This window comes from Pseudocercospora fijiensis, assembly GCF_000340215.1.
Source record: "Pseudocercospora fijiensis CIRAD86 unplaced genomic scaffold MYCFIscaffold_19, whole genome shotgun sequence".
NCBI lineage: Eukaryota > Fungi > Ascomycota > Dothideomycetes > Mycosphaerellales > Mycosphaerellaceae > Pseudocercospora > Pseudocercospora fijiensis.
The window spans coordinates 285863-357951 of NW_006921550.1; the positions used below are offsets into that span (position 1 = coordinate 285863).

A 72089-nucleotide genomic window follows, 5' to 3' on the forward strand; every position below is an offset into this window, starting at 1 on the left:
TATAAGGATAGCAAAAACCCGGACCTATTTGTAGGTAATAAGTTTAATAGTCTGCTAGGCATTCGATTCTTCGAGAGGGACGGCCTCTTATATTTCCGTAACTAATCTTTAGGGCGCGAGCGGCTCTATATCCCTCGAGCCTTAATAGGCGAGATCTTCGAGCAGGCTTACGATAACCGTTGCTACTAAGGCTTTTAGCGCGTCTTCGACCGCATTTAAGCTTCCTTCTTTATATATCGACTCGCTCGCTACCTTCGCCTCTATTTAGATTATTATTACTAGTATCTCCTTTTGCGTACCCCCCGATACGCTCCTTACGGCGAACTTCACCCGATCTAGAATACAGAGGGCCTATACTATACTATAACGATAGATCTCGTAACCGCCCTACCGGTTACGACCGATAGATTTAATATACTATATACGATTACTTATAAGACGTCTAAGCGGGTAGCAGTCGTCCTAGGCAAAGAGGACTAGAAGGCCTACGACTAGGGCATCGCTCTAATCGATAGGCTTTGCTTAATAGATATAAGTATACCGGCAGTGCTTATCGCTAATCGTAATCCTCGCTAGCTAAGCGACTTCTTTAAGGGCGTTTTCTCGCGCCTACGTACGAAACTAGCTACGTCTACGGCCTACTACCCTTAAACCGATAGTTAGTCCGAGCGAACTAACTAAACGGTCGAGACGGCAATTCGGTACTAGTTAGCGGATTATCCTAGCGAGGATTAGACGACGTTTATCCTATAGCTATAAGCTACGCTTAACAACTCCCGCAATGCGACTACCGGTTAGTCGCCGAACGAGGTTACTACGGGCGTAAAGACGAATCTCGACTCGCTCGATACACTATACGACTATCCGTATAATAGGGCAGTAGAGCGTAGTCGTATCTAGAAGGAAGTCTAGGACGCGATTACTTAGGCGAACGTAAAAATAAAAGAACGGTATAATAGCAAGTATAAGCCCCTATTCCTTAAGCTAGGCGACCGTATTATACTTCGCCTATACCGTAGTTACGAAGTGCTAGGTTAGTCGTATAAGTTTGGCTACTGTTTTAAAGGGCCTTTTACGGTTCTCGAGAAGGTCGGACGGCTAGCCTACTGTCTCGAGTTGCCGCTATTAATGCGTATCTATCCGGTAATATCGGTTTCGTAGTTAGAAAAAGCTCCTAAAGACCTAGATCCTTTTAAGAGAACTATTAATTACGAGCCCCCGCCCGTCGTAGCTAAGGACGGTTTAGGTTCTAGCGATAAGGGCGACTCTTACGAAATCGAGCGCTTTCTCGGGCGACGGACCGTCGTCCGAAGAGGCTAGCCCGTTCTCTAATACCTAGTAAAGTAGAAGGGCTATAGGAGCGCCTATAATATATAGTATAATATCGACGACTTAATAGGCGCGGACGACCTACGTAAAATCTACGATAATACGTATCCTCTAGAGGAGGAACCGCTATCCCGTACCCTCCGTAGGATAGTAAAGCGGACGAGAGCTCGCTAGCCTTTTTTAGAGGTTGCTAGCTCCGCCGATAAAGGCGAGGCTAGGCAATCCCTCGCGGTTCGTCGCAAATCGATACGACTCTATAGCGCGACTCCTCCTTCGGAGTCGTAATCCGCCTAGGCGTACCCTTATATCGTTATCGTAACTACGTTACTTAGGTAACCGTTATACGTAGACGCGGGCTATCCCTTATTTAGTATCGATCTTTCCGGTATCCTACGATAAGAGAGCTTTCTATTAATTACCGACGACGAATAGAAACGGCCCTCTAGCGCGACAACCGCGTCTATCGCGGAGAACGTAAAGTAGTAGCTTTTTAGCAAAAATTTCTATAGCACCGATTACGACACAAGCGCCTAAACGTTACATTATTCGAGACGGATCTATAACGCGCGTCTCGCCTATACCGTAAGGCCGATACGTTCGACCTCCTCTAAGGAACGATAGCTAAGGAACATCGTAGAAGCGAGGATCGAGACCCTTAGGACACCGCGATAGGGATTAGTAAGATTAACGCTCCTTGCGGGGAATCGCTACTATTAGACGGTCTAGGATCGGCCGGACAGTCCTTGTTCGTTACCGGCTTAACGCCTACGCCTAAGCTAGAGGACCTAATAGATAAGGCGGATATAGTATTAGATACTACGGTCGAGAGTCGCATAGCCGCGCCGGAGCTAGGGAATATAACGGATAAGGAAGATACAGTATTAGACGAAACGGTCGAGAGTCGTATAGCCGCGCTAGAGCCTAAGGATATAACGAGTAGGGAGGATATAGCCTCGGATATACCGATCGAGATTCCTACGATCGCGGCTAGGGCTAAGGATATAATAAGTAGAGAGGAGGTAGACGTAGACCCTTCGATCGAGGTTCCTATGCTCGCGGCTAAGCTTAAGAATATAGTAAACGGAAAGGATATAGCGCCTAGCGCTACGGTCGAGACACGTACGGCTACGCTTAAGCTAGAGGATATAGAAAACTCGATAAAGGATTCGGTAGGCAAAGAAGATATAATAGCGGATTAGATCGGCGAGCATTAGAGAGAGATAGATAACGCTACGCTCGACCCGTAATAACCGCAGCTAGAGGAAAACGGTGCTAACCTAACGTAGACGCTAGAAGGATTTGTAATTCTCGCTATAGTAGAAGGCAACATCCGATAGATCTTTCGTAGGGCGCTATAGCTTATTTCTACCGACGGTAGCTTAAGTACTAGCGAGGTTTAGACGGTGTTAAGCTATGCCGCCGAGGATAGGCATATACGGCCTTTCCTAATGTTTACCGAGGACGGATCCGATATAGAGCTATACTACGCATTAACGGACGCCGGCCGGCAACTGTTATAACGATACGTACCGTTATTCCTAGGTCGTAGTCGCATTAACGAAACGCTAATAGCAAGCTTAGTACCGTTGCCCCCGGCTAATAAGGCAGACGCGTCTAATTAGGAATCGCTCGATATAATAGCCCGGCCGCAATCGTAGGGAACGCCGGGCAATAAGTTTAGCACGGCGTAGCGTTAGACTATCGCTAACCTATCGATAGTGCTTCCGAATCTAGACTATCCGCTCTCCGATATTAGACGGTTTTTATTTCTAAAATATTGCGTACCGGCGGTTATCGCGGCGGTTAATCTAGACTACGTTTTCGATAGTAAGTCGTTCGTATAGGCGGTTATAGCGCTTACTACGAAGAAGAAATAGTTAACGGAATTAGCGAAGGTATTATTAGGCAAGGGCCGATAGATAGGTCGAGCACTCTATAAGGCTATAGCCGGCTATTTTATTAATAACAGCGACCCGCCGCTATACTATTTAGGTAAATAGGAGTTTATTTAGAAGGGCAAAGCGTTAGAGGTTAGGATTCCGGAGGCCGAGAAGCTATAGGACGCTATGCCTAGCTTCTTTGCTCTCTACCGTAACGCTACGGCCTACGCGTCTAGTAGCCCGGTTAACGGTATAGAAAGCGGCCCGACTAATCCCGTCGACGCGCAGCCTCTTTATGCGCCTTCGGCTTTAGAATCGGCACTACCCTTAATAATACCCGTAAACCGACTAGCTTCGCTAAAATTGCTATCTTTACTAGCGCATACCCTTCCTAATTTACCGCTATTATAGGCACTAGCCTCCCTAACGTAGGCGCCGAGTAACGGCTCGCTATAAGCGCCCGTACTAGCTCCCCCTAAGCTACTTGCTACTCCGATCGAGTCGGTATACGAAGAATACCTAGACCCTTCCCCTAAAGAACTTAAGTTCGAGCGACGGCGGCTCCGAGGGTAGCGCTCGCGCTAGACTTTAATTAACAAGCGTCTTCTTCGTACTAACGAGATACCCGAACAAGCGGCAATCCGGTAGTACGTAGAATATAAGGACTGTAATAAGAAAGTCGATATACTAATCGCCGCCAATCCTATAGAGCGTAATAAGGCTAAAGATATACGCTTTATCTAGGCCGCGAAACTCGTACGCAACGTATACGCCGAGGACGTAGACAGTCGACTGCCTAACCTCTTTCGCCTACGCCTATATAAGCGACTCGTCGAATACTATCTAGTAAGGCTTTAGTATTACCTATACTATCTATACCTTACCGCGGGCGATCGGCGCTTCTAGATTCTACGCGAATTGTATTAGTATATAGGTAAGCTAGTTACCGATTTTGAAAGCCTACTCTTTACGCAATTATACTTCTTCCGAATTGTAAACGACGATTACGCCTGTAAATACTCTATCTTTAGGACCGACCTCTACTCGGACGGTTACGATACGTAGTAGGAGATTTACGCGATACGCTTTAGCGAGTACGTAGCGCTTATAACTGCGGGCGAATTAAAGGAGCTCCCTAACCTAGCTAACCTCGATACGAATTTTCTACTAACTATTACTTTCTACTACGCGAAGTTGCAGCACCGACTCCTAGTAAATATTACCCGCTTACGCGAGAACTTCCTTTGCTTAAGCACCTATACCGGCGACCTACGATTCTAGCTAGCACTGTCTCTAATCCGTAATAGAGCCGTCGGTCTTATAGCACGCGCTATCTTACACTTCCTATAGACGGTCGACCTTATATAAGAGTAGTTCTACCGCTTCGTCTCGAAGGAACATCGGGATAGTATTATAGTAGGCAGTTACCCGGTCCTATATAAGCGTAGCGAGAACGGTAAGGATATATCCTACCGCGACTATAGTAAGGAATACTAGAAGACAGGCAAGCGACCTATTAGCGAATACGTCGGAGCGACGAAGTATTACGAGATCGACCTAACTACCTATAGCGAAGTCTAGTTCTTATAGATAGTAGCTACCGGACGACTCTCTATAGTGCGCCTGCCTCTACTAGACTCCTAGCTCGAGGATTATACCGTTTAGCTACTACTAATCGGTATAGAGCTTAGTGCCTAGTCGGCTATATAGCTCTATAAGTAGTACGAGTCCTCCCTTAACTCTAGTAGCCTGCCCTACCTATACCGTCGCAACCTAGGTCGCCTAGCTATTACCTAGGACGTCGTCGCTTATACCTAGCGGTATATTATAGTCCGCAACGTATATACGCTTCGCGGCGAGGGCTATACCTCCGCCCTCTATACTAATAAGGCGCTTACGGACACTAAGGCTACTAATGCGTCGCGTACGGAATAGTACGCTTAGCTTACTAGTAGCGGTCGCTACTAGAACGGTACCTATGTAGCTAATAAGGGCAAAGGCATGCCTCTGCTGCTCCTTAACCGTTAGTACCTAGTAGACTTCGGCCTAGTCTACTAGCTAACGTAGATCGATCCGGTATACGCCTTATCTACCTTTATCGCCTATATCTAGACGCTTAAGGACGGCGCTATCCCTAATAGATTGCAGCCTATACTAACGCTACAGTTCTACAATTTGCCGCGTACGGCCGCTACCGATCTAGTCTTCGATCCTTTAGGTATCTAGGAGCGTATTATATAGGGCAATACCATTTTCAAGTACGATAAGATAGTAACAAATAAGAATTACTAGTAGTATAATATCGACTATACTTAGGATCCTATAGGCGCATTCTTAGTACCGTTACCTAACTACTCGCTAGACGAGACCGACCTTACTAACGCGTACCTATTCGGCAAAATTATCCCTCTAGAGCTCGCGACTCGGGCTAAGTCGGTTGCCCCGCTAACTAAGGCGATCTAGCTAAATTCCTTGCGCGCATTACTATCGACTAAGTTAAACACTCGCTAGAAGCTAACCGCTAGCCCTTTCTTAGCGCCTCGCCTACCGTCGAAGATGCCGCCGCCGTCTAACCTATTCTCTACGCCTACGAAGGCTCTAGTTGCGGCTTAGCTACTACCGCCTAATAATACGGTTGCGTAGCTATAGTATAAGCTCCTATCGCTTCTAATACGCTTGCTACCTCTGCCCGCCCTATAAGAAAACACTATAGGCGCGTACGGACAGTATTAATATAATGCGACGGCAATTAGTATACGTACGCTTAACTTACAAGCGCTCTACTATATGCGCTAGTCCGAGTTAGTAGCAACCGAGGTATACTAGCTTTAGCAGATGCTAGCTAAGGTACAGATCCGCGAAGCTACTAAGCGCTAAATAGCCTAGTAGTATCGTCTTTCTGCTACGGTCTTAAAGGAGTCCCTTACGTTATCGCTAACCTATCTCTACTACGATTTCTTGCGCGTCGCGCCGCAATAGGCAATCCCTATACTATACCTAATTAACGAGGACGCTTTTAAGCTACTCGGCGGCGTATAAGGCAATGCTACTAAAGATAAGATCGCGAAGCTTAACGCATAGATAGCCGACTACTTTAAGCTATACGGTGCTATACGCGATGCCGATACGCTACTGTTGCTAGGTGCCGACTTCCCTAACATCCCTATCGATTAGTTAGATCGCGCTACTACTATAGCGGACGCAGTTAATACCTCGCTGTCCGATAATAAGACTATAAAGACCGTCGCGCCTTAGCCGCAGCTAAAGGCGGTTTAGACTATACTAACTAGCTTACGCGACGCCCTTCGTAACCGTCGCAACAAGCAAGCATAAAACCGACGTAGTTATTACTAGAGAGATACGATTCTGCACCTAGTATTACCGTTCTAGTATACTGTTTAGGCTTAGCCTTTATACGACGCTATTACGCTCTTTTGCCTTAAACCTTCCTACGGTGCGGCCTGCTAAGGACCTTTGTTTTAGGACACTATAGACAGTACCGACCTTTTTTATAGAGGGGGAGGCTGTTACGATATAATACTATTATATATACGATAGCAGGCAGCGGTTACTATCGACCGCTATAGTCGCTATTGCTACTAATAGTAGGACTATTATATAGATAGCTTGCCTCGCGGCACCTTAGAGAATGTATTAACTTTTGCACCGTACAACCGTTACAATACCTTCGTACTATAACCGTATGCCTAGCAATAGGTTATCCCCTTCGATTATAGGTTCTTTAGTAGGCCCTCTAGTAGGCTCTTTAGCAGGCACCTTAGTAGGAGGCACTTTAGTAGGCACTGTACCGCTAGCGTTGTCGTTGCTAGCGCTGCTAGCGGTAGCACGGTTATTGTTTTGTAATAAACTAGCTATTATAAGGGGCGACACTAATAATGTATTATTAGCCCCTAAGATGCGGATGTAGCGGAATTAGCGAGTATCGGTCTAATATACTTAACTTAGTATAATAGGCCGTATAGAAGGCCTTGCTTAATAATTAGTACGGTTGTTTTAATAGAATAGTACGTATAGGTCCCGTTCTTCGGGCGTAATATAGTTAAATCGATAGTTTTCGTAGCTATACCGCTAAAAGCTTAAAATAAGGACTATCTAGCTACTGCCCTTAAAGGGTAGATCGAATACTATGTAAGAAGGGTTATATTAGCAGGTAGATAGGGTAGTAGTAAATTAGTATAGTATTCGATAGAGATCTAAGAGGAGAGGGAGGAAGGTAGGCTAGTTAGCCTAACGCTAAGCGCTAAGCCCTACCTAAGGCACTAAGACCCTAGCTTTACTCGGCCTAATTACATGCTAATCACGTATAGCCTCTTTGGCTCTAACATCTATAGATAGAAGGCTGTTAATAGCCGATGCTTTAGTCTTAGCTATAGGCACAATTCGCTCTAATAGTGCGATATAAATATCGAGCCCCTATCGGAGACTATCCCCTTAGAGGTCCCCTAATAGCTATAGAAGATATTGTTCTATAGTGCTTTAGCTATATTAATAGTCGTCTAATCCTTGCGCGCCGGGATGTATCGAGCGCCTTTAGTAAATCGGTCTACTATAACAAGGATAGCATTATATACGTCCTTGCTGCCTCTGCGTTTAGTAGGCGGAAGGCCTATAATAAAGTCTATTATAAGCTTAGCAAATAGCTTCTTTAGAACCAGAAGCGAAGACAGCTCGCCGAATAGTAAGTACTTCGGTGCTTTAACTCGTTAATATACGGCATACGTATTTACGTAGTCCTTTATATCCCGCTTACTATTTAGCTAGTAGTATGTGCGCGATAGTAGCTCGTACGACCTCTCTATACTATAGTAACCGGCAAGCTTACTATTATAGTGTCGCTTAAGAAGTTCTTATCGGATCGAATGCTCGGTAGGGACATAGAGCCTACCCTTATAGCGTAAATAGCTATCGGCATTAATCGACTAATTCTTGCTAGATCTAGTCTTGCGGCTACTTCTAAGCTAATCTATACGAGCCGTAGCAAAGGCGTCCCTTTGCTAAGTACGTAATAGCTTATCTATAAATGCTCGGCTATCCCTATCTATAAGTTCGCTTAATAGCACCCTCGCTATCTTACGTAGTACGCACTATATATATCTAGTAGTACTAGCAGCCGGATTAACTATATTAGTGCTTTAATCGCTATTACTATATATAGCGATATCGACTAGGGAGTTATTATAACTTCTCCTATCTATATCCTTAGCCCTTGCCTTAATATGCACTATTAATATAGCAAGAGCATTAATATACTTTAAGCCGTCGCGGAGTCCGGTAAGCCGCTTATCCTACGCTTGCTTATTAATAATACGGGCTATAGCAATCTTATACTATAGGGTTAGAAACAACGAATTAATAGATTGCTAAGTCCCGCTATCGTAATTAGGTCGCCTCGATAGGCTATTAGTAGGGTTGCTTACGCCTAGCCGATATAATATATTAAAATTAAACCTAGCGAGGTAGACGGCCTATCTAGCCTATCGACCTATAACCCTAGTAACCTTAGTAATACTACGGAGGTTGTTATAGTCTATATAGACCTATATCGTATATTAGGCCCTATCGAGGTAGTGCCTCTAATGCTTAAAGGCCTCGATAATAGCTAAGAGCTCTTACTTGTAGGTCTTATAGCGACGCTTAGTATTAATTATCTTTCTCGAGAAGAAGGCAATCGGATGCTAATAATAGTCTTTGTTAGACTGCTAAGACATAATAGCCGAAACAGCAAACTGCGAAGCGTTAGTCTTAATGCGAATTAGTTTACTTAGTACGAAATAGTGCAGTAAGGGGACTTTAGTAAAGCGTTGCTTTAGACCGTTAAAAGCGGCTTGTGCTCTATTAGTCTATTTAAACTCTCTATTTAGGTTAGCCTTAGTTTTAGTAAGTTCAGTTAGAGGCATTACATGCCGTAAATAGCTCTTAATAAAGCGACGATAGAAATTAGCGAAGCCGAGGAATAACTAAAGCTCCTTAATACTAGTAGGTATTAGCTACTTAGTAATAGTCTTAATCCGATTAGGATTAGCCTTAATACCCTCGGTTAATACGAAGAAGCTAAGGAAGGCTACCTCCTTAGTAGCAAAGGTATATTTAGAAGGCTTGCAATATAGGCTATAGGCTCGTAGGCGGTCGAGTACCTTACGTACTACGGCCTAGTGCTCTACGATGTTAGGTAAATAGGTGTAAACTAGGATATCGTCTAGGTAAACTATATAGAGGTAGTCTAATAGGCCTAATAGAGCCCGATTAATATAGGACTAGAATGTTATAGGGGCGTTTGCTAGCCTAAATAGTATAACTAGGTACTTAAAATAGCTATAACGAGTGCGAAAGGCTATCTTCTATTTATCGCCTTTACGAATACGGATGCGATAATAGGCGTCCTTAATGTCTAATATAGTATAGTAATAAGCACTAGAAAGGCGATCGAGGGTCTCGTTAATAAGCGGAAGTAGATAGCGGTCCTTAATAGTAACAGTATTAAGCCTACGATAATCGATATATAGGCGTAGGCTACTATCCTTCTTTAGTACGAACAGGATAGGTATACTAGTAGGGCTGTTGCTATATCGTATCCGGCTATTAGCTAGATTTTTATCTAGGTACTTACGCAATATAGCAAGCTCTCGTTTACTAAGGTTGTAGAGGGGACTAAAAGGAACCTCCTTGCCCTCTATTATATTAATCTTATAGTCCGTCTCTTTAAATATAGGCAATATCGATGCTAGGTAGTATTTAAATACATTAATATAGGTCTCTCGAATAGGTAGTAGTATACGAGTAAGCTAATTAGGATCTATGCTATTAGGGGGTACAGGTTTATCGTTATCTCTACCGAGAAGGTTAGCCGTCGGATTAGCTAAGGCAGGCGTTAGGTTGCCGATAAATAGGACCCGGATATCGTCGGGATACTCGCTAATATTAATGTGTTTAATGTCCTCTCTCCTAGCGATTCTAAATCGCTACTATTAACTGCCTAAGTCTATAACTATAGTATAGTGTTTAAGAATAGGGTTGCTAATAACAATATCGGATAGAAGGTTGTCTATATCTACTACGTAGGCAGTGAAATCTAGTAAGCGTTTATTGCCGAGGTCGTCTTTTAGAACTATAGGAATATAATAGGCCCTATAGGTTAAGTGCCGAGCGTTATTAAACTAAGCAAGGGTTAGTATATTAGTTCTAGGCAATTGTCGGAGGTCTAATTGCTTAGCTAGGCGATAGCTAATAAAGGTACTAACTAAATTTCCTAGGTCTAGCATAACCTTAGTTCTATAATTATTGCTATACGTATCCTATATAAGATAGGTGCGTATAATAGCTAGCATAATATTAATGGTTTTGCGCCGTATAAGGCTAATAGTTGGTGCGGCGCTTATTCTTTTTTCGACTAATTAGAAGGACCGATAGGGGTAGCGTTAGCGGCTAAAAGGTGCTTTCGGTATTTAGTAGTAGCACGGTCGATTCGGGCCTAGTCCTTAGGTTTGTCGCATTAGCCTAGCAAATAGCTAGCACTATTACAATTGAAGTACTTCAATCCGGTTAGTAGATTGCCGTAGCTATTGTTATTATTAGTAGAGCGGTTAGCATTATAGGGATACGAGCCCCTTCTACGGCCCCTATCGCGGCCTCCTCTATATAGCCGTCGGCTACGACCCCTTCTACAGTCGTTGTTACTATTCCTATTGTTAGCATTATTGTTCTAGTAGGAACCTTAGTTTCCTCCGCGGCTACGATAGGTAGCTAGGCGTATCTTAGATTCTAACTGTTATTAGAGCTAAAAAGCTCGTTTAGCTGTTTCTACTTCGACTATAAACTAAATACGTATTAGATTAGCCTGTTTAAACACACGGCGGCGGTCTAATTTAAGGACTAATTCCTATCTTAGTTTAGGTCGTATCTTAGATATCTAGATAGAGTCGGTCTTAGGTAGTAAATCGTCCTTAAGGGTCTTTAGATAGGCCTCGAAGGATCGGGAGGTCTAGTCGGCCTTTTGTTTAGCACGTAGGCATTAGCCTTAGGCGTACTACTAGCGTAATACAGGGTTCCTAAGGGTGTTTAGTATAATAGTCTTATAGTCTTGCTACTGAATAGCGGTCTAATTATTAAGGGAGTTAAAATAGTTATTCTAGGTGCGCTTTAGGTTACTATTAATGTATTGCATAGTATAAATAACTAGGGAGTAGTCGTCTAGTAGCGCTCTTAGTACGTTGCGCTAGTTAAGTTTATAGTTACGAATATAGTCGTTATACTGCTTTCGACTAGAGCTGTTAAATATAGTGCAATCCTTAAGCTTCGTATCCTTCTTCTATACGAAAGGTCCTACTGCTAGTTCCGGTTTAGTAGTAGTTATTAGGGCTTCCTATAGGCGGCGAATCTCGAGGAGATTATCCTTTAGCTATTGTTCCTAACGCAAGGTAGCGAGTCTGTTTTAGGTAGCTTCTTAAAGTCTCGCTACTAGCTAGGGCCTAAAGGCTAGTTAGCTATATCGACGGTTAACAATATTGCTAAGAATGTCGTTAACGGGCAACGATAGGTTATCTCCTTCGATTATAGGTTCTTTAGTAGGCCCTCTAGTAGGCTCTTTAGCAGGTACCTTAGTAGGAGGCACTTTAGTAGGCACTTTAGTAGGCACTATACTACTAGCGTTATCGTTGCTAGCGCTACTAGCGGCGCCGCGGTTGTTATTGCTTTGTAATAAGCCGGCTATTATAATAAGGGGTAGTACCGATAATATATTATAGGCCCCTAAGATACGGATATAGCGGAATTAGTAGATATCGGCTTAGTACGATTAATTTAGTATAATAGGCCGTATAGAAGGCCTTGCTTAATAACTAGTACGGTTATTTTTAATAGAATAGTACGTATAGGTCTCGTTCTTCGGGCGCAATATAGTTAAATCGGTTTTCGTAGCTATACTGCTAAAAGCTTAAAATAAGGACTATCTAGCTGCTACCCTTAAAGGGTAGATCGAATGCTATATAATATAGGTTATATTAGTAGGCAGATAGGGTAGTAGCAGATACAAGCAGTATTCGATAGAGAACTAGGAGGAGAAGAAGGAAGGTAGGCTAGTTAGCCTAACGCTAAGCGCTAAGCCCTGCCTAAGGCACTAAGACCCTAGCTTTACTCGGCCTAATTATATACTAGTTACGTATAGCCTCTTTAGCCCTAATAGTATTAATTAGCACTACGCGTCGATCGTAAATATTAGCTTAGTAAGTAATTTAATTATTACTTAGCGCTAGCGTAGGAGGTCGTTAGGCGCGTCGAGTATAGCGTAGATACCTTAAATAACTTTAACGCGCCTTCTACGCGTAGATCTACGCCTACGAGGCGCCTCGCCGCTATTCTCCTTATCCGCGGGCTACTCTTTATCTAATAACTCGTCTGCTTTAATATATACTATCGCCTATAGTAGAAGACGCGTAAATTCCGCTAGTAGTAGTAGTAGTAGTAGTAGTAGTAGTAGTAGTAGTAGTAGTAGTAGTAGTAGTAGTAGTAGTAGTAGTAGTAGTAGTAGTAGTAGTAGTAGTAGTAGTAGTAGTAGTAGTCGTAGTCGTAGTAGTAGTAGTAGTAGTAGTCGTAGTCGTAGTAGTAGTAGTAGTAGCAGTAGTCGTAGTCGCAGCAGTAGTAGTAGTAGTAGCGGCGGCGGTATAGTATTCGTAGTATTAAACTCCTAAAGGGCGGCAAGGGCATTAATACTTATAAGGTTAGCTATTTTAATAGAAAGTAAGAGTAGCGGATTCTAAATTAATAGTAGTAATAGTAAGGTTAATAAATAAGAGGCGATAGCGAGGTAGATAAACATGGAAAACAACCAAGAACGCGTTTATAACTAAGGCGGACGGAGCGCCAGCAAATCTACACCGAGTCCGGTCCTTAGCTGCATTTCCGGATTTGGACTGAGCCGCAGTGGCTACTATAGACACGAGCGTGACTTGGCACTGCGCAGAGGCGACTCAGCCCTCAGCTCGTAGCGCCCTCATCACGCCATCTGCAATCTGCAGCCTCAATAATGCAGGCGGCTCGAGTACATTTATCATTTGGGGGCTGTACTACCTTAATGTCTGGAGCTGCGCCTGGCGGAAGGCTGGCCTCAAATGTCTCTTGCCCACTCCTTTCAGGCCTCTACTGTGTGCGGGTGACGTCCTTGAAGGATGTTCGATCGCTCCCTACGGAACACTGCTGACCGGAGGAACGATATCGAACTTGCACAAGCCTCAGGAACTGCCCGTGTCGACGACGAACCCCCACCCCCAGAAACATTATCAAAAAGAGAGCAGGAGCAAAGAAGAAAGCTCATCCCGGGCCGCGAGAAAAGATGGCCGAGCGCGTACACATCCAGCGTATTGACAGAAGAGGAACAAGGTACCGTCACGATTCAGCCTCATTCCGACCAAGCAGGGAATGCTATAGAGATCACTGGCGATGTCTATAGTCCTGCGAACGCGAGCAGTGTTGCAGCGTGGTCGGTCGAAAAGGACGGGTACGTGGCAGATGAGCACAAGTATTTGAATTATGTCAAAAAGCTGTCGAAAAGCTATCCTCATCTGGAGTATTTCGCACACTGGATGGAAGTGACCTGCGCTCCGCCCAAATGGAAATACATCCAACACAACAAGGCAGACAGGATAAGGCGCGCGAGAAAGACCAAAGTCTGCATCATTGACTATGTCGAGGAAGGGAGCAAGGACAAAAGCACTACCCACGAGGATGAGGAAGAGGACGATAAGGAGACCAGGCTTTTCGTACCAAAGATTCTCAGGCCGAAAAGTGGACAAGCAGATCATCTGAGCTACGAGGAGAGCCTGCGGGTCGTTGGCTCCACAGTTCAACCTGGAAATAATGAATGGTATTTCCACAATGCTCGAGATCTTGCTGCTGTAGTTCAGAGCGAACCCGAGAAAAGCGTCCAAGCTCGACTGATTGTGGTAGAGGATCTCTCTCGGGATGTTGTAGAGGTCCTGGGATGTCAGTATGACATAGATCCGTCTGCATTCCTATCGCATACCGGCGACTACCTCTACAACCAAATCACCGATCGGTGGGCCGATCTTCCAGAACTTGCTGTTGATGCCAGAGAAGAGGACTACGTTTCGATACAATACCTGCGTCCACTCTACTTCTCAAGCGATGCATTGTTTGAAAAGGCAGAGCGTCAGACAGGCTTGTGGAACGTGCTTCGTCGACTTGATAGCGATAGGAGTCGTGAGCGTCTTCGACCGGGAAACTCGCCAGCCAGTGTAACACTTCTACGCTCTAGAACTACGCTTTGGGTTAAGCCACGGGCAGAGTCGGAAGCAATCACGGGTGAGCCTACCTCAATCACAAGTCGCATAATCTAGCTAACTGGTGTAGCGATATTGCTAATCGACCCAACTGTAACTGCTGGCTTCCCACTTTGGCGAGACCATCGTCCGTTCGAAAAGCCCCCAAGCTATTCGGCTTCCATTAAAAGTGAGAGGCTTCCCTCTCCCCCAACAGCTACACTTGAGCACGGAGCCTGTTTGTTTGATGATATAGTGTATTGGAGCCTGAGACGATCGTCGAAAGATATGTCGCTCATCATTGGCAAAGGATGCCACGAGGCATGCATCGCCTTTCCGATGTACAAGTTGGTTATCACCGAGTGGCTCAAGGTGCTCAAGTACATGACTGCCACTCTGACAGGGATTGATTGGCAATTCGACAATCCAGCATGGGTAGCGGAACCTCAAAAGGCGGAAGAGCTTCAGCTAAAACTCCGCCCATGGCACAGGAACATTCATCACTATCAGAGCATGATCAACGAGGCGATCATACGCCTGCATGACTTCCGCGCCAGCGAGGAAAACGCAGTCGGCATTCGGCGATCCTACACCACGACTCAAAATACGGATGGCAGGCTCGCGGGCAATCAAGGGCTTCTCAAAGGATCGATGGCTTCATTGAGTCACGATTGGAGGAATGTTCAACAGCAGATGACAGAAGTCCGCATGCGCATGGAACGTGTCCAGAATCTATTGGCAGAGTCGCTTAGCATTCAGGACGGGAAGCGCTCTATCGAAGAAGGAAAACGTGCTAGACTTGCAGACGAACGCGCCAACCTTGCAGCCAAAGAGGACAAACATCTTGCCCGCATAACCACTCTTGCGACGATATTCATTCCCCTGCAATTCACATCCGGCTTCCTGAGTATCAACAATGACTTCGGCCAAAAGACACGAGTCATCTGGCTCTTCTTCATAATCGGCGTCGCCTTGACAGTCCTTGCTCTTTTCGCAGTCGCCGCGGCCAATGTGGACGACCGGCCTGAAGATGCTGATAAGTCGATGTTCAAACGAGCAGGACTCAGGATCTTGGTGGTTCTGCGATTTCGCGAAAAGCCAGTCAAAGCCAAGCAGGAACCTCCAACAGCTTCCCAAGAGTCCATTCAACCGATGAATGATTTACGTCCCGGTAATACGCATGTTGTCATCGATACTTCGTCCACTCCGAATGGTTTTCTTGGAAGTCGTCCCCGACGGGAACAAGGCAATTTCGCAAGCTCAACGTTGGCAGCGTCGTCCGCTGCAGCACCCCAAGCGCGGCCACTGAATATATCAGCTTCGACGCCGGTATTGTCATCTCAGACTAATCTGCGAACTTCGCAAACTGCTCAATCTGGAGAGCCTCAAAGCAGTACCGTGATGCAGCGTAACGCAGATTTACGAGCGATACCGTCCCGCGGTTCAGGTGGACAGGCTTCGGCGGGTGCTCAGGATACAAGATGTGAGAGCAATGTTGGAGTCAGAGTGCAGTCACCCTCTTGACATGCCATCGGGACCATACATTTTGACTGTTGAATGAAGGCTCCCGTCCGATCTTGTCCAATTGGACGTCCTGATTGTCTGCCATTGCGTCGCACTTGTCATGGCGAACTTTGGAATACCATTGAACATGAAAGCCAAGAAAGCGCGAATATTGTCGTTACACTAGATATCGTGAAACGCTGTGGTAGGTTACAAAGACGAAGAAGTCCCATCCAGGTAGATGATCCTGCCGTCCACTCCGTCCCTCGTTGCAGTCAAGTCGATTCACATATGGAAACACCAAATTAATGACACAAATATCGAAATCCCACATGTGCAGAACTCGGCGTGCTCGATTGGATGGTCGTCCCTAAGGCAACAACTTTTTTCGGCGCCGATTAATGCACTAAATATAAACAAACTATGACCTTTAATAGTGTATAGATAGCTTTAATAAGAGTAATAAGGCTCTTCGACTATTTGCTAAAAGAAGCAATTATCGACTACTAGCCTTAGGTACTATAATTAAAGAGAAAGTAGTACGCCGCTAGGAGTTAGTACTACGTCTAAAATATAATAACTTAATAAAAAATAGGGCCCCTTTAGGCTTAGTGCGGCTTAAAACGAGCTAAAAGCCGACTCTAATTAGTTATAGCCGAGGGACTTTAAAATTTCTTAGTTTATAAGTAGTTTAAAAAGCGTAAGAGTCGTAGTATATATCGTAATACTTTACCGCCATAACTTGAATAGTAGTATTTCTAATACTATCTCCGTCGTTTACGTCTAATCTAGTAGTATTTTCTTAAAGCGGTATACTTAAAACCCTATAGATATTCTATAGAGTAATCGCTATATATGCTTTATAGGGTACTTATAGTAGGCGCTATAATAAGGTACTCGCTATAAGTAGTTCGAATACTATTTAACTCTAGGCGTTTTAGATAGTATTTGCTATAAGCGTTCCGGATAGTACTAGTAGTACTCGCTATAGGCCTTCCGGATCTAGGATAAGACTTTCTATAAGCGTTTCGGATATAACTTGCTATAGGTATTCTAAATAGTGTTTTAGATAGCACTACTATAAGAAGGGTTATATTAGTAGGTAGATAGGGTAGTAGTGAATCAGTTTAGTATTCGATAAGGATCTAGGAGGAGAGGGAGGAAGGCAGGAGAGTTAGCCTAACGCTAAGCGCCAAGCCCTGCCTAAGGCATCGAGACCCTAGCTTCACTCGGCCTAGTTATATGCCAATCACGTGTAGCCTCTTTGGCCCTAATATACGCTTCCCTTCTAAAGGCCGCGCCCTCGTAGCCTACCTATATTCCAATCCCGACCTCTATTGCCGCTAACTTAGCGAGTCTAATAAGCTGCTTAGCCGCGCTAAATTGAACACTTAACTACCTAATTATATAACTATATCAAACCTCACCTCTAAACAATATAATGCACAACTCTAACTGCGCTATCCTTATATATAATAAAGTAAAGGGATATAAAGCTATAAGAATTAAGGGCTATCGACTAATTACAATACGAGCGCGTCTTCCCTACTATAATAGGTAGACGTACGAGGTATTGTAGCCCTGCCTCCGCTCTAAGTAATGTCGTACCGAGTTCTTTGCGTCTACTCTTAAAAGACTTAGCAATGTCCGCTTCCGAGGGTTTATTCGCTTCCGAGGGTTATTGTTCTTATTGTTCGTAGTTTCGCTAGCCCTAATTAGCTAGGTTTGGCAGCCTTTAAGTGTTAATCTTATCTTATCTTTTCAAAAAAACACAGCTCGTCTAGTTTCTATAGATAAAGGCTATTATAAGTGCAGTAGTAGAGGTTCGCCTCGCTTAAAGGGTTAGATAGATCGAGGAGTAACCTATTGTCCGCAAGATCGACCCCGGCTAGCTTAGCTCTATAGTTTTGCCCTTAGTTAGTCTATTAGTCGCTTAATCTTTTAACTTAGTCAAAGTTTTGACTTAGCCTCAAAGTTTGATCAAACCTTTAATAGGCTCAAAGCTTTAATCAAAGTTTTAATTAAAGGTGCCTTAGGCTCGTAGTATAGGTAAGGTTGTGTCTATAGGCGCAGCGACAATAGCAAGTAATGTTAACAATAGTAGCGCTAGTCGTCTTAGCGCTAACTTTACCTTCTCTAACTAACAACAACTCGGCAATACCGTTACTAATATAGCGGTATCCTTCCTTTCTTAAATAGCAACATACCCCGCAACACTGTTACTAATATAGCCGCGCCGGCTACGCCGATTGCCTAGGCCTCGAGGCCTCGACGGAATAAGGGAACAAGAGGGGGACCTATAGGGCGCGTTAGTAAAGAGGTAGAATCCTTAAAAGAGTAGGCAATTGGTTGACGCGTCGTAGCGCGCTTATTAACACTCGGTGCGCGTTCACTATAGTAGTGTAGTCTTATTGTCCTTTATTGCTAATAATTGCTTGCTTCTAATTAGTTAGCTAATAGCACCCTAGGGGTAGCATTAATCCTAGGCCTTAGTAGTAACATTATAAGCTTTTAGCCTTCTTCTTGTTCTTTACGCTAGTCTAATACTTATCTAACAACTCGGTTATATCCTTAAAGGAGTCTTTAGCTTCCTATGAGTCCTATTCTAGTAAATAGCCTTGCTATCTTAGTAGGTACTCCTTCTTGCCCTTCCTAGTCCGGTGCTATAGGATACGTTCTACAGACTACAGTTCTTTACTATTAGCTAAGACTTCTTCTAACTTAGCAGGCGCTTTATTACCTTCGCGTTAATAGTATAGCTTAAGGAGGGATATATAGAAGGTGTTATAGATAGTGTAATAGGGTAGAAGCTACAACTAGTAGGCCTGTATACCCTTCGGTTCTCGGATACGGAATAGGCTAATGTATCTTAGTGCGAGCTTAGGCCTTGTTTTGCTATTAGGTAATAGGTATTTGCGGATGCGGAGGTTCTTCGTACTAAGCATAACTATGTCGCCTTGCTTAAAGGTCATCGGTATATAACGCTTGTCGTAGTAGGTCTTTTAGTACTCTTAAGCCTTTATTAACTTCTCGGCTATCTTAGTATAGATTTCTCGCATCTTCTAAACCCTCTTAATAGCCGCTAGTATTTCGGGTACTTAACGCGCTTCCCTTTCCTTACGCTCGGCCTCGAGCGATAGTAGGTCTTGTAGCATAGCAGCATTCTAGCCTATTATAGCTATATAGGGCGAGATCTTAGTTAATGAATGTATACTATTGTTATATACGAATTCTATAGGCTGTAGGAGGTTAACCTAATCCTCGGGGTTCTTATTAATATAGCTGCGTAGGTACTGCTATAGGGTAGCATTCTGCCTCTCTATTTGACCGTTAGTCTATAGATAGAAGGCTGTTAACAGCCGATGCTTCAGTCTTAGCTATAGGCATATTTCGCTCTAATAGTGCGATATAAATGTCGAGCCCCTATCGGAGACTATCCCCTTAGGGGTTCCCTAATAGGTATAGAAGATGTTAGTCTATAGCGCCTCTACTATATTAATAGCAGTCTAATCCTTGCGCGCCGGGATATATCGAGCGCCTTTAGTAAATCGATCTACTATAATAAGGATAGCATTATACACGTCCTTACTGCCCCTACGTTTAGTAGGCGGAAGGCCTATAATAAAGTCTATTATAAGCTCTGCAAATGGCTTATAAGGGATTGGTAAGGAGGACAACTCGCTAAAAGGCTGATGCTTTAGTGCCTTAACACGTTAGTATACGGTATACGTGTTAACGTATTCCTTTATATCCCGCTTACTATTTAGCTAGTAGTATATGCGCGATAGTAGCTCGTGCGACCTCTCTATGCTATAGTAACCGGCAAGCTTACTATTATAGTGTCGCTTAAGAAGTTCTTATCGGATCGAATGTTTAGCGGGGATATAGTATCTGCCCTTAAACTTTAAATAACCTTTGTCATCGATCGACTAGTTACTCTTACTAGATCGAGTCTTTCGCCTACTTACAAGCTTGTCGATACGTTTAGTAGCAAAGGCGTCCCTCTACTAAGCCCGTAATAGCTTATCTATAAACGATTGACTATCCCTATTTATAAGGTTATTTAATAGCACCCTCGCTATTAAACGAGGTACGTATTATATGCATCTAATAGCACTAGCAGCCGGATTAACTGCATTAGTGCTTTAATCGCTGTCACTATATATAGCGATATCGACTAGGGAGTTATTATAACTTCTCCTGTCTATATACTTAGCTCTTGCCTTAATACGTACTATTAATATAGTAAGAGCATTAACATACTTCGAGCCGTCGCGGAGTCCGGTAAGCCGCTTATCCTACGCTTACTTATTGACAATACGGGCTATAGCAATCTTATACTGCAGGGTTAGAAACAAAGAATTAATGTATTAGGTTTCGCCGTCGTAATTAGGTCGCCTCGATAGGCTATCGGTAGGGTTGCTTACGCCTAGCCGATATAATACATTAAAATCAAACCTAGCGAGGTAGACGGCCTATCTAGCCTGTCGACCTATAACCCTAGTAACCTTCGTAATCCTACGGAGGTTGTTATAGTCTGTATAGACCTATATTGTATATTAAGCCCTATCGAGGTAGTGCCTCTAGTACTTAAAGGCCTCGACAATAGCTAGGAGCTCTTACTCGTAGGTCTCGTAGCGACGTTCTATATCGATCATCTTCCGTAAGAAGAAGGCGATTAGGTGCTAGTAATTGTTATTAGCCTGTTGTAACATAATAGCGGATATAGCGAACTAGGAAGCGTTAGTCTTAATACGGATCTGTTTACTTAGTACGAAATAGTACAACAAGGGGACTTTAGTAAAGCGCTTCTTCAAACCGTTAAAAGCGGCTTGTGCTCTATTAGTCTATTTAAACTCTCTAGTTAGGTTGGCCTTAGTTTTAGTAAGCTCAGTTAGGGGCATTACGTATCGTAAATAGCCCTTAATAAAGCGACGATAGAAGTTAGCAAAACCTAGGAATAATTGAAGCTCCTTAATACTAGTAGGCGTTAGCTACTTAGTAATAGTCTTAATCCGGTTAGGATTAGCCTTAATACCCTCAGTTAATACGAGGAAGCTAAGGAAGGACACCTCCTTAGCAGTAAAGGTACATTTAGAAGGCTTATAATACAGTCTATAGGCTCGCAGGCGATCGAGTACCTTGCGGACTATAGCCTAGTGCTCCGTAATGTTAGGTAAGTGTATATAAACTAGGATGTTATCTAGGTAAACCATACAGAGATAGTCTAATAGGCCCGAAAGGGCTCGATTAATATAAGACTAGAATGTTGCAGGGGCGTTAGCTAAGCCGAATAGCATAACTAAGTACTCGAAATAGCTATAGCGGGTACGGAAGGCTGTTTTCTATTTATTACCCTTACGGATGCGGATGCGATAGTATGTATCCTTAATGTCTAATATAGTGTAGTAGTAAGCACTAGAAAGGCGATCGAGGGTCTTATTAATAAGAGGAAGTAGATAGCGGTCTTTAATAGTAACAGCGTTAAGCCTACGATAATTAACATATAGGCGTAGGCTACTATCCTTCTTTAGTACGAATAGGATAGGGGCGCTAGCAGGGCTGTTACTATACCGAATGCGACTATTAGCTAGGTTTTCCTTTAGGTACTTACGCAATATAGCAAGCTCTCGTTTACTAAGGTTATAGAGGGGGCTAAAAGGGACCTCCTTGCCCTCTATAATATCAATCTTATAATCCGTCTCTTTAAATATAGGCAATATCGATACTAAGTAGTGTTTAAATATATTAATGTAGGTTTCTCGAATAGGCTCCGGTATACGAGCAAGCTAATTAGGGTCTATGCTATTAGGGGCTATAGGCTTATCGTTATCGCCTAATAAGTCGACTATTAGGTTAGCTAGGGTTAGGTTGCTAATAAATAGGACCCTAATATCGTCAGGGCACTCGCTAACATTAATGTGTTTAATGTCCTCTTTCCTAGCGATTCTAAATCGCTACTGTTAGCTGCCTAGGTCCATAACTATAGCATAGTACTTAAGAATAGGGTTACTAATAACAATATCGGATAGGAGGCTGTCTATATCTACCGCGTAGGCAGTGAAGTTTAGTAGGCGTTTATTTCCGAGGTCGTCTTTTAGAACTATAGGAACATAGTAGGCTCTATAGGTCAAGTGCCGAGCGTTATTAAACTAAGCAAGGGTTAGTAGGTTAGTCTTCGGCAGTTGTCGAAGGTCTAATTGCTTAGCTAGGTAATAGCTAATAAGGGCGCTAACTGAATTTCTAGGGTCTAGCATAACCTTTACCTTATAGTTAGTATCGGGCCTAGAGATAAGACAGGTACGTATAATAGCTAGCACAATGTCGATAGTCTTACGCCGTACGAGGCTAACAGTTAGTGCGGCGCTTACTCTTTTTTCGAAGGTTAGCCTATAGAGGTAGCGTTAGCTACTAAAAGGTGCTTTCGGTACTTAGCGGTAGCACAGTCGATTCGGGCCTAGTCCTTAGGTTTGTCGCATTAGCCTAGTAGATAGCTAGTACTGTTACAATTAAAGCACTTTAGTCCGGTTAGAGGATTGCTATAGCTATTGCCGCTGTTGTTAGCCGAGCGATTAGTACTATAGGGATACGAGCCCCTTCTACGGCCCCTATTACGGCCTCCTCTATATAGCCGTCGGCTACGGCTTCTTCTACGATCGTTACTGTTCCTATTGTTAGCATTGTTGTCCTAGTAGGAACCTTAGTTTCCTCCGCGGCTACGGTTGCTACGGTTGCTAGTAGGTCGGATCCTTAATTCTAGTCGTTGCTAGAGCTAAATAGCTCGTTCGGCTGTTTCTACTTCGACTATAAATTAAATGCGTATTAGGTTGGCCTATTCGAATACACGGCGGCGGTCTAATTCGAGGACTAGTTCCTATCGCAATTTAGGGCGTATTTCGGAAATCTAGATAGAGTCGGTCTTAGCTAGCAAATCGTCCTTAAGGGTCTTTAAATAGGCCTCAAACGAGCGAGCCGATTAATTAGTCTTTTGTTTAGCTCGAAGGTATTGGTCCTAAGCGTGTTGTTGCCTTAGTATAGGGTTCCTAAGGGTGTCTAGTATAATAGTCTTATAGTCTTGCTACTAAACAGCGGTCTAGTTAGTAAGGGAGTCGAAATAGTTATCCTAGGTACGCTTTAGGTCTCTATTAATATATTGCATAGCATAGACGACTAACGAGTAGTCGTCTAGAAGGGCCCTTAGCGCGTTTCGCTAATTAAGCTCGTAGTTACGGATGTAGTCGTTATATTGTTTCCGACTAGAGCTATTAAATACGGTATAGTCCTTAAGTTTAGCATCCTTCTTTTAGACTAAAACAGATAGAGAGGAAGGCCCTACTATTGGTTTAGTATTAGTTGCTAGGGCTTCTTATAGGCGACGAATTTCGAGGAGATTATCCTTTAGCTATTGTTCTTAGCGTAAGGCAGTAAGCCTGTTTTAAGTAGCTCCTTAAAGTCTCGCTACTAGTTAGGGACTAAAGGCTAGTTAGCTATATCGACGGTTAACAATATTGTTAAGAATGTCGTCGACAGACAATTCTAGGTCGTTACCTAGAATTATAGGTTCTTTAGTAGGCTCTCCGGTAGGCTCTTTAGTAGGAGGCACTTTAGTAGGTGCTTTAGTAGGCACTTTAGTAGGTGCTGTGCTACTAGTGTTGTTATTGCTAGCGCTGCTAGCGGCACCGCGATTGTTGTTTCGTAATAAACCGGCCATTATAAGGGGCGGCACTAATAATGTATTGTTAGCCCCTAAGATACGGATATAGCGGAATTAGTGGATATCGGCCTAGTATAATTAACTTAGTGTAATAGGCCGTATAGAAGGCCTTACTTAATAATTAGTACGGTTGTTTCGATAGAATAGTACGTGTAGGTCCCGTTCTTCGGGCGTAATATAGTTAAATCGATAGTTTTCGTAGCTATACCGCTAAAAGCTTGAAATAAGGACTATCTAGCTGCTGCCCTTAAAGGGTAGATCGAATACTATATAAGAAGGGTTATATTAGCAGGTAGATAGGGTAGTAGTGAATTAGTTTAGTATTCGATAAGGATCTAGGAGGAGAGGGAGGAAGGCAGGAGAGTTAGCCTAACGCTAAGCGCCAAGCCCTGCCTAAGGCATCGAGACCCTAGCTTCACTCGGCCTAGTTACATGCTAATCACGTATAGCCTCTTTGGCCCTAACAACTACTTACTATAAGCGTTTTTAATAGTACTTACTATTAGCGTTCCGAATAAGACTTACTATACGCGTTCCGGATAGTACTTGCTCTTAGCTAGTAGCTACGCGTTATAGATAGGACTTAGTATAAGCGTTTCGGATTAGAATTGCTATATAGCGCGTTTAACGTAGAACTTAGTATAGGCGTTATAGTAGATAGTAGGACTAACTATTAGCGCTCCGGATTAGACTTACTATACGCGTTCCGAATAGTACTTAGTATTATAAGCGTTCTAAATAAGAATCCCTATAAGTGTTTTAGATTAAAATTACTATAGGCGTTTTAGATTAGACTTAGTATCCGCCTTATAGGTAGTACTTACTATAAGCGTTCTAACTTAGAAAGAACTACTTACTATAGATATTTCGAATAGTACTCGCTATAGGTATTCCGGATAGTAATTACTATAGGCATATTCCGGAAGTAGTTACTATAGATATTTAAGACTATCTTGCTATAAGCGTTCCTAATAGTGCTCGCTATAAGCGTTTCTAAATAGTGCTTTCTAATATCTATAATGCGTTCCGGATTAATATTACTTTTTAGTATTAGCGTTTTAGATATAACTTACTATACGCGTTTTAGATTAGGCCTACTATAGGCGTCTAGATAAGACTTTAGCTACTCGTCGCCTTAGGCTTCTCGTGTGGCTCTTCGAGCCACATAAGCCCTAGTTGGGCAATGACGACAGACCACAAGTATTACAAGATCCCGCAAAGCAAGCCTTACCATTCCTCTCCTCCCATTTGAATCGCAACCCCCAAAACAACTCACTCAAGATATCTCACAACAACAACAACAACAGAAATCCTCAAAGAAGAAGAAGGAAAGGAAAAAAAAACACACCATGTCCAAACTCCGCCTCTGGCTCTCCCCCGGCGCCTGCTCTCTAGCCCCTCACGTCCTCCTCCAAGCCTCCGGCCTCGCCTTCGAAATCCTAGTAATCGACATCACAAAGGGCGGATTCCCAGAGAAATACCGTGCCATAAACCCCAAGAAGCGAATTCCGATTCTGGAATTCGATGGCCAAGTTCTTACGGAAACCACGGCGATCATGACTTTGACCTCACGCTTGGCTCCTGAGAAGCACTTATTCGGGAAGACGGACTGGGACGTTGCGCGTACGTATGAGTGGCTGAATTGGCTGAGTGGGACGGTGCATGAGCGTGGATTAGGGGCGCTGTTTAGTCCGGAGTGGTACTCGGATGATCAGTCCGCTCATGATGGTATTCGTAAGAAGTCGCGGGAGTGGGTTGAGGTTTGCTTTGGTTTGATTGAGGAAAGGCTGCAAGGGGTCGGTGGGGAACATGCCGTGAAGGATGTTTTCACCGCTGCGGACGTGTTCTTGTGGGTTGTGTATAGATGGGGTTACCTGTTGAAGATCGAAATGGAGGAGATGTATCCGCAATGGACGAAGGTCGTGAATAAGGTTGTTGAGAGGGAGGCTGTGAAGGTTGCGGTGGAGAGGGAAGGGATTCCGTTGATCAGAGACGATCGTGTTCCGCCGGAGGGTCCGAGCAGGTATGATGTGAAGGAGTGATTCTGGCATGAGTCTGAAACTCTTCGTTTTGAGTTTGGAACCGTTCTTGATATCGAACTTGTGTAGGTCTATTGTGATCGATCTCTGACATAGTTCGTAGCTCTAGCTCTTCTTGGCCTCGCGCAGAGTCCGCTGAAAGGAGCGGCAGTGCTCACGGCAAACTCGATCACTGCGGCGGTGGTATTGTAGTTTCCGTCATGGCCGAGTCCTCTCATCTCTCTGCAGCCTATGCTCAATTTATGCAATCGAGCGACTTGCTCATTGCCCCCGTAACGAAGCCAGCCGATTAGGTCGTCAGAATTGAAGGCCTTGAGGCTGAAGTGGATATGGCGGATCGAGGGTAGGACTGTCTTGACCTCACGAGCGATAGCACCGCTGACTCTTTTCAGAGCTAGCGGTCCGACCAAGCAAGTTCATAGATTCGTAGTCTGAGCTCGACGAGAATGCCTAGGAATGAGGCTCGTGATGGCGGATCGTTCTCAGCGAAGCGACAGGGTTGTTCACTGCGCTGTCTTCGTCCTTCATGCTGGCTGTCTGCGTGTGCAGCAAAGTTTCAGAGCCTCGGGAGTTGGACTGAAGGAAGTCATGGTGCTGAGAGTCATTTTTGCTTCTGGAGCCATGCTGCAAGTTGGACGTCGTATCTGTGGGCGGCCTGTGAGCAGCGAAGAAGTGAATAGAGATTTGACATGGCGGCGTGGCGGTGCACTAAGCTTTGAACCTTCCCCTGTGCCACAGAATGACACCGTGACCTCTTCTTGACGACCTCTGCTCATCATTAGATTCATGCTGTGGTAGTGCGGTAATTGATTCTCACAGATACCGGCGGCTTCGTCTCCCAAGTAGCGACCTCCCTCAGCAATGTGGCAAGGCTCAAACTCAGCAGAGCGTTCGAGCCAAAGGCTATCAGCAGCCCGAGTTGTTCCGCAGAGGACTAAGGTAGTCCAGATCAAGGATCATAACGACGATGAAGTCCATATAGCATGGCTGAAGAAAGAATACCAGGATGCTGATGACGAAGGCTTACCTCCATGTCCATGGCAAATCTATGTGCTCAATGCGGCAAAAGAAACTGTTGCGGAAGTGCAAAACAAGGAATTCGCCTCACAACTTGTAGAGTGGATCGAGATGATGCTTGGACGGGCCGCAGATGCTGAAGGCGTTGAAGCTCACTACGAGGTCTACACTAGAAGCTTCAATGACTATTTGGCATGTGTTGCCCACCAGCGACGAGAGATCGCCCATCGCAACCGAAGTAGTATCTGGCCACACCTAATCTCTTCCTATGCAGCGGACAGATACTCCGATGAATATGACCCTGAATACCCTGCCCAGACCCACGAGTATGGAGGGTTCGCGTTGGTGGTCGACCGAGATAACTGGCAAATGGAAGGTATCACAGCCTTAGTCTTCGACAGAAGCCAATTTGACCCTCAGAAATTCCGGGGAGGCATACCATATGGACTGGAAAATGTCATCGCGGCTAAACCCTTGAGAACGAAACAGCATGTGCAACAGGAGATGATCGAGGCGTGGCGCCTGGCTGGCGGACATTGGATGCAGACTGGTCTTACACGCCGCAATCAAGGTGCTCAATCTCCAGCATCATATCCCGCCCAAGACCCTGTTGCACACGAAGACGCGGCGGACTCAGATAACGACGACCAAGGTGACGCTTCGGTCAATGGCCAACATTCATTGGAAGACAACCTCTCGGAGATGGAGGTGGATCAAGACGACGAGGTCCATCCCCTTGAATTTGATACGTGTGATCTATGGAAGGAAGCGAGCGAATTTCCATATTACAAGCGAGCCCAGTATGAAGACACGACCGGATGGCTCGTGACAAGCGTTTGGGACACTCGTAACAGTAAAGCACGACCCACTTTCGCCTTCACCCTCTACCTCAGTGCACGCGGCATGTCTTTTGTTCCGCAAGGTTATTTCTCCTGCTTGAATCGGGGCAGGTTACGTAACGTGCCTTGGGCTCTGGACATCATATACGATCTACCTGATATCGGATCTGCATACCGCCACTACACCGCCGAAGCACGTCAAAGGAGCCCAGCACGTTCTCGTGCAAGAGCAAAAGCTGTTCAGCTGATCTTGAACAAGATTGCGTTGCCGCTTCCAGAAGAACTTTTGGTCCATATACACAATATCCTGGTGCCTCCATGCGTGACAGATTATGCGAGCTTGCCGGAGAGGCGCTTTAGGGATGTCTTCATGTACCTAGACGCAGAAGCCGTTAAGAGAGGGCCGCATATGGTGTACAGCAATCCCGTGGCCCTGAACCGTTACGATTGTCAAGATCTGGAGGTGTGGCGATTCGCAGTCAATCATTTGCAACACTGGCCCCTTGTCACGGACGAGCTTCACACGATGTGGAGCATATGTGCACCACGCGCTGAGCTGTCTGCTATGGAGGGACACTACTTCAAGATGACATTCAGTATATCATATTCCAGGACGTACGACGAGACCGTCGACTACGTGGCACCCCCACCACACGTCAGAATGACACTGGCATTGGTCGGCCATCGGCCGGTGACCATTCACAAGATTTGCCATGATTTCTTCGAGGAGGCTCTCATTCTTGACGATCCGAAGGCTGCTCTCACAGGCATTGTGGCGGACGAGTGGCTTAGCAGAGAACAAAGAGCACAGACCTGGTCGACAGATCCGGCCTTTGCGAGTTCTATCGATGAGATTGGCTCTTATGTCTACCGCGGACTTGATCGGCTCGAAACTTTTATGCCTGGGCAGGAGGTGGACATGACGGACAGCTTGCTCTTGTTGGGCCTGCACAAGTGGTGGCATACCCGGCGTGCGGAGGGCCTACTTGGACTAGGTCAGACACACCATATTCACGTGAATGACGACTTGCACTTCAAGCGCTGGACATTCGGGACCACTGGGAATCTTGAAGGGCCTTTCAATCTACCCCCAATACCAGTTCGTATAGAAGGGCAGAAAGAATTCGTGGTCGATCTGCGGGAGTCAACGACGTGATGAAAGATATCAGCACTCTCACCTGAAATGTATTGGCATGTCAAAATCTGGGTATCTTCTGAAACGATTTTTCGAGAATAAAATTCGATATCAATTGCCGACTCATTCGCTATCAATATGCTGAAGCTGACAAGATCACCAACAGGAGTACTACATTTCCACCGCTGGCATAGCTTGGCCAGAAAGCTGCTTTAGCGCTACCTCCATTCAGGCTCGTAGGCATGAAGAATTGAGTTGCGTAAAGGTGAATGGGGATTATATTGCGACCGAGTGCACGTGATAGATTGTCGGTAAGTTCGGAAGCCACCCAATTCTTCGCCTACGAGCCTGACATAAACCCGTACGAAACCAGCCTGCCAAACACCAATATAACACTACAACGTATACAAGACATTCTAAATAGCGGAGGTTGTAGCCCTACTAATTGCGCTTCATTCTACCTATCAAACAAGTCTATACGACGTTAGCGCGTTAAGTTTTCGCTATTCTACTAAGCCGACTCGACTGCAGCTATCTAGATTGCTAGGCGGCTAGCTGTAGCCCTCGGTAGCAAGATAAAGGCAAAGGGTCAAGAATATAGGTATTCTAAGAGTCGGAGGTACGAGCGGCGGTTAATCTAAGGGTCCGCTTGTAATTTACTTAGCGTTTTATATACCGTTTATATATAAGTAATATAAAGGAGGGTACTATAGAACAAACGCAGTCACCGGAAGACCTGTCTTAGAAGATCGTATCTATAGCTTTAATTTGACATTTTAACGTATACTTTGTATAGCTATTTTAAAAGATCGTATTATTGCGCAGAACAGCTTTTTTAGGTTTGTCTATCTAATATATAGTTGTGCTTCTATAAATTCGAATTCTCGTTTGTATACCGGACGGTTATATAGGAGCCGCACGGTTTTCTTTTAGGCGCTTCGCTATAGGCTTAGCATAGACCGCTAACTAGATATATATTAGTACAGATAATATAAGGACGTAGAGACAGAGTAGAAGGTAGAAGGTGCTAAATTTAGGTAGAAGGTCTATGCAAGCCTACAAAGCGGGGCGCCTAAATAGAGGTAGCTTTAGCGGACCCTTCGGGTTCGGATCTGTTATCGTAAACGAGATCTAGTACGATGTTATAATCTCCGCAGGTTAATAAACGGTTACTTTTATAGCTTAGCTATAGGTTAAGCTCGCGAACAGCATAGCGACTTAGATAATATAGAGCATGTTGTCCTAAGTTGTTAAACAGTGCTAATTCTCGACGGGCTATCGTACTCTCGAGGTACCCTACTTCTGCCTATTAAAGTCTTATAATAGGAGTTGAGAGCGTAGGTCTAGGATCCGGGACGCTATATACTGTACAAGTCGCATAGGTCTAAACATGCTATACAGATCGTAATAGCAGAACGATAGAATAGCGCACTAGGAATTTGCTAAATTTTAGTAATTAGGCCGTAAGATTCTTTGTTTTAATAAGGAACTTAATATAAACTGTAATGTATTTAGAAGAGGGCTAATCTATAGGAAGCCCGAAAGATGAAGTGCGTAGTTTCAGCCTTAGGCATTATGCACGTAATACTACACACACTACACACTTTAAGTCACCCCCTTATCGCGTATATATAGCTAAACAAACAAACTAGTAAAGCAAACAAAGGGGTATTAGGTATAGAAACAACTAGACTACTTTTAGGCTATTATAATAGAGCAATCAAACAAACACAAGCAGTTAAACTAGACAATAAACCTATATCTTCTATCTATTTAGTACTTAGTAGTAGGCTAAGCGGCGCTCTTAATAGTAGCCTTATAATCTACTAAGTTTAACTGTTTAACGAAGCGAGCGTACTTAAGCTTATTAAGCGGCTTAGTAAAGCTATTAGCAATCTGATCGTAAGTGCTAATCTAGGTAACGGTTACAGTACCGTTAGCGATCTTCTTACGGATGTAGTGCACTCGAGCATCTATATATTTAGTGCAGCTATTAACACTCGTCGACTAAGTAATAGTAATAGCGGACTAATTATCCTCGTATAGCGTAACAGGCTTAATAGTGCCCTTACAACTAATCTCTTATAGCAACCGAGCTAAAGCAACGGCTTCCTTAGCGCTAGTTGTTAACTAAATATACTTAGCCTCTATAGACGATAGAGTAACTAAGGTCTAGCGGCCCGACTTGTATAGCAATAGTCTACTAGCGAGTGTAAAGTAGAAACCTCCTATAGAGCGACGAGTAACCGGATTATCTGCCTAGGAAGCGTTACAATATCTAGTAAAGTTGAGCTTATCGCTCTATATGCCTCGGAAACACAGACTACGGCTTAGAGTGCTAACTAGGTACTTAATAAGCTAAAGAAGCGCGGTATAGTGTTCCTTAGTCGGGTTAGAAATGTATCGTAATAATAGGCCTATAGTGTAGCAAGCATTAGGTCGTGTAATTATAGCTAGCTACAGCGCTTTACTAACACCTTCCTAATACTAAGTCTTGAAGGCAGCGCTAGCAGTATAGCCCTTAGGTGCACGCTAAATCGATGTCTTAACGTATCGAGGTGCTATTAGTGTAGTAGGGGCCACTCGGCCCTATATGCTATACTTCTTACTAAGCCTATTTAAATAGGCATCTTAAACGACGTAAATAGTACGCTAATCGCGGTTACGAATAATCCGCATACTAGGATAGTAGTGCAGGTCGCCTAGCTCTCGCATACTAAAACGGTCCTTTAGCAACTAAGCTACTGCCTCTAGTACTAATAGAGTATAGGCGATAATAATTATATCGTCGATATAGATAACAATAATAGAGCCGCTAACAACGTGTTTAAACACATATATATTAGCTATTATTAGTACAAAGTCTAGGCTCTTTAAGTACTTCCGAAGCTCTTTATACTATAGCATTAGTAACTGCTTTAGACTATATAGTGCCTTTAGTAATAGGCAAACTATGCCCTTGCTACTACGGTCCTTAAAACCGTATAGCTGCTTAACGTAGATCTTATACTTATCGCTAATTAGGGCATTAAGGAAGGCTGTTAGAATATCGTATTACTTAGCCTCTAAGTCGTAATAAGCAATTAGGCTAAATAGGGCTCGAAGCGTGCAGGGCTTAGTAACAGCCGCATAGGTCTTATTATAATCCTATCCTTCGACCTATATAAAGCTACGGACGACCTATCGAGCCTTAAACCGGCTTACCTTGCTATTAGCGTTACGCTTAATAGTAAAGACCTATCGACTACGAATAACCTTCCTGCCTTCTAGCACCTCTAACCGAGATACATGCACCTATATATAGTTGTCGATTAGTAACTTGTATTTAGCCTTATAGGCCTCCTTCTATTATAGCTAGTATAGCGACTAAGTCGCCTCCTTATAGCTCTTCGGAATAGGAATAGTGTCTCTATTAGACTGTTTAGCAATGTAACAGGAAGCTATAAAGCCCTTTATATAGGCTATTAGCATATTAGCTAGGCTACGGCGCGACTTGCGTTAAACACCGGTATTAGCTAGGTACCTACGCAAGAGGTTACGAGCTAACTTATTGCTCCGGGTCTTGCGCGTAGAACGATTACTAACAGCCTTAGCAGGTCGCTTAAACTTAGGCAACTAGCCTAGCTCGCCCTTCTTAGCGTAAGGATTATATATAGGCTGTTCCTTAGCGGATTAGAAACTATCCTTATTACTTAATAGAGGTTGAATAGCCGGCAGGTTATCCTCGAGCGGCAATGGATTAGCGACTTTATTAGCTACCTCCTAAGCTAGTTCTTCTAGAGCATCTTCTTATTAGGCTAGAAGTTACTAGACTATACTAGCGGCTTCCTATAGTAACGGTGCCTCGTTACTTGTAGAATTAAATAGAGCCGGTATAACGGACTCGAGTATAACAAACTCGTTCTTATCTAGGTTATTAGGATTGGCGTATAGGTCTATGCCCTCTAGAAGCGACAACTTGTCGTCCCCTAACTTAATAAACTAGACATCCTTCGAGGCAATAACCTTGTGTTCGTTAGATAAGTAGATTATATATTTGCTAGAGTCTACTAAGTCCTTCGCATAACTAACTAGTTTGCTAAGCCGTCTACGAGCGTCAAACTTCTTACTACGAGCTATACTATAGTCGTAGACAATAGCAGTATAGCTATAGGCTCGAAGGTGTTAAAGGCGTAGCTACTTCCGAGACTAATTAAGCTCCCTAGCTACAATAGCATAGGGGCTAAGACCTTCTAAGTTTCTAGGAGTAATATTAAGGACCTGTGTAGCAGTAGTAACTGTATACGGCTATAGGGCCTTTAGCAAATTCGTATAGAGCATTATCTTCCGAGCAGTCGTATATACGATATAGTTGCTAACCTTAGCTAGGCTATTCTAAGTAGAAGAATAAGGTGCTATAACCTACAGTATAATGCCCTAATTACGAGCCTAGCTTAATAGCTGATTTCCGCCGTATTTACCCCCTCTATCGAGGTAGTAGATCGGGATCGAATAGCTAGTCTATATACGGACGTATATACGATAATCCTTAATAGCTACTACAGCCCCTAACTTTAGTAAGCTAGCATATTCGTATCGATAGGCTAACTTAGCGCATGTAAACAACGTAAAGTAGCGTTCTTATAGTAGACTAGGGTTAGTAATAGTAACTATATCTATATAGACAATATAGTAAATAGTAGACGGTCGCACTCGTAGTAGTCGGTTGTATTCCTTATATAACATTGCTATACGACAAGCGATACAGTTTCGGAAGTCGGTCTTGTTTCTAGTAATAACAATCTGACTCTTAGCTTCTATTCGTAACAGCTTGCGGTAATAGATATAGCTATATTGTAGATGCTACTCTTCTATCGTACCTGTTAGTACCCCCTTCTTCGACAGAAGCGCAACAACTTAGCTATCCGGTCTAGAGGTTGGTATATACAGATAGGGGAGACTATTCTTCCGGTATGTTTAAGTAATAGTAACCTTAGAGCCGTTAACAATAGTAAATAGCACTCGCTTGTCATTCCGATAGAAACAGCCCTTATCGGCAAGCTTCTTAGTAGACAGAAGGTTAGCTACTAGACTAGGCATATATAGTGTATTAGACAACTTCATATTGCTTATACTACGCTTATTAACAACCTCTGTCTAAGCTATGCTAACTATCGTAGCGTGCTTCGTGTTGCTACTAAACCGAATAGGAATGTAATAGCCTTTATATTTAATAAGTAATAAAGGGTCGTTAACTATGTATATACTAGTACCTAAGTCGATAACCTAATTAGTAGTACGAGTGCTAGCAGTAAGAGCCGTAGAAACCTAGTCGCTAACAGTAACTATAGTGTTTGCAGTAAAGGCGTAATTGTAGCTTAGGTCTAATAACACCCCCGGGGTAGCATTAGCCGCATATAGCCCCTAAGCGCTATTCTAACTAGATAGCGGTTACTACTGTTGCTAAGCAGTTAGTCTACGCTACTGCTGTTACTACACCCCCTTCTTCTTAGCCTTCTGCTGTTTACGACGTAGTCGGTCTTCCTCCTTTAGATAAGGGTATTTAGTGTAGTAGCGGTTAGAAGGGTAAGTGCCTTAATAGTATAAGCACTTCTCGCGATTTTGACTATTCTAGTTGTTTCTACTACGACTACGACTATTGTTGTTGTTTCCGCGGCTACTACGACCGCTACGGTTCGAGTTACCTCGACCGTTGTTATTACTATTGCTACCTTGCTATTATAGTTAGCGCTAAAGACTAAAGAAGCCGTTATATTAGGCCTAGTTTAACTAAGCTACATTCTTATTAAGCAACGCGCTAATAATGTTATTAAGTGTGTTATCGTTAATAGTGTATTCTAAGGCGCGTATCTGCTTACGGCGCATCTATACGAATGCCTCGTAGAATAGTGCGATCTATATAATAAATATATAGACAGCCTAGTATTAGCTAATAGCTAATTTAGTATCCTTTAAGGTACTAAGCTTCTTCTTATACTTATTACAGAACTTCTTAATGTCCTTGCTATTATACCGAAGGGTAATATATTCCTAGTAGAGTATGAATTTAGTAGACCTACCTTTACTAGTATATTTCTTATATAGGTAAGTCTATACTTCCTACGATATAGCGAGACTAAGCAACGACTACTAAACCTCGGCGACATAGTTAGCAAAGATCCACGTACGCGCTAATTGATCTTTTGCTTCCTATTTATCTTGTCGGTCTTCAAACTCTAACTAAGTTTTAGAAGACAACTTAATATTAGGCTTTAGGCGGGTCCCTTAGATATAGCGCTATACCTATATGCCTTTAAGGGCACCCTTAGCGGCATATAACTATAATAGATAATTCTCCTTATTCTTTAGCTTAGGGATGTTGCTTATATAAGCGTTAGAGGTTATAGGGGGAGCTATTACAGATAGCGACGGCGATAATATAGAAAGAGACTATAAACTTGTCTTAAGAGGCCGCTAATAGGCGCGCCTATGTTATATAGCGGACAGCCGACACTGTTGTTATATAACCGACTCGAGTCGGACTAGCACCTGCTAGAACACTCGAAGGGCGGCAAGGGTAGCAGCGACGATAATAGTATCGGCGCAATTTTTAGTAACGAGTACTAGCTACGCAGCAGTCGGAGTGACTATTAGAATACGTAGTAAACGTGTTGTACGCGTTGGAAACGCAGGGGGCTTATAACCACTTGATGTAAACTGTAATGTATTTAGAAGAGGGCTAATCTACAGGAAGCCCGAAAGATGAAGTGCGCAGTTTCAGCCTCAGGCATCATGCACGTGATACCACACACACTACATACTTCAAGTGAGGATTACGGTCAGTGTCCAATCGGTTCTTCACCAGAAATTGCACATTCTGCGAGCTCAGAGTGGAATATTTCAGTGGCGCAGACAGAAGAGTGCAAGCCGCGGGAGGTCTGAAACGCTAGAAGTCTTTCCCATTTCACAGAGACGAACACGACCCGTCCAGGTATACGATCTTGCCGCCGATACCATCGCTCATCTCGCCCGCCAAAAACAAAGCCAAAAGACTGATTTCGTGAAGCTTGGAGGAAGGTTCTTTAGACTGTCGTAGCTCGTGCATCTGTAGCTTTGCGGCATCGAATGCCGTTTTGGATTTCATATCACTTCCTCCGGTGGCTGTGAAGCAATTTGATGAGTATCAGATCGAAGGGATACTCTTAGTGTTTTACTTGCCTTGCCCGGAAACGAGATTGCACTTGATTCCCTTTTGCTGGTGCTCAGAAGCGATCTCTTTGGCAAATGTGATCTGCGGATAGTCAGTATCTTGAGACAAATCGATCAAGAACAAGTCTACCAAGTCTGGAGACGGCGACTCAAGCTCCGTCTCTTCAGCAAGAAGAATGACGGAGCCCTTCCTCTGTTCTTTCATAACCTCTAAAACCGCTTCGGTCAACTTGCTATGTCCTGATACATCGTGCCTGGCCTCATCAACTATATTGACCAACACATCAAGCCTTTCGAGGCCAAACTTCTCTTTTGCGGCAGACACAATCTTTCCTGCACTGCCTCCTGCCTCAATTTCAAGCTCTTCAAATTGGAAGTGTGTTCCAAGTCCAGCGTTCAAAGCAGAATCTCGAGTCGTGCTATCGATGCCCAGGACCAGAGCATTAGCTTTCAGCAGGCTTTTACATACTCGCACTCCCAGCGGGCTTGAAGCTGCTGTGACCAAGCAGACGTTATACTGCAGATTGAGAGGATTTGATTTCTCGATGATGGACATCTTTCTGGACGCCAGGCGAGAGGGAGGCAAAAGAGCTTCGAGGCGACCAAGAGATTGTGCTACCTTGCTCTCTCGGAGCACGCTCTTATTATCCGCTCTGCTTCAGAGACCATCTTGAAGATGTGCGAAGAAGTGGGGTTGCAATCGATCGCCTCGAGGGAGATTTTCGGACCTGCGGATCTGACAGGCTAATGCGAAGTGCAGGATCACGCAGTCTCTCGCGCCAGAGTTGTCGACGTGGTAGGAAGGCATAGCAGATGATCAAGTTGTGTATGAATCTCCTGGTCGAGCTGCTCAAAGGCTCGAACAATCGAGCTGCGAACTCGGTGAGCTGCCTGTGCTAGATTTGGAGCTGATAGGGAAACATTGAGGTGATGACGATGGGAAACCCATGACTACTAGAGGATGTTGAGGATAAGACGAAGGGGAGCAACAAACAGGGAGGTGGTCGGATGGCGCCAAGCATTGTCGAAGCTTCCGAGCAGGGGGTGGAGTGGTTGATATTGATCATGTGGTTGGTTGATGAACTGACTTGTGATACCGAGCAAATCAATGCTAATACATGACTACGACATCCTTCGATAAATCTGATCCCGAGGCAACAACAGATTCGCCTCGATTGACACATTGCACGCCTAGATCCGGTACAATATGGGACCAAGGTTATCAGTAGACACATCAGAGGTCAAGGTTCACAACTGTTGATTTGGGTATTCTATGTCTGCTTGACAACGTGTCAGGTATGTATGTATCCTTAGCTAGCGAGAGATCGCATCTCATTTCACCTAAGCTGGACTTCAGGCCTTCACTTCGGTGCTCTCTGTGAACACGACTTCAGTCTTTTCGTCCGCGGACTTCTTTTCAGTTTCCACATCATCCGCTGCGAAAGCATCGACTTTAGTTGTCTTGAACTTGCGCGCCGGCACCTTCGCTTCGAATAGCATATCAAGCTCGGCGTAGGTGCGATCTTTGGGCTCTGGAAGGCGGAACCATGTCCAGCCTGCAAAGATCACTGCGGAGACTGCCCAGAAGAAACAGGTTTTCGTGCCCCAGTCCCACGCGTCTGGGTTCAGCTGATGGGTGAAGAGCACATTCGCCACGATCCCTGAAATGTTGTATAGATTGCGGGCCAGAACTACAGTCTTGTTCCGCAGTCGAGTAGAGGAGATCTCTGCCACAAGACAATAGCAAACGGGTCCGACAGTCAGGTCGTACACAAACGTGTACAACATGATCATTGTGCCTATGCCCCAATTGACGTCCGGGTTACTCTCCCTCGCGAGGCCCATGAAGCCGGCCAGCAGCAGGCAAAGGATGCAGCCTATCTGGCCCCAGATGTACAGAGTTCGGCGACCAAACCAGCCCATGAGGAACCATGAACATACCGTGCCGACGAAAGCGAGTGCGGTGGCTCCTAAGTTCATGGAGAAGGCGTTCGACGGGCTCATGCCGGCCTGCTCGTAGAAGTAAACTGCGTAACCCATGATGTATCCGCCACCTGTAATCTGGATCGCCCACACGATCGTCGCGATCTCAGTGCGCCGTAAATTGACGCCTTTGAAGCAGTCCCAGTAGGAAACGCCTTCCTGCGTCGCTCTTTCTAGCTCGGTGGTATATACCATCAGATTAATGGTCTTGTCGGCGTCAAAATCGGGGTTCTTGCCGCTGGACGTAAGACGCAATAAGTTCCTCTTGGCTTCCTCCTTCCGGTTCTTTCGGACGAGCCACCAGGGCGATTCTGGAGCAAGGAACATAACGACCATTAGGGGAATTGGCCAGATCCATTGAAGGCCGTAGGGAATCTTGTAGGCACTCTTGCCTTCCATATCAGCCACTCCTTTGAGAACCCCAGAGGAGAGGAACTGGCCCATGACCCAACAAAGATTGACATAGGTCGTCAAATAAGCTCGCAGTGCGACTGGGCAGACCTCGGATGCGTAAGTAGTCGTCAGAGTTTGCTGTGGAAGGTCAAGTCAGCGAAGTCTATCAAATCAGACCGTAGTCTTCGCACTTACAAAGGCTCCCCACGGAATACCACAGAGTATCTCGCCAATCAGAAGCATCGTCAGGCTTTTGGCGAAGAAAAGCAGAAAGATGAAGCAAGTAATCATACTGAGCGCGATAACCAGGGTCTTTCGATAGCCAATCCGTTCCGCGACAATGCCAACCACCATCAGGCCCAGGATCTCTCCGACAAGCGCTCCGTTCGAGAGTCCTGACTGCCACGCGGCAGAGATCTGGTATGTACCGTCCGAGGCCAGGTGACCAAAGCGCTTAGCAAATGCAGGCTGTGCATAGAGACCGTTGATGAGGACGAGATCGAAGCCTTCCATCACAATGCAGGTCGAAATAGCCATAGACCACGCCACTGCTTTGGGATAGAGCCTCAGTCCTTCCATCAAGGACATCTTGGCCTCGGCATCGGCGGCCTGGCTTGCATCGTTTCGAATGAGCGTCTCGACTCGCGTGAGCTGTGCGAGTCGGGACACGTTCTCGGCCATCACAGCGCCCTCAGGTTCGGATCCTGCTTGGCCTGCACCAGTGGTTGATGCGTGCCGACTCGACATTTCCAAAGGAGAATCTCTCTCAAGATGTTGGTCGTAACGTTATGAGCAGGGTGTCCACCTCGCCGGCGATTATAACAAACAACGGCAGCCCCAAACACTCTGGCGGCGTGATTCTATTATCATCTATACTGTAGACCCAGTGCCGCCACCGTTTCGAGCCGGCGATGCTGGTTCAGGCAAAAATACTCGCGCGGTTGTACTTTTCCAGGATAGAGGCACGTTGCAACCTCAGATTGTGCTCGCTCGCAGCATGGTATTAGGCCAATCAGGTGTGGATGTGAAGCTCGAAGACAGACATACCGAAGAGAGGCCCTGGACGAGAAAAGTCACTCCATGTGAGAGCCATGCTCCTGCGGGGAACCTGGCAGTACTATTCTAATGCACACGTGCTTGGCCAGAAGGAGCCTGGAGCCACAGCTTCACTACGGCGAATCTTCCTGGTTCTAGAACTCGCCGAAACATCGAAAGGCCGATCTTCACTTCACGATAAACGTGCGACTCTGTAATCCATTGTCCGAGTCAAGGTGGCAAATGCTCATTATTAGCACTTTTGGACAGCATGGCAACCGCAGACAAGCCATGGTGGAAAGATGCCGTGGTGTATCAGATCTATCCCGCAAGCTTCAAGGATTCCAACAGTGATGGCATCGGCGATATACCTGGGATCATTCAATCCCTTGACTACATTCAATCGATTGGTGTAGATGTGATCTGGATATGCCCAATGTATGCGTCGCCACAAGTCGATATGGGCTATGATGTTTCCGACTACAAGTCTGTCTACCCGCCGTACGGCACGGTTCAAGACATGGAGATTTTGATCAAGGAAGCACATTCTCGAGGGCTTCGAATCATCCTGGATCTGGTGATCAATCATACTTCAGATCAACATGCTTGGTTCAAAGAGTCCAGGGCATCGAAAGACAGTCCCAAACGAGATTGGTACTTTTGGCAGCCAGCCAAATACGATGCGGACGGAACCCGTAAGCCTCCTAATAATTGGCGTTCGGCTTTCCAAGGTAGTGCTTGGTCCTGGGACGAGCAGACGCAGGAGTACTATCTCCACCTCTTTGCACACGAGCAGCCTGATCTGAATTTCGAGAATCCAGAACTGAGGAAAGTCGTGTACGAGGAGTCCATGATCTTCTGGCTCGACAAGGGCATCGATGGATTTCGAATCGACTGCGCAAACATCATGAGCAAGCCACCTGGATTTCCTGACGCGCCCATCACGGATCCTGAAGCCGAGTACCAGGAGTTCGGACCTGTAGTCTGCAACGGTCCGCGGATACTAGAGTACCATTCAGAGATCGGCGCTATCTTGAATCGATATGGTGCCATGTCTGTCGGGGAATGTCCCCATACAAGCAATATTGAGCAAGTGATGGAATATGTCGGTGCGAGTAAGAAACGTTTAAACATGATTTTCCAATTTGATGTCTGCGAAGTCGGATGTGGCAAGCCCGAGAGGTTTGACATCGAGCCTTTTGCGTACGAGCTTATCGACCTTAAGCGTGCTATCCTGTTGACGCAGTCATTCTTGTCAGAGACGGATGGCTGGACCACGACATTCATCGAAAACCACGACCTCGCGAGAAGCGTGTCTCGTTTCGGTGACGATGGACGGGAATGGCGAGAACGCTCGGCCAAACTCCTTGCAATCCTGTTCGCATCGTTGTCTGGCACACTCTTCGTGTACCAAGGCCAGGAAATCGGGATGATCAACATTCCCAAGGATTGGCCGATCGAGGAGTATAAGGATATCGGGTCTATCAACTATTATGAAACTGTGAGGAAGAGGAGCCACGACAATCCTGAAGATATACGAAAGGCTCGAGAGTCTCTCCAGCACTTGGCGCGAGAACATTCGAGGACGCCGATGCAGTGGACTTCTGGTCGTAACGGCGGCTTCACAGGTGATGAAGTCGTGCCTTGGATGCGTGTCAATACCTCCACTTCTGAAATTAATGTTGCAGAGCAGCTCAAGCGGGAAGATTCTGTGCTTGTTTTCTGGAGGAGGATGTTGCAGGTTCGGAGACAGTTGAACGATGTTCTGGTTCATGGGTATTTTGAGCTTGTCGATGAGGATAATAAACAGGTCTTCACATTTCTCAAACGAGGGACTGGTAGATCGGCGCTGGTTGTTTGCAACTTTTCTGGTTCAGAAGCTGCTCTGCCGGACTGTGCTCTGGAAACAGGCTGGAAGCTGCAGTTTGGTAATGTCAGTGGATCCTCAGGTGTGAGCCTTGGGCCTTGGGAAGGTAGAATCTATACCTCCGCTTGATCTACTGGTCGTACGAGCTCTTACGTGCCTTTCGCCGTCTCAATTTCTCTTCGGACTTTGGGCAAGTCAGTTTGAAAGGTGGTGTAGTATGATGGGAAGGCTCTAACCTAGATTCGTTGTGAAGAAATTGGTCAACCTCGAGAACGGGATCAGTCGACGCGATCGTAGCGAGCCCGCGCATATATATGCATCTCCGCTGAATTTCCTGGAGTGTGCCTGATCACCTGAGATGAAGAGGAGTGGGTAAGGCGATGTGGTCTCGATGTCGATGAAAGGGTAGAAGTTCAGGAGCTTCGTGTTGGTCGAGAGTCTCGACTGTGTAGTCATGTTTGGCGAAGAGCCTGCAGGAGTGAATAGACCGCGAGAGGTACGATAGAAAGTCGTAGAACTCGCGCCCAACTTCAGGTGTCTTATCTGTCAACTCGTAAAGAGTGCCGCTAGTATATTTTCGTCTATGGTTTTATCGCTATAGTAGCTAAGCTACGTTATTCTACTAATAACGCGATCTTTACCGGAAAGCGGAATGTTTGTACGTTCTTAAGATAGTAATATAATAAAGAGGTTTTATAGTATATACCGAGCGGCCGCGGTTCTATTACTAACCTCTACCTCCGTTTAGGCCTTTGTATATTAAGGATTACGTTCCGCGGTAGTAAATTAGTTTAAATTGCACGTAATAGTATAATTTAGGGTTTATTTACCGACTTCTAAATAACTAATTATATACTACTCTACTTAATCCTTTATCTAAAGGCCTAAAGCTAAATCGCTAATTTTTATAATTTTATCGTAGATTCTACTATTAAAATACGATCTTCGGCTTAAGTAAAGCTATAGCCTTAGTAGCCTAGGTAGGGATTAGCCTAGGCTACCTAGCGCTAGCCTAACTTCTTAATCTTCCTCCTAGACTAGCTTCCTATTTTATATCTATAATAAGGGTATGTTAGCAGGTAGATAGGGTAGTAGTAGGTATAGGTAGTATTCGATAAGGAGCTAGGAGAAGAGGGAGGAAGGCGGGCAAGTTAGCCTATTACTAAGCGCTAAGCCCTGCCTAAGGCATTAAGACCCTAGCTTTACTCGAGCCTAGTTATATACCAATTACGTATAACCTCTTTAGTCCTAATATACGCTTCCCTTCTAAAGGCTACGCCCTCGTAGCTAGTCTTTATTCTAATCTTAACCTCTATTGCTACTAACTTAGCAGGTTTAATAAGCCGCTTAGTCCGCGCTAAATTAAACGTATAACTACCGATTATATAACTATATCAAACCTTACCTCTAGTATAACACAATATACAACTCTAACTACGCTATCCTTATATATAATAAACTATAAAGTAATATATATCTATAAGAATTAAGGGCCTTCGACTAATTATAATACGAGCGCGTCTTCCCTACTATAATAGGTAGGCGTACGAGGTATTGTAGTACTGCCTCTATTCTAAGTAATGTCGTACTAAGTTCTTTGCGTCTACTCTTAAAAGACCTAGAAATGTCCGCTCTAAGGGTTGTTCTTATTATTACGAGGGCTATTATTATTCGTAGTTTCGCTAGCCCTAATTAGTTAGGTTTAGCAGCCTTTAATTATTAATCTTATCTTATCTTTTTAAAAAACCTAGTTCGTCTAGTTTCTATAGGTAAAGGCTATTATAAGTGCAATAGTTAAGGTTCGCCTCGCTTAAAGAGTTAGAAAGATCGAGGAGTAACCTATTATCCGTAAGATCGACTATTACGATATAATACTATTGCATATACGATAGTAGGCAGCGGTTACTATCGACCGCTACGGTCGCTATTGCTACTAATAGTAGGACTATTATATAGATAGCTTGCCTCGCGGTACCTTAGAGAATTATTAACTTTTATACCGTATAACCGTTATAATACCTTCGTACTGTAACTATGTGCCTAGCAACTTAGTAGCTTCGCTTAACACTTAGTTAGCTTCTATACTAACTACTAGTCCTCTATCCGAATCGACCCCGGTCGTTACGGCTACGACGAGAATCGACGCGATTAGCTACAAGTCCTACCGATCTTCTACCGATTACTACGATTTAACTCCTACTTGTTACGACGGTACCTATTCGATTTACTACCCTTCCGCACTATATCCTACCGACGCGCGAGCGCCTTATCGGCGATCCTATTAGTACCCCGAGGAGATAGTAGTAGTAGTTTCTACCTTTAGTAGCAATTGCCTACTATACTTAGGTCTAGGGGCAGCCGCTTTCCCTAGGAGGACCTGCCCTAATAAGCTACGCTCCTCCGCCTTTAGTCGGTTCTCCGTTGTTGTCTGTTAGGACCAAAGAGGTTACACGTGATTGGTATGTAACCGGGCTCGAGTGAAGCTAGGGTCTCGGTGCCTTAGGCAGGGCTTGGCGCTTGGCAGTAGGCCAACTTGCCTGCCTTCCTCCCTCTCCTCCTAGTTCCTTATCGAATACTACCTATACCCACTACTACCCTATCTACCTGCTAATATACCCTTCTTATACAGTATTCGATCTACCCTTTAAGGGCAGTAGCTAGATAGTCCTTATTTCAAGCTTTTAGCGGTATAGCTACGAAAACTATCGATTTAACTATATTGCGCCCGAAGAACGGGACCTATACGTACTATTCTATTAAACAACCGTACTAATCATTAAGCAAGGCCTTCTATACGGCCTATTATACTAAATTAATCGCACTAAGCCGATATCTACTAATTCCGCTACATCCGCATTTTAGGGGCCTATAATACATTATTAGTGCTACCCCTTATTACAATAGCCGGCTCGTTACGAAACAACAACCGTGCTGCCGCTAGTAGCGCTAGCAATAACAACGCTAGTGGCACAGTTCCCGCAGAAGTGCCTACTAAAGTGCCTCCTACTAAAGAGCCTGCCGGAGAGCCTATTAAAGAAGAACCTGCAATTCCAGGTAATGACCTAGAATTACCTATTAACGACATTCTTAACAACATTGTCAATCGACGATATAGCTAACTAGCCTTTAGGCCTTAACTATTAGGGAGACTTTAAAAAGCTACCTAAGACAGGCTTACTACCCTACGTTAAGAACAATAGCTGAAGGATAACCTCCTCGAGCTCCGTCGTCTTTAGGAAGCCCTAACGACCACTACTAAACCTATAGTAGGACCTTCTTCACTGCCTATCTAAAAGAAGGATGCTAAACTTAAGGACTGTACCGTATTTGATAGCTCTAGTCGGAAGCAGTATAACGACTACATTCGTAACTGTAAACTCAACTAGCGCAACGCACTAAGAGCGCTACTAGACGACTATTCCTTGGTCGTATACGCTATGCAGTACATTAATAGCGACCTAAAGCGTATATAGGATAACTATTTCGACTCCCTTAATAACTAGACTGCTGTTTAGTAGCAGACCTACAAAACCATTATGCTAGATACCCTTAGAAACCCTATACTAAGGCAACAACATACTTAGGACCTATATCTTCGAGCCAAACAGAAGACTAATTAATCGGCTCGCTTATTCGAGGCCTATTTGAAAACCCTTAAAGACGACCTTCCGCCTAAGACTAATTCTATATAGATCTCCGAGATACGCCCAAAACTTAGATAGGAACTTATCCTCGAATTAGACCGTCGCCGTGTATTCGAACAAGCCAATCTGATACGCATTCAATTCATAGTCGAAGTAGAAACAGCCGAACGGGCTGTTTAGCTCTAACAACGACTAGAATTAAGGATCCGACTAGCTAGTACTAACCGTAGCAGCCGTAGTAGCCGCGGCGGAGGAAACCAAGGTTCCTACTAAGACAACAATGCTAACAATAGGAACAGTAGCGACCGTAGAAGAGGCCGTGGCCGGCGGCTATACAGAGGAGGCCGCGACAGGGGCCGTAGAAGGGGCTCGTATCCCTACAATACTAACCGCTCGACTAACAATAGCAGCAACAACAGCTACGGCAACAATCTCCCGACCGGATTGAAGTGCTTCAATTGTAATAGCACTAGCTATCTACTAGGCTAATGCGAAAAACCCAAGGACTAGGCCCGAATCGACCGTGCTACCGCTAAGCACCGAAAGCACCTTTTAGTAGCTAACGCTACCCCTATAGGCCAACCTTCGAAAAAAGAGTAAGCGCCGCACTAACTGTTAGCCTCGTACGGCGTAAGACTATCGACATTGTGCTAGCCATTATACGTACCTGTCTTATATCTAGGCCCGACACTAACTATAAGGCAAGGGTTATGCTAGACCCCGGAAATTCAGTTAGTGCCCTTATTAGCTATCGCCTAGCTAAGCAATTAGACCTTCGACAACTGCCTAGGACTAACCTGCTAACCCTTGCTTGGTTTAATAACGCTCGGCACTTAACCTATAGAGCCTACTATGTTTATATAGCCCTAAAGGACGACCTCGGCAATAAGCGCCTGCTAAACTTCACTACCTACGCGGTAGACATAGACAGCCTCCCCTCCGATATTGTTATTAGCAACCCTGTTCTTAAGTACTATGCTATAGTTATAGACTTAGGCAGTTAACAGTAGCGATTTAGAATCGCTAGAAAAGAGGACATTGAATACATCGATGTTAGCGAGTGCCCTAACGATATTAGGGTCCTATTTATCGGCAACCTAACACCTGCCGCAGCTAACCTAATAGTCGACCTATTAGGCGATGACGATGAACCTGTGCCCCCTAATAATCCTAATTAGCTTGCTCGTATACTAGAGCCTATCCGAGACACCTATATTAACGTGTTTAAACACTACTTAGCATCGACATTGCCTATGTTTAAAGAGACGGATTACAAGATTGATATTATAGAGGGCAAAGAGGTCCCTTTTAGACCCCTCTACAACCTTAGTAAACGAGAGCTTGCTATATTGCGCGAGTATCTAGAGGAAAACCTAGCTAATAGCCGGATACGGTATAGCAACAGCCCTGCTAGTGCACCTATCCTATTCGTACTAAAGAAGGATAGTAGCCTGCGCCTGTATGTCGACTATCGTAGGCTTAATGCTGTTACTATTAAAGACCGCTATCCACTTCCTCTTATTAATAAGACCCTCGATCGCCTTTTAGGTGCCTACTACTATACTATACTAGATATCAAAGATGCGTACTATCGTATCCGCATTCGTAAGGGCGACGAATAGAAGACAGCCTTCCGTACTCGCTATAGCTATTTCGAGTACTTGGTTATACTATTTAGGCTAGCTAATGCCCCTGCTATATTCCAGTCCTACATCAATCGGGCCCTATTAGGCCTACTAGATCACCTCTGTATAGTTTACCTAGATGATATCCTGGTTTATATACACTCTCCTAACATTGCGGAACACTAGGCTATAGTGCGCAAGGTCCTCGACCGCCTGCGAGCCTATAGCTTATATTGCAAGCCTTCTAAATGCACCTTTGCTGCTAAAGAGGTATTATTCCTTAGCTTCCTCGTGTCAACCGAGGGTGTTAAGGCTAATCCTAATCGGATTAAGACTATTACTGAGTAGCCAATACCTACTAGTATTAAAGAGCTTCAATCGTTCCTCGGCTTTGCTAATTTCTACCGTCGCTTTATTAAGGGCTATTTACGGCATGTAATACCCCTAACTGAGCTTACCAAAACTAAGGCCAACCTAACTAGAGAGTTTAAATAGACTAATAGAGCGCAAGCCGCTTTTGACGGCCTAAAGCAACGCTTTACTAATATCCCCTTGTTGCACTATTTCGTGCTAAGCAAACAGATCCGAATTGAGACTAACGCTTCACAGTTCGCTGTATTAGCTATTATATCACAACAGGCTAATAACAATTACTGGCACCCGATTGCCTTCTTCTCGAGGAAGATAATTGACGCTAAGCGTCGCTATAAGACCTACGAGCAAGAACTCCTAGCTATTGTCGAGGCCTTTAAGTATTGGAGGCACTATCTCGATAGTGCACAGCACACCATTCAGGTCTACACAGACTATAACAACCTCCGTAGCATTACTAAGGTTACTAGGGTTATAGGTCGATAGGCTAGATAGGCCGTCTACCTCGCTAGGTTTGATTTTAATATATTATATCGGCTAGGCGTAAGTAACCCTACCGATAGCCTATCGAGGCGACCTAATTACGACAGCGGGACTTAGCAATCCATTAATTTATTGTTTCCAACCCTGCAGCATAAGATTGCTATAGCCCGTATTGTTAATAAGCAAACGTAGGATAAGCGGACCTCCGGACCCCGCGGCGGCAACAAATACTATAGCGGAGTTGTCGTTCTTCTAGTGTACGTTAAAAGAAAGGACGTAGATCGCTCGAGCTATAATGACTCGATTGAGGACATTGCTATTTACAGTAATAGCCTATATAGCGACAGCACTGCAGAAGAGGTTGTAGTAGTTCCGGCTGCTAGTACTATTAGATGCATACAATGCGTACCTCGTTCGATAGCGAGGGTGCTATTAAATAACCTTACAAATGGGGATAGTTAATCGTTTATAGATAAGCTGTTACGTACTTAGCAGAGGGACGCCTTTGCTATCGAGCGCATTAATAAGCTTGTAAGTGGACGGGCGACTCGATCTAGCAAGAGTAACAACTAGTCGATCGACGACAAAGGTCATTTAAAGTTCAAGGGCAGATATTATATCCCCGCTAAACAATCGATCAGATAAGAGCTTTTAAAGAGGCACTATAATAGTAAGCTCGCTAGTCACTATAGCATAGAGAGGTCGTACGAGTTACTATCGCGTATATACTACTAGCCAAATAGTAAGCGGCATATAAAGGAGTATATGCAGACCTATATAGTATGCTAGCGAGTTAAAGTACTAAAGCACTTACTATTTAGCGAGTTGTCTTCACTCCCTATTCTAAAGAAGCCTTTTGTAGAGCTTACAATAGACTTTATTATAGGTCTTCCCCCTACTAAGCGAAGAGGAAGCAAGAATGTGTATAATGCTATCCTAGTTGTCGTAGACCGGTTTACTAAGGGCGCTCGTTACATTCCTACCCGAAAGGACTAGACGGCTATCGACCTAGCTAAGGCGCTATAGACTGATATCTTCTGTACCTATTAGGGAACCCCTAAGGGGATAGTCTCCGATAGGGGCTCGACATTCACATCGTACTATTAGAGCGAAATATGCCTATAGCTAAGACTAAAGCATCGGCTATTAATAGCCTTCTATCTATAGACTAACGGTCAAACAGAGAGACAGAATGCTACCCTATAGTAGTACCTGCGCAGTTACATTAACGAGAACCCTAAGGATTAGGTCAATCTCCTACAACTAGCCGAATTCGTATACAACAACAGTGTCTACTTATCTACTAAGGTGTTACCTTATTTCGCTATAATGGGAAACAACCCTGCGCTACTATAAGACCCCCTATCGCTCGAGGCCGAGCGTAAGGAAAGGGAAGCGGGTTAACCTAAGACACTAGCGGCTATTAAGAGGGTTTAGAAGATGCGAGAAATCTATGCTAAGATGGCCGAGAAGTTGACAAAGGCTCAAGAGTATTAAAAGACCTACTATAATAAACACTACCTTCTAATAACCTTCAAGCAAGGCGATATAGTTATGCTTAGTACAAAGAACCTCCGCATCCGCAAATACCTATTACCCGATAGCAAAACAAGGCCTAAGCTCGCACTAAGATACATTAGCCTATTCCGTATCCGAGAACCGAAGGGCATATAGGCCTACTAGCTATAGCTTCCACCCTATTATACTATCTATAATACCTTCTATGTATCCCTCCTTAAGCTATACTATTAACGCGAAGGCGATAAAGCGCCTGCTAAGTCAGAAGAAGTCTTAGCTAATAGTGAAGAACTGTGGTCTATAGAACGTATCCTACAGCACCGGACTAGGAAAGGCAAGAAGGAATACCTCCTAAGGTAGCAAGGCTATTTACCTAAATAGGACTCGTAGGAAGCTGAAGGATCCTTTAAGGATATAACCGAGTTATTAGATGAGTATTGGACTAGCGTAAAGAATAAGAAGAAGGCTAAAAGCTTATAATGTTACTATTAAGGCCTAGAACAATGCTACCCCCGGGGTGCTATTAGCTGACTAATTAGAGGCAAGCAATTGTTAGTAACAAAGGACAATAAGACTATACTAGGCGCGCTACGACGCGTCAACCAATTGCCTACTCTTTTAAGGTCTCTACCTCTTTACTAATGCGCCCTATAAGGCCCTTCTCCTAGTATTTAGGTCCCCCTCTTATTCCTTTATTCTATCGAAGCCCTAAGGCCTAAGCGATCGACAAAGGCGATACGCGCGCGCGCGTACGGATAACGGTAATAGAGATAATAGCGTCGCGCTACGAGCTAGCGAAGGACGGCGCGGCCGGCGCGGCTATGTTAGTAACGGTGTTGCGGAGTGTATTATTAGTCGAAGAAGGAAATCGAAAGCAAGGTAAAGTTGGCGCCAAGACGACTAGCGCTGCTATTGTCAACATTACTTGCTGTTATCGCTGCGCCTATAGACACAACCTTACCTGTACTACGAGCCTAAGGCACCTTCGATCAAAACTTTAATTAAAAGCTTTAAGCCTGTTAAAGGTTTAATCAAAACTTTAAGGCCAAGTTAAAACTTTGACTAAGTCAAAAGATTAAGCGACTAATAGACTGACTAAGGGCAAAACTATAGAGCTAAGCTAGCCGGGGTCGATCTTGCGGACAATAGGTTACTCCTCGATCTATCTAACCCTTTAAGCGAGGCGAACCTCTACTACTACACTTATAATAGCCTTTACCTATAGAAACTAGACGAGCTGTGTTTTTGAAAAGATATAATTAGTTAACACTTGAAGGCTGCTAAACCTAACCAATTAGGGCTAGTAAAACTACGATAGTAAATAATAGTCCTCGTAATAACAAGAACGATCCCTCGGAACGGACAACCCTCGGAGCGGACATTTCTAGGTCTGTTAGAGTAGACGTAAAGAACTCGTACGACATCACTTAGAACGGAGGCAGTGCTGCAATACCTCGTACGTCTACCTATTATAGTAGGGAAGACGCGCTCGTATTATAATTAGTCGAAGGTCCTCAATTCTTATAGATACATATTACTTTATAGTTCATTGTATATAGAGATAGCGCAGTTGGAGTTGTACATTGTGTTGTTTAGAGGTAAGGTTTGATATAGTTATATAATCGGTAGTTGTGCGTTCAATTTAGCGCGGACTAAGCGGCTTATTGGACCTGCTAAGTTAGCGGCAACCGAGATTGAGATTGGAACAAAGACCGGCTACGAGGGCGCGGCCTTTAGAAGGGAAGCGTGTATTAGGACTAAAGAGGTTATACGTGATTGGCATGTGACCGGGCTCGAGTGAAGCTAGGGTCTCGGTGCCTTAGGCAGGGCTTAGCGCTTAGTAGTAGGCCAACTTACCTACCTTCCTCCCTCTCCTCCTAGTTCCTTATCGAATACTACCTGTACCCACTACCACCCTATCTACCTGCTGATATACCCTTCTTACATTGTCCTCTATCTAGAGACTATCTCGCCTCTACCCTCTTACTAATAGTTTACTCGCTTGCCGTAGCTCCTTCGGACTCGCTTCTAACTCCGGTAGAAGCCTCGAAATTAGCTAAGCTAGCGGTTTAACCGCTGCCCTAGTACTACAATCTCGGATTGCTAGATATAGAGCCCTATATCCTACGTATCTGTTCCTATATTTAGAACTACGTCGATTATAGCGAGAACTTCGCGACCTAGCTTAGGGCAAAGTACGGCCGAATCGACTTGCTTGCTTTATACGTTCTATATTATTACCCGCTCGTAGGAAATCCGCCGCCTCTATAGGCTAAAATCGAGGAACTCTACCTAGACGCCCTTAACGGTTACAACTTCCTAGGATAGTAGGTAGTAGATAAAGGAATTCTAACTAAATCGGTTAAGGAGCTTAAAGCCGCGCTCCTAACGGTACGCGATTTACGCTATTACCGTTAATTCTACCCGGAGATCTATCTACTACCTATAGTAGAGTAGCGCTTACTAGCCCGACTGCCTTAAGTTCTACCGCGGCCTACGGTTTCGCCTATTACTATAGTAGAAACAACCGTACCGCCGGAATAGCGTCCCGGTTCGCCTAATAGCTCGCTTAAATCGGTTTTCTTATAGAGGCTACTTAAGCTACAATACCTAGCGGACGAGAATCCTTAGAAGCTAAGGGGGCCTCTACCTAAGACTTCCCCTAAGGAACCGTTAACCGGGCTTTCCGAGCTATCGACGTCGCCGTTCTAGGACATCGGTCGCGGCTAATTGCCTCTAATAAACGACGGCCTCGCCGACCCGTAGGCTAACGAGCCGCGTAGTCGTTTCTAATATCGTACCCTAGTAGATGCCTCGTAGACAACCGAGGAGATCGATAGGGCAAACATCGCTATATAACAAAACTATTAGCGTTGTAATTATCTTCGCGAATTAGCTAGACGGAGAGGAGTCTATCTTAACGAAGTCGTATTAGACTTTCTAATAGAATAGGCGATTTTACCGCTATCGGCTACGCGTAAGCTAAGTCCGCCCTAGCCGAACCTAGGTTAATACGATTACTAGTAGAGGGCAGACGCATATATAAATGCCCGTAGGTATAGCCGCTTACGTTAGGGCGGGTTTGCGCTAGGCGATCCGCCTAGCAATCCGCCTAGTAATCCTCCTAGCAATCTACCCGGAAATCCTCCTAACGATCCTCTACTACCGCTATCTAGTAACTTCGATCCGGATAATTCCTCTCGTAAGCCGACGTAAGGTTAGCCTTTGCCCTTTCCGCTATTAGACTTATAGGGTCTACTACGGGAAGGTAAGAAGCAACGCCGGAAACACCGTCGGTATAGGGATAATCCGAGTAAGGATAGATCTTTATCTAATAGTAAGGATTCGGACGACTCCGATTAATCCTCGTCGGATAACGACAGCCCCTTAGATGCTAGTTATTATAGATACGCCCGCTATCGTAGATACCGTTAGTATTATTAGGACTACGTCGCGGAAGCGCTAGTTTCTAAAGCGAGTTATGTCTAGGGGCACTACGCTCGCCTCTAGTAGCTATAGTTCGATCTAGCGTATCTTAGGTTCTTCGATCCTCTGCTTAGCGTTACGGATTATAGCGAGGGAGACTACGCCTTAGTTAGGAACAAAATAATATACCGTTCGGTATATGCTTTTATCGAAGCGGCTAAGGATTATACTTATATCGTAGGGCGAGAGACAGTTCGTTTTAACCTCTCTCTTTGCTTTCGAGGGATAGCGCTTAGTTAGTATTATAGTTACCTTTCTAGCCGCAACTAAGTAAAGCTCTGCGGCGGATACGGTCTAAAGCGCTAGGAACGTTGTCTTAGTAAGAAATAGAAGGTCCCTCTAATAAAGGCGATAGATCTCCTCGATACGTAACGCTACGACTAGTAGGATATCGCTTTAGGGCGTTTAGTAACAGACTTTATTATTAAGACGGTACGACTCGCTAAGGATGCTAGCGTACGGAAATCGAACCGGCTCTTAGAAGCTTACCGTCGAATAGACCCGCGCCTCTAATTAAATATAGACGAGCTAAATTGTTATATAAAGGTCGATAAGTAGGTTACGTACTACGAGAAGCAGGCATTAATCTAGGAGTATATACTTTCGTCCTCGTCTAATCGTCGCTAAGATACTACGACTAGGAATAATAGCCGCGCTAGTAAGGCTACCTAGTAGAACCGATACGAAGGGAACGCCTTTTATACTCTAGCGAGCTTCGCTCTAGTAAGAGTATCCCCTAACTACCGGAACCGCGATGTCGACCGACTAAACCTACTACGCCTTACTAACGCCTATTAGCAGAATCGCCTACCTAACGCCCCTTAGCAGAATCGCCTGCCGCTAGTAGGAAATAGTAAAGGACCGTCGAAGGGTAGTAGCCCTACCTTCCTCCTAAAAGACCTAAAGCGAGTCGATTCGCGCCTATTTAATCGATAGAATAGAAAGCGTAACGATCGAGCTCGTAAGTAGGCTAACTTTGCCGATAATAGTAAGAAAGTAGGCAATACTATAAATAATACTAACTAAGCCGACGACGGCTATTAGGAGGATAGTTAGGAGGATAATAGGAGAACTAATATAGATAATTATAGCTATTTTAGTAATGCTAGAGAAGACGCCGACTACTTTACCGACCTATACGACTCTAATCCGGGCTTAGGAGCTTACTTTACGGGCGTAGGCGACCGCTCGCTATTAGCGTTAAACTCGGTGCTATAGGCTAAAGCGTCCCTACTAGCGGCGATCTAACTATTTGCCTCTACGAAGTACGCTTATAAGGTCTATAGGCGGCGATTTAAGTTAGGCAACCTTCTATACTAGTATATTCGTAAGAAGTATATAGGGGCGACGACGCCTTCTACTATTATCGAACGCGTATCGGCAAACCCGGAAGTAATTTAGTCGAAGGCGCCTCCGTTAGCTTAGTAAGGTTACGTATTCCGGAATTAGTAATATATAACTTTCCCTCTTCGGTTGTTACTATCTAGTGTATCTATATAGGTCTACCTAGATACCGGCTATACGCTTACTATTACGGAAAAAGACTTTGTTTTAAGCTATCGCCTAGACGTAGAAGTACGTAAGCTACGCGAACCGATCGAAATCGGTAGTATTGCCGGTACGTATCGCTCTAGGGAATACGTCGTATTAGACATATTTGTCCTAGTAGCGAAGACAGACGGTATAGTCTCCCTAGTACGAATAACTCGTAAGGTTTACCTAGTTCCTAAACTAAAAGCAAAAATCCTAGTCGGTATAGATACGATTGCTCTAGAGAGAATAAAGATCGATGTTCCTATATAGACGGTTACCGTAGCTAGTTAGGACAACGCCCGCTTTAAAGTAGCTATTAAGTGCAAGAAAGGGAAGTCGGTTTAGCGCCCCGTAAGGCTAGCGGAGGACGTAATATTAGCGCCGCGTACGGTCGCCCTCGCGCTAGTTAAGTATAGCGGTAACCTCCCTAAGGGCCGGGATTTCATTCTTAACGCCGGTTTCTTAGTCTAGCTAACTAGCAATATATAGGGATTGTCGTTACAAGCTCCGCCGTTAGTAATAGCGTATAATTAGGTCGTAGACGCTAATTTTTCTTATATATATATTCGTAATAATACGACGACTCTAGTAACGATTCGAGCTAGATAGCTACTCGGTTCGTTAAGTAATAGGACTATTACTAGGGCCTACTATATCGACGTAGCCGACTACGGACTAGCAGGATTGAGTCCTAACGCTTTTACGGCTACGCGGGATATGCTAAATGTATAGCGGGAATACTAGTACGCGTTAGGCGTAACGATCTATAGTAACGATAACTAAGTAGACTAAATTGCTATAGCGGTCGAGCGGTACCCGGAGCTCTTTACTAATCGCTAGACGGTCGTTAATATTCCCGAGCACGATTATATACCTATCCTAACTGTGCTAAATTACCTAGATCTGTTGCCGCTCCCTCGTATAATTAACCTAGGCAAGAGGGATCGTAAAGTAGTAGATAAGATATATAACGACCTATACCGCTAGAGGAAGATATAGTATATAACCGAGTCTACACTCTTCGGCTTTCTAGTGTTTGTCGTATAGAAGCGCGTTGCTAACGGTAAAGGTAGTATAATTAATAAGCTGCGGGCAGTAGTCGATATCCGCGCCTTAAATAAGGTAACGATCCCCGACAGCTATTAGATACCGCTCTAGGCGGATCTTTTTGCACAATTAGTAGGATGCTAGTATATTAGCACTATAGACTATCTAACCTTCTTCTACTAATAGGGCGTAAAACCTAAGGATCGCTATAAATTAACGATTAATACTTATTATAGCTAGGAACAGTACAAGGTCGCTATTATAGGATATTCGAATAGTATCTAATTCGTATAGCGGAAGCTAGATTAGATCCTTCGCGACTATCGCAGCTTTGCGCGAGCTTATATCGACGATATCGTAGTATTTTCGAAGACGTTGCCTAAGTATCTCGATTATCTAGAAGCGGTCTTCTAGAGATTAGACGCCGTAAGGATTAGTATTAGTCCGAAGAAGACTTTCTTAGGCTTCCCCTCTGCGACCCTTTTAGGTTAGTACGTTAGCGGCCTTAGTCTAGCTACGAGTAAAGAGAAAATCGCGGCGATTACCTTACTTTAGTTCCCGGAGAACGTATAGAAGCTAGAGTATTATCTCGGTCTAACTAATTAGTTGCGGCAATACATCCTATACTACGCGTAGATAGCGGCGCCTCTATAGGCGGAGAAGATACGCTTATTAGAAGGGGCGCTAGTTACCGGCAATAGTCGTCGCCGGCACGTCGCTATTACGACGCTAGGTAAGAACGATTAGTACCGCGACGAGCTAGTAAAAGCGTTTCGCTTATTGTAATCGATATTCTACGAGCCCTCCTTCCTATACTACTTCGACCCTAACTATCGCTTATACGCTAATATAGATTCCTCTAAAGAGTTTAGCTATAGCGCGGTGCTCTACTATATCGATAGGGACCTAGACCCTATTCTGTCTAAGGGAAAGGCGCAGTTGTTTCCTTACTATAAGGTTTAGCCTATTCTATTCTTAAGCTAAGGCCTAACTTAGGCGGAAATACGATATTAGCCGACAGAGCTCGAATACTCGGGAATCGTATAGATAGTAAAGAAGGTAGGCTATTTAATGTATACTTTATCGAGGCCGACGACTATCTTTATAGACTACTATGCCGCGGTCGGTCTTACTAACTCGGTATCGATAACTACGACTACCGATATAGGCAAGTAGAATCTAAAGTTAGTAAGGGCATCGATGTTCCTTTCCTAATATCGAGTTAATATAGTTTACCGTCTAGGGTAGATATACCTAGTTCTAGACGCCCTTAGTCGACTTCTAGGGGATATAGAGTCGCCTAAGTTAACGCCGGACGAGGAGAACTTAGACCCGCTCTCTTACTATACCGACGTTACGCCCTCTTCGGCCGATCTAGAGGAAGTGGCCTACTTCTATACGATATTAGTAGAGCTAGATCCGGATTTCCGACGTCGGTTAAACTAAGCGTACGATAACGACGAATATTAGTCTAGGGTTTTGCGACTAGTTCGATAAGCGTAGGCGCGGAATGCTTTAGAGCGCCTCTATTCGAAGAGAGCTAATATACCTTCGGTAACGAAAACGCTAGTTCGGTATAAGGGTAGCAAAAATCCGGACCTATTCGCAGGTAATAAGTTTAATAGTCCGCTAGGCATTCGATTCTTCGAGAGGGACGGCCTCTTATATTTCTATAACTAATCTTTAGGGCGCGAGCGACTCTATATCCTTCGGGCCTTAATAGGCGAGATCTTCGAGCAGGCTTACGATAACCGTTACTACTAAGGCTTTTAGCGCGTCTTCGACCGCATTTAAGCTTCCTTCTTTATATATCGACTCGCTCGCTACCTTCGCCTCTATTTAGATTACTATTACTAGTGTCTCCTTTTACGCACCCCCCGATACGCTCTTTATAGCGAACTTTACCTAATCTAGAATACAGAGGGCCTATACTATACTATAACGATAGATCTCGTAACCGCCTTACCGGTTATAACCGATAGTTTTAATATACTATATACGATTACTTATAAGACGTCTAAGCGGGTAGTAGTCGTCCTAGGCAAAGAGGACTAGAAGGCCTACGACTAGGGCATCGCTCTAATCGATAGGCTTTGCTTAATAGATATAAGTTTACTAGTAGTACTTATCGCTAATCGTAATCCTCGCTAGCTAAGCGACTTCTTTAAGAGCGTTTTCTCGCGCCTACGTACGAAGCTAGCTACGTCTACGGCCTACTACCCTTAAACCGATAGTTAATCCGAGCGAACTAACTAAACGGTCGAGACGGCGATTCGTTACTAGTTAGCGGATTATCCTAGCGAGGATTAGACGACGTTTATTCTATAGCTATAGGCTACGCTTAACAACTCCTATAATACGACTACCGGTTAGTCGCCGAACGAGGTTACTATAGGCGTAAGGACGAATCTCGACTCGCTCGATATACTATACGACTATCTATATAATAGGGCGGCAGCGCGTAGCCGTATCTAGAAGGAAGTCTAGGATGCGATTACTTAGGCGAACGTAAAAATAAAAGAACGGTATAATAGCAAGTATAAGCCCCTATTCCTTAAGCTAGGTAACTGTATTATGCTTCGCCTATACCGTAGTTACGAAGTGCTAGGTTAGTCGTACAAGTTTAGCTACCGTTTTAAAGGGCCTTTTATAGTTCTCGAGAAGGTCGGACAACTAGCCTACCGTCTCGAGTTGCCGCTATTAATGCGTATCTATCCGGTAATATCGGTTTCGTAGTTAGAAAAAGCCCCTAAAGATCTAGATCCTTTTAAGAGAACTGTTAATTACGAGCCCCTACCTATTATAGCTAAGGATAGTCTAGGTTCTAGCGACGAGGGCGATTCTTACGAAATCGAGCGCTTTCTCGGGCGACGGACCGTCGTCCGAAGAGGCTAGCCCGTTCTCTAATACCTAGTAAAGTAGAAAGGGTATAGGACCGCCTATAATATATAGTATAATATCGACGACTTAACGGGCGCAGACGATCTGCGCAAAATCTACGATAATATATACCCTCTAGAGAAGGCACCGCTATCCCGTACCCTCCGTAGGGTAGTAAAGCGGACGAGAGCTCGCTAGCCTTTTTTAGAGGTTGCTAGCTCCGCTAATAAAGGCGAGGCTAGGCAATCCCTCGCAGTTCGTCGTAAATCGATATAACTCTATAGCGCGACTCCTTCTTCGGAGTCGTAATCCGCCTAGGCGTACCCTTATATCGTTATCGTAACTACGTTACTTAGGCAACCGTTATACGTAGGCGCGGGCTATTCCTTATTTAGTATCGATCTTTCCGGCATCCTACGATAAGAGAGCTTTCTATTAATTACCGACGATAAATAGAAACGGACCTCGAGCGTAAGAACCGCGTCCGCCGTAGGGATCGTAAAGCAGCAGCTTTTTAGTAAAAATTTCTATAGTACCGATCGCGATACAAGCGCCTAAACGTTATATTATTCGAGTCGGATTTATAACGCGCGTCTCGCCTATACCGTAAGGCCGACACGTTCGACCTCCTCTAAGAAGCGATAGCTAAGGAATATTATAGAAGCGAGGATCGAGACCCTTAGGACACCGCGATAGGGAATAGTAAGATTAACGCTCCTCGCGGGGAACCGCTACTATTAGATAGTCTAGGATCGGCCGGACAGTCCTTGTTTATTACTAGCTTAACGCCTACGCCGGAGCTAGAGAGTAAGGCAGGCAATAAGGATATAGTATTAGATACTATAGTCGAGAATTATATAGCCGCGCCTAAGCTAGAGAACCTAACGGACAAGGCGGATATAGTATTAGATACTACGGTCGAGAGTCGTATAGCCGCGCCGGAGCTAGAGAATATAACGGATAAGGAAGATACGGTATTAGACGCTACGGTCGAGATATGTACTACTACGCCTAAGACAGAGAATATAGAGAACTCGACGAAGGATTCGGTAGATAAAGGAGATACGATAGCGGATTAGATCGGCGAGTATCGTAGAGAGATAGATAACGCCGCGCTCGACCTATAACAACCGCAGCTAGAGGAAAACGGTGCTAACCTAACGTAGACGCTAGAAGGCTTTGTAATTCTCGCTACGGTAGAAGGCAATATCCGATAGATCTTTCGTAGGGCGCTATAGCTTATTTCTACCGACGGTAGCTTAAGTACTAGCGAGGTTTAGACGGTCTTAAGCTATACTGCCGAGGATAGGTATATACGGCCTTTCCTAATATTTACCGAGAACGGATCCGATATAGAGCTATACTACGTATTAACGGACGCCGGCCGATAACTGCTATAACGACGCGTACCGTTGTTCCTAGGTCGTAGTCGCATTAACGGGACGCTAATAGCAAGCTTAGTACTATTACCCTCGGCGGATAAGGCAGACGAGTCCGATTAGGAATCGCTCGATATAATAGCTCGGCCGTAATCGTAGGGAACGCCGGGCAGTAAGTTTAGCACGGCGCAGCGTTAGACTATCGCTAACCTGTCGATAGTGCTTCCGAATCTAGACTATCCGCTCTCCGATATTAGACGGTTTTTATTTCTAAAATATTGCGTACCGGCGGTTATCGCGGCGGTTAATCTAGACTACGTTTTCGATAGGAAGTCGTTTATATAGGCGGTTACAGCGCTTACTACTAAGAAGAAATAGTTAACGGAATTAGCGAAGGTATTACTAGGTAAGGGCCGATAGATAGGTCGAGCACTCTATAAGGCTATAGCCGACTATTTTATTAACAACGGCGACCCTCCGCCGCACTATTTAGGTAAATAGGAGTTTGTTTAGAAGGGTAAAGCGTTAGAGGTTAGGATTCCGGAGGCCGAGAAGCTATAGGACGCTGTACCTAGCTTCTTTACCCTCTACTATAACGCCGCGGCCTACGCGTCTAGTAGCCCGGTTAACGGTACGGAAAGCGGCCCGACTAATCCTGTTAGCGCGTAGCCTCTTTATACGCCTTCGGCTTCAGAATCGGCACTACCCTTAATAACACCCGCAAACCGACTAGCTTCGCTAAAATTACTATCTTTACTAGCGTATACCCTTCCTAATTTACCGCTATTATAGGCACTAGCCTCCCTAACGTAGGCGCCGAGTAACGGCTCGCCGTAAGCGCCCGCACTAGCTCCCCCTAAGCTACTTACTACTCCGATCGAGTCGGTATACAAAGAATACCTAGACCCTTCCCCTAAAGAACTCTAGTTCGAGCGACGGCGGCTCCGAGGGTAGCGTATATAATAGACTTTAATTAATAAGCGTCTTCTTCGTACTAACGAGATACCCGAACAAGCGGCAATCCGGTAGTACGTAGAACACAAGGACTATAATAAGAAAGTCGATATACTAATCGCCGCTAATTCTATAGAGCGTAATAAGGCTAAAGATATACGCTTTATCTAGGCCGCGAAACTCGTATATAACGTATACGCCGAGGACGTAGACGGTCGACTACCTAACCTCTTTTACCTACGCCTACGTAAGCGACTCGTCGAATACTATCTAGTAAGGCTTTAGTATTACCTATACTATCTATACCTTACCGCGGGCGATCGGCGCTTCTAGATTCTACGCGAATTGCATTAGTATATAGGCAAGCTAGTTACCGATTTTAAAAACCTACTCTTTACGCAACCGTACTCCTTCCGAATCGTAAACGACGATTACGCCCGTAAATACTCTATCTTTAGGACCGACCTCTACTCGGACGGTTACAATACGTAGTAGGAGATTTACGCGATACGCTTTAGCGAGTACGTAGCGCTTATAACTGCGGGCGAATTAAAGGAGCTTCCTAACCTAGATAATCTCGATACGAATTTTCTACTAACTATTACTTTCTACTATACGAAGTTGTAGCACCGACTCCTAGCAAACATTACCCGCTTACGCGAGAACTTCCTTAGCTTAAGTACCTATACCGGCGACCTACGATTCTAGCTAGTATTGTCTCTAATTCGTAATAGAGCCGTCGGTCTTATAGTACGCGCTATCTTATACTTCCTATAGACGGTCGACCTTGTATAAGAGTAGTTCTATCGCTTCGTCCCGAAAGAACATCGCGATAGTATTATAGTAGGCAGTTACCTAGTCCTATATAAGCGTAGCGAGAACGGTAAGGACGTATCCTACCGTAACTATAGTAAGGAATACTAGAAGACGGGCAAGCGACCTATTAGCGAATACGTCGGAGCGACGAAGTATTATAAGATCGACCTAACTACCTACGGCGAAGTCTAATTCTTATAGATAGTAGCTACCGGACGACTCTCGATAGTGCGCCTATCTCTACTAGACTCCTAGCTTAAGGACTATATAGTTTAGCTACTACTAATCGGTATAGAACTTAGTGCCTAGTCGGCTATATAGCTCTATAAGTAGTACGAGTCGTCCCTTAATTCTAGTAGTCTGCCCTACCTATACCGTCGTAACCTAGGTCGCCTAGCTATTACCTAGGACGTCGTCGCTTATACCTAGCGGTATATTACGGTCCGTAACGCCTATACGCTCCGTAGTAAGGGCTATATATCCGCCCTCTATACTAATAAGGCGCTTGCGGATACGAAGGCTACTAATGCGTCGCGTACGGAATAGTACGCTTAGCTTATAGGTAGCGGTCGCTACTAGAACGGTACCTATGCCGCTAATAAGGGCAAAGGTATGCCGCTACTGCTCCTTAACTGTTAATACCCGGTAGACTTTAGCCTAGTCTACTAGCTAACTTAGATCGATCCGGTATACGCCTTATCTATCTTTATTGCCTATATCTAGACGCTTAGGGACGGCGCTATCCCTAATAGATTAGAGCCTGCGCTAACGCTACAGTTCTACAATTTGCCGAAGACGGTCTCTACCGATCTAGTCTTCGATCCTTTAGGCGTCTAGGAGCGTATTATATAGGGCAATACTATTTTCAAGTACGATAAGATAGTAACGAATAAGAATTACTAGTAGTACAATATCGACTATACTTAGGATCCTATAGGCGTATTCCTAGTACCGTTACCCGACTACTCGCTAGACGAGACCGACCTTACTAACGCGTATCTCTTTAGCAAAATCTTCCTTCCTAAGCTTGCGACTCGGGCTAAGCCGCAACCTCTAGCCGTTACCCCGCTAACTAAGGCGATCTAGCTAAACTCCTCGCGCGTATTACTATCGACTAAGTTAAATACTCGCTAGAAGCTAACCGCTAGCCCGTTCTTAGCGCCTCGCCTATCGTCGAAGATGCCGCTACCGTCTAACCTATTCTCTACGCCTACGAAGGCTCTAGCTGCGACTTAGCTACTACTGCCTAATAACATAGTTGCGTAGCTATAGTATAAGCTCCTATCGCTTCCGATACGCTTGCTACCTTTGCCCGCTCTATAGGAAAACACTATAGGCGCCTACGGACAATACTAATATAATGCGACGGCAATTAGTATACGTACGCTTAACTTACAAGCTCTCTACTATATGCGCTAGTCTAAGTTAGTAGCAACCGAGATATACTAGCTTTAATAGATGCTAGCTAAGGCATAGATCCGCGAAGCAACTAAGCGCTAGATAGCCTAGTAGTATCGTCTTTCCGCTATAGTCTTAAAGGAGTCGCTTACGCTATCGCTAACCTATCTTTACTACAATTTCTTACGCGTTACGCCGTAATAGGCAATCCCTATACTATACCTAATTAACGAGGACGCTTTTAAGCTACTCGGCAGCGTATAAGGCAATACTACTAAGGATAAGATCGCTAAGCTTAACGCATAGATAGCCGACTACTTTAAGCTATACGGTGCTATGCGCGACGCCGATACGCTGCTATTACTAGGTGCCGACTTCCCTAATATCCCTATCGATTAGTTAGACCGCGCTACTACTATAGCGGACGCAGTTAATACCTCGCTATCCGATAACAAGACTATAAAGACTGTTACGCCTTAGCCGTAGCTAAAGGCGGTTTAGACTATACCGACTAGCTTACGCGACGCCCTTCGTAACCGTCGTAACAAGCAAGTATAAAACCGACGTAGTTATTACTAGAGAGACACGATTCTATACCTAGCATTACCGTTCTAGTATACTATTTAGGTTTAGCCTTTATGCGACGCTATTACGCTCTTTTTGCCTTAAACCTTCCTACGGTGCGGCCTGCTAAGGACCTTTGTTTTAGGACACTATAGACAGTGCCGACCTTTTTTATAGGGGGGGAGGCTGTTACGATATAATACTATTGCATATACGATAGCAGGCAGCGGTTACTATCGACTGCTACGGTCGCTATTGCTACTAATAGTAGGACTATTATATAGATAGCTTGCCTCGCAGCACCTTAGAGAATTATCAACTTTTGTACCGTATAACTGTTACGATACCTTCGTACTATAACTGTGTGCCTAGCATCGACCCTAGCTAGCTTAGCTCTATAGTTTTGCCCTTAGTTAGTCTATTAGTCGCTTAATCCTTTAAGCGGCTTAAAGTTTTAATTAAACCCTTAGTAGGTTTAATATTTTAACTTAGTTAGTATAGTACTTTAGGCTCGTAGTATAGGTAAGGTTATACCTACGGCGTAGTAATAATAGCAAGTAAGGTTAGTAGTAGCAGCGAGTAGGTAATATTAATAATAGCGGCGCTAGTCGTCTTAGCGTCGACTTTACCTTACTTCTAATTTCCTTCTTCGACCGGCAACGCTTTAACTAGCGACATACTCCGTAATACCGTTACTAATATAGCCGCGCCGGTCGTGCCGCCCTTTAGTATAGGCACGGCGCCGTTATTATTATTATTATTACTATTTACGCGCGCGCGCGCCGTCCTCGCCGACCGACTAGGCCTTAGGGCCTCGATAGGGCGCCGAATAAGAGGGGGCTCTATAAGAAGGGTTATATTAGCAGGTAGACAGGGTAGTAGTAAATTAGTATAGTATTTAATAGAGAGCTAAGAGGAGAGGGAGGAAGGTAGGCAAGTTAGCCTAACGCTAAGCGCTAAGCCCTGCCTAAGGCACTAAGACCCTAGCTTTACTCGAGCCTAGTTATATACTAATTACGTGTAACCTCTTTGGTCCTAATATACGCTTCCCTTCTAAAGGCCGCGCCCTCGTAGCTAGTCTTTGTTCTAACCTCTATCGCTACTAACTTAGTAGGTCTAATAAGCTGCTCGATCTGCGCTAAATTAAACACGCAACTACCGATTATATAACTATATTAAACCTTACCTCTAATATAACACAATGTCTAACTCTAACTACGCTATCCTTGTATATAATAAAGTAATATATAACTATAAGAATTAAGGACTATCGACTAATTATAATACGAGCGCACCTTCCCTACTATAATAGGTAGGTATACGGAGTATTGTAGCACTGCCCCTGTTCTAAGTAATGTCGTACCGAGTTCTCTACGTCTACTCTTAAAAGACCTAGAAATGTCCGCTTCCGAGGGTTGTCCGCTTCCGAGGGTTATTGTTCTTATTATTACGAGGACTATTATTTACTGTCGTAGTTTTACTAGCCCTAATTAGTTAGGTTTGGCAGCCTTTAATTGTTAATCTTATCTTATCTTTCAAAAACACAGCTCGTCTGGTTTCTATAGGTAAAGGCTATTATAAGTACAGTAGTAGAGGTTCGCTTCGCTTAAAGAGTCGGAAAGATCGAGGAGTAACCTATTGTCCGCAAGATCGACCCTAGCTAGCTTAGCTCTATAGTTTTACCCTTAGTTAGTCTATTAACTTAATCTTTTAAACCTTAATATTTTGACTTAGGCTTAAAGTTTTTAATTAAACCTTTAATATAGCTATTCTTTTAACTTAGTCGGTATAATGCGATTCGGCCTTAGGCACGTAGTATAGGTAAGGTTGTCTCCGGTAGGCATAGTAACAATAGTAAGTAATATTAATAATAGTAGTGCTAGCCGTCTTAGCGCTAACTTTACCTTGCTTCTAATTTCCTTCTTTAACTAACAATATTAGTAACACCGTTACTAATATAGTCGTATCGGCCGCCGGTATACTACTAGCTCGTAGCGCGACACTATTATCTTTATTACCGTTATTCGTACGCGCGCGCGTATTACTAAGGCTTCGAGGCCCTATAGAATAACTAAACAAGAGGTAGAGTCCTTAAAAGAGCAGCGACTAATTAACGCGTCGTAGCGCGCGTAGTGTAGTCTTATTCGAATGTCACCCCGAGGGTAGTATTAATCCTAGGCCTTAGTAGTAACATTATAAGCTCTTAGCCTTCTTCTTGTTCTTTACGCTAGTCTAATACTTATCTAATAACTCGGTTATATCTTTAAAAGAGGCTTTAGCTTCCTACGAGTCCTATTTAGGCGAATAGCCTTGCTACCTTAATAGGTACTCCTTCTTGCCTTGTCTAGTCCGGTACTTTAGGATACGTTCTATAGACTACAGTTCTTTACTATTAGCTAGGACTTCTTCTAACTTAGTAGGCGCTTCATCGCCTTCGCGCTAGTAGTATAGTTTAAGGAGGGAAATGTAGAAGGTGTTATAGATAGTATAATAAGGTAGAAGCTATAACTAGTAGGCCTAGCTATTGCCCTTCGGTTCTCGGATACGGAATAGGCTAATGTATCTTAGTGCGAGCTTAGGCCTTGTTTTGCTATTAGGTAATAGGTATTTGCGGATGCGGAGGTTCTTCGTACTAAGTATAACTATATCGCCTTGCTTAAAGGTTATTAGCGTATAGTGCTTGTTATAGTAGGTCTTTTAGTACTCTTAAGCCTTTGTTAACTTCTTAGCTATCTTAGCGTAGATTTCTCGCATCCTTTAGACACGTTCTATTGCCGCTAGTGTCTCTAGTACTTAACGCGCTTCCCTTTCCTTACGCTCGGCCTCGAGCGATAGTAGGTCTTATAGCATAGTAGCATTCTAGCCTATTATAGCTATATATAGTAAGACCTTAGTTAATAAATGTACACTATTGTTATATACGAATTCGGCTAGTTATAGGAGGTTAACCTATCTATTAGGGTCCTCGTTAATATAGCTACGTAGCTACTACTATAGCGTAGCATTTTGCCTCTCTGTTTAACCGTTAGTCTACAGATAGAAGGCTGTTAATAGCCGATACTTTAGTCTCAGCTATAGATATAATACGCTCTAATAGTGCGATATAAATGTCGAGCCCCTATCGGAGACTATCCCCTTAGGGGTCCCCTAATAACTATAGAAGATATTATTCTATAGGGCTTTAGCTATATTAATAGCAGTCTAATCCTTTCGAGCAGGGGTATAACGAGCGCCCTTAGTAAACCGGTCTACGATAACTAGGATAGCATTATATACATCCTTGCTACCCCTACGCTTAGTAGGTAGAAGGCCTATAATAAACTCTATTATAAGCTTAGTAAATAGCTTCCTAGGAACAAGAAGTAAAGACAACTCGCTAAATAGTAAGTGCTTTAGTACTTTAACTCGCTAGCATACTATATAGGTCTATATATACTCCTTTATATACCGCTTACTATTTAGCTAGTAGTATATACGCGATAGTAACTCGTGCGACCTCTTTATACTATAGTAACTAGCGAGTTTACTATTATAGTGCCTCTTTAAAAGCTCTTGTCTAATCGATTGTTTAGCGGGGACATAGTATCTGCCCTTAAACTTTAAGTAGACCCCGCAGTGGTTCGGTTTGCGAACTACAAAACGTATATAGTTTGGTTTCTTAGCGGTACCCCTCCGGTTTGGTTCCGGTTTGGTTTTTTACCCCGCTAGTCTAAGCCGGTTTCCGAGAAAATCCGACTAAACTGCGACGATATACGACGACATACGACGACCTCGGATCGGGTCCGGAGGCCCTCGGAGGCCCTATATTGTCTACGCTACACAATTGCATCTGTGTTTCGGGCTATTTAGACGTGTTTTAGGTCGGGTTTTTGTCCGTAGCCGGCACGTAGCCGGCAAACCGGTCCGTGCACCGGTTCCTTAGCAAACTAAACCAAACTAAACTAGAATTTCGGCTTAGCAAACCAAACTAAACCAACCCGAACCACTACGGGGTCTAACTTTAAGTAACCTTTGTCGTCGATCGACTAACTATTACTCTTCCTAGATCGAGTCTTTCGCCTACTTACAAGCTTATTAATACGTTCGATAGCAAAGGCGTCCCTCTACTAAGCCCGTAACAGCTTATCTATAAACGATTAACTATCCCTATTTACAAGGTTATTTAATAGTACCCTCGCTATCGAACGAGGTACGTATTGTATATATCTAATAGCACTAGTAGCCGGAACTACTATATCCTCTTCTATAGTGCTATCGCTATATAGACTATTACTATAAATAGCAATGTCCTTAATCGAGTTATTATAGCTCGAGCGATCTACGTCCTTTCTTTTAACGTATACTAGAAGAACGACAACTCCGCTATAGTATTTGTTGCCGCTGCGGGGTCCGGAAGTCCGCTTATCCTACGCTTGCTTATTAATAACATAGGCTATAGCAATCTTATACTATAGGGTTAGAAACAGTAAATTGATATACTAGGTCTCGCTATCGTAATTAGGTCGCCTCGATAAGCTATCGGCAGGGTTACTTACGCCTAGCCGATATAATATATTAAAATTAAACCCGGCGAGGTAGACGGCCTATCTAGCCTGTCGACCTATAACCCTAGTAACCTTAGTAATGCTACGGAGGTTGTTATAGTCTGTATAGACCTGAATTGTGTGCTAAGCACTATTAAGATAGTAGCGCTAATACTTAAAGGCTTCTACGATTGCTAAGAGCTCTTACTCGTAGGTCTCGTATCGACGCTCTATATCGATTATCTTCCGTAAAAAGAAGGCAATTAGGTGCTAATAGGTGTTATTAGCCTATTGTAACATAATAGCTAATATAGCAAACTGTAAAGCGTTAGTCTTAATTCGGATCTACTTACTTAGTACGAAATAGTATAATAAGGGGACTTTAGTAAATCGTTTCTTTAGACCGTTAAAAGCGGCTTGTGTCTTGTTAGTCTATCTAAACTCTCTAGATAGATTAGCCTTAGTTTTAGTAAGCTTAGTTAATAGTATTATATGCCTTAAATAGCCCTTAATAAAATAGCGGTAGAAATTAGCGAAACCGAGGAACGATTAAAGCTCCTTAATAGACGTAGGAATAGGCCATTTAGTAATTGTTTTAATCCGATTAGGATTAGCCTTAACACTATTAGTTAATACGAGGAAGCTAAGGAAGGCCACCTCCTTAGTAGCAAAGGTGTATTTAGAAGGTTTGTAATATAGGCTATAGGCTCGTAGGCAGTCGAGGACCTTACGTACTATAGCCTAGTGCTCTGCAATATTAGGTAAATAGGTGTAAACTAGGATGTTATCTAGGTAAACTATATAGAGGTAGTCTAATAGGCCTAATAGGGCCCGATTAATATAGGACTAGAATGTTATAGGGGCGTTAGCTAGCCCAAATAGCATAACTAAGTACTCGAAATAGCTATAGCGAGTACGGAAGGCGGTCTTCTATTCGTCGCCCTTACAAATACGAATACGATAGTACGCATCCTTAATGTCTAATATAGTATAGTAATAAGCACTAGAAAGGCGATCGAGGGTCTCGTTAATAAGCGGGAGTAGACAGCGGTCTTTAATAGTAATAGCATTAAGTCTACGGTAATTAACATATAGGCGTAGGCTACTATCCTTCTTTAGTACGAATAGGATAGGTATACTAGCAGGACTGTTACTATACCGAATACGACTATTAGCTAGGTTTTCTTCTAGGTACTTACGTAATACAGTAAGCTCGCGCTTACTAAGGTTATAGAGTAGTCTAAAAGGAACCTCTTTGCTCTCTATAATATTAATCTTATAATCCGTCTCTTTAAACATAGGCAATGTCGATGCTAGGTAGTGTTTAAACACATTAATATAGGTCTCTCGAATGGGCTCTAGTATACGAGTAAGCTAGTTAGAGTCTATACTATTAGGGGGCATAGGTTTATCGTTATCTCCGCCGAGAAGGTTAGCTATCGGATTAGCTAAGGCAGGTATTAGGTTGCTAATAAACAGGACCCTAATATCGTTAGGGCACTCGCTAACATTAATGTGTTTAATATCCTCTTTCCTAGCGATTCCGAATCGCTACTTCTAGAGGCCTAGGTCTATAGCTATAGCGTAGTACTTAAGAATAGGGTTGCTAATAACAATATCGGATAGGAGGCTATCTATGTCTACTACGTAGGCAGTAAAGTCTAGTAGGCGCTTATTGCCGAGGTCGTCCCTTAGAACTATAGGAATATAGTAGGCTCTATAGGTTAAGTGCCGAGCGTTATTAAACTAAGCAAGGGTTAGTAGGTTAATCCTAGGCAATTGTCGGAGGTCTAATTGCTTAGCTAGGCGATAGTTAATAAGGGCACTAACTAAATTTCCTAGGTCTAGCGTAACCTTAGTTTTATAATTGTTCCTATATATATCCTCTACGAGATAGGTACGTATAATAGCTAGTACAATATCGATAGTCTTACGCCGCACAAGGCTAATAGTTAGTGCGGCACTTATTCTTTTTTCGAAGGTTAACCTATAGGGGTAGCATTAGCGGCTAAAAGGTGTTTCTTATACTTAGCGGAAGTATAGTTAATCCGGGCCTAATCCCTAGGTTTGTCGCATTAGCCTAGGAGATAGCTAGTGCTATTACAGTTAAAGCACTTCAATCCGGTTAGTAGGTTGCCGTAGCTGTTATTGCTATTATTAGCCGAGCGGTTAGCATTGTAGGGATACGAGCCCCTTCTACGACCCCTATCGCGGCCTCCTCTATATAGCCGCCGGCTACGGCTTCTTCTACGGTCGTTACTGTTCCTATTGTTAGCATTATTATCTTAGTAAGAACCTTAGTTTCCTCCGCGGGTACTACGGTTACCGCGGTTAGTACTAGCTAGTCGGATCCTCGATTCTAGTCGTTATTAAAGCTAAATAGCTCGTTTAGCTGTTTCTACTTCGACTATAAATTGAATACGTATTAGATTGACCTGTTCGAACACGCGACGGCGGTCTAATTCGAGAATAAGCTCCTACCTAAGCTTAGGGCGTATTTCCGAGATCTATATAAAATTAGTCTTAGCCGGAAGGTTATCCTCGAGGGTCTTTAGGTAGGCCTCGAATAAGCGAGCCGATTGATTAGTCTTCTGTTTAGCTCGAAGATATAGGTCCTAAGTATATTGTTGCCTTAGTATAGGGTTTCTAAGGGTATCTAGTATAATAGTTTTACAGGTCTGCTACTAAATAGCGGTCTAGTCGTCGAGGGAGTCGAAATAGTTATCCTATATACGCTTTAGGTCGCTATTGATATACTATATAGCGTATACGACTAAGGAATAGTCGTCTAGTAGCGCTCTTAGTATATTGCGCTAGTTAAGTTTATAGTTACGAATGTAGTCGTTATACTGCTTTCGACTAGAGCTATAAATATAGTGCAGTCCTTAAGTTTAGTATCCTTCTTTTAGATAGGTAGTAAAGAAGGTCCTACTATTAGTTTAGTAGTAGTTATTAGGGCTTCCTAAAGGCGACGGAGCTCGAGGAGGTTATCCTTTAGCTATTGTTCTTAACGTAGGGTAGTAAGCCTGTTTTAAGTAGCTTCTTAAAGTCTCCCTAATAGTTGAGGGCTAAAGGCTAGTTAGCTATATCGTCGATTAACAATGTTGTTAAGAATGTCGTTAACAGGCAATTCCGGGTTATTACCTAGAATTATAGGTTCTTCTTTAGTAGGCTCTCCGGTAGGCTCTTTAGTAGGAGGCACTTTAGTAGGCAACGTGCTACTAGAGTTATTATTGCTAGCGCTACTAGCGGCACCGCGGTTGTTGTTTCGTAATAAACCGGCTATTATAAGGGGCGATACTAATAATGTATTATTAGCCCCTAAGATACGGATATAGCGGAATTAGTAGATATCGGTCTAGTACGATTAACTCGGTATAATAGGCCGTATAGAAGGCCTTGCTTAATAATTAGTACGGTTGTTTTAATAGAGTAGTACGTGTAGGTCCCGTTCTTCGGGCGTAATATAGTTAAATCGATAGTTCTCGTAGCTATACCGCTAAAAGCTTGAAATAAGGACTATCTAGCTACTGCCCTTAAAGGGTAGATCGAATACTATATAAGAAGGGTTATATTAGCAGGTAGATAGGGTAGTGGTAAATTAGTATAGTATTCGATAGAGAGCTAAAAGGAGAGGGAGGAAGGTAGGCAAGTTAGCCTAACGCTAAGCGCTAAGCCCTGCCTAAGGCACTAAGACCCTAGCTTTACTCGAGCCTAGTTATATACCAATCACGTATAACCTCTTTAGTCCTAACAGGCTCTAAGAGAAGGGTCTTATAGGTTACGCTAGTAAAGAGGTAGATTCTTTAAAAGAGCAGGCGATTAGTTAACAGTTATAGCGCGCTCGTTAATACTCGGTACGCGTTTACTATAGTAGTATAGTTTTATCTTTGCTAACAATTGCGTACCTCTAATTAGTTAGCTTAATAGCACCCTAGGGGTAGTATTATTCCTAGGCGACATTATAGGCCCTTAGCCTTCTTCTTGTTCTTTATACTAGTCTAATACTTATCTAACAACTTAGTTATATCTTTAAAAGAATCTTTAGCCTCCTACGAGTCCTATTTAGGCAAATAGCCTTGCTATCTTAGGAGGTACTCCTTCTTGCCTTGCCTAGTCTAATACTTTAGTATACGCTCTATAGACTATAGCTCTTCGCTATCGGCTAAGACTTCTTCTAACTTAGCAGGCGCTTTATCGCCTTCGCGCTAATAGTATAGTTTAAGGAAGGATATATAGAAGGTATTATAGATAGTGTAATAGGGTAGAAGCTATAACTAGTAGGCCTATATACCCTTAGCCTCTCGAATGCGGAATAGGCTAATATATCTTAGTGCGAGCTTAGGCCTTGTTTTGCTATTAGGTAATAGGTATTTGCGGATGCGGAGGTTCTTAGTACTTAGTATAACTATATCGCCTTGCTTAAAGGTTATTAGCGTATAGTGTTTATTATAGTAGACCTTCTAATAGGCCTAGGCCTTTGCTAGTTTGTTAGCTATCTTAGCGTAAATCTCTCGCATCTTTTAAACCCTCTTAATAGCCGCTAGTATCTTAGGTTAACCCGCTTCCCTTTCCTTACGCTCGGCCTCGAGCGATAGGGGGTCTTGTAGCATAGCGGCGTTCTAGCCTATTATAGCTATATATAGTAACACCT

The 72089-nt window shown here is 43.9% G+C and overlaps 5 protein-coding genes across 5 annotated transcripts; 4 read left to right on the forward strand and 1 right to left on the reverse strand.

Annotated features, from left to right (window-relative positions):
- Window positions 1–13373: 13373 nt before the first annotated feature.
- MYCFIDRAFT_212753 (uncharacterized protein) lies at window positions 13374–14490 on the forward strand (the record flags this gene model as incomplete). Its single annotated transcript, XM_007934363.1, has 1 exon — window positions 13374–14490. A coding segment is annotated over exon 1 (1098 nt), but the record flags the coding sequence as incomplete, so codon positions are not given.
- A 686-nt stretch (window positions 14491–15176) lies between these two features.
- MYCFIDRAFT_212754 (uncharacterized protein) lies at window positions 15177–16238 on the forward strand. Its single transcript, XM_007934364.1, has one exon. It carries the CDS (start codon window positions 15194–15196, stop codon window positions 16022–16024), a length of 831 nt encoding a protein of 276 aa, XP_007932555.1. The 5' UTR covers window positions 15177–15193; the 3' UTR covers window positions 16025–16238.
- Window positions 16239–25066: 8828 nt separating this feature from the next.
- Window positions 25067–25567, forward strand: MYCFIDRAFT_7829 (uncharacterized protein; the record flags this gene model as incomplete). Its single annotated transcript, XM_007934267.1, has 1 exon — window positions 25067–25567. A coding segment is annotated over one exon (501 nt), but the record flags the coding sequence as incomplete, so codon positions are not given.
- An 11721-nt stretch (window positions 25568–37288) lies between these two features.
- Window positions 37289–38992, reverse strand: MYCFIDRAFT_65758 (uncharacterized protein; the record flags this gene model as incomplete). Its single annotated transcript, XM_007934303.1, has 2 exons — window positions 37289–38449; window positions 38507–38992. 2 exons carry the CDS (start codon window positions 38990–38992, stop codon window positions 37289–37291), a joined length of 1647 nt encoding a protein of 548 aa, XP_007932494.1.
- Window positions 38993–39617: 625 nt separating this feature from the next.
- Window positions 39618–41342, forward strand: MYCFIDRAFT_46853 (glycoside hydrolase family 13 protein; the record flags this gene model as incomplete). Its single annotated transcript, XM_007934284.1, has 1 exon — window positions 39618–41342. The coding sequence occupies one exon, from the start codon at window positions 39618–39620 to the stop codon at window positions 41340–41342; it is 1725 nt and encodes a 574-aa protein (XP_007932475.1).
- Between the last annotated feature and the right edge of the window lie 30747 nt (window positions 41343–72089).

Excerpts from the sequence above, each read along its gene's own strand:
- MYCFIDRAFT_212754 (XM_007934364.1), top strand. The coding sequence starts at position 15,194 with ATGACAGAAGTCCGCATGCGCATGGAACGTGTCCAGAATCTATTGGCA.